The sequence below is a fragment of the Papaver somniferum genome, chromosome 11 (genome assembly GCF_003573695.1).
Source record: "Papaver somniferum cultivar HN1 chromosome 11, ASM357369v1, whole genome shotgun sequence".
Classification (NCBI taxonomy): Eukaryota; Viridiplantae; Streptophyta; class Magnoliopsida; order Ranunculales; family Papaveraceae; genus Papaver; species Papaver somniferum.
In genome coordinates, this window is record NC_039368.1 from 10,565,370 (window position 1) to 10,637,458 (window position 72,089).

Below are 72,089 nucleotides of genomic sequence, written 5' to 3' on the forward strand. Positions count from 1 at the left end.
GTTGAGTTTTGGTAGGTCATTATAGGTCAAAATGGAACAAATATCCAAACACATCATTGGTTCAGACCGAAGGAGTGAACACTAAAGAAGAAATATAATGGTTCGCTGGTAAGAGGATGGCTTCCATTTATAAGGGTAAGGTCAAAACTAACGGAAAATGGGTCATTTGTCCAAATATTTTAAAACATGGTTCAAATGGACGAGTAAAAATTAGTATAGGTGAAATGGACATTAAGAAAATAGCAAGGATGAAACTGGATGCATCCTGATGTAAATTAAAAATAAGAAAAAGTATTTGAAAATGGGCACGATGAAACTGTTTACATCCTAGGTATTTTTATATTTTTGTCCATTTAAACAGTATCAAAATCTAAATGTCCTTTTCACCAAGGAATTGTTAATTTTGGTCTTTTTAACCAATTTTGTGCAAAACTAATGGTTCTCATTATTGACGTATTCGGGAAAAAGTTAACTATCAAGCCTCATGGTTATAACAGTTAGAGGTGTAAAACGTATCGGCCTAGCACAACACATCCCACAAAATCACGTGCTTAATGTGCTATGTGCCGGGTATTATGACGTGTTGTGCTGTGTCGTGTTAGAAGACGTGCTGGGTTGGACTGTGCCAAAAAAATAAACATGTTGTGCCGTGTTGTGTTGTGCCAGGCACATTTATTTTATATTTTCAAATATAAATGCTTTCCAAATATTTAGGTATTATATGTGTTATTATGAAAATAAGTCAACATAACGGTAGTAAAATATCAATAATTATCTAGAATAAAGGCTTTTTTTTTGTAAAATATATACAAAATGTGATGTATTGTGCCATGTTTTGTACTAGTATTTTATACATATTATAACGTGCTTTCTTAACGTGTTGTGATGTGCCGTGCCACGTGCTAATCCGTGCCGCGTACTGAAATGGGCTACTGTGGCAATCAGTCAAACCCAACACGTCCCATTTAACTAACGTGATGTGCCGTGCTGGGCTGTGCTCAAATTTTAGCGTGTTGTGTTGGGATGTGCTCGTGCTGGCATAGCCCAATTTACACCCTAATAACAGTGGTGTCGTCTTTGCTGAATTCATTTCTAACTTACCACCTAAATCCATGGTAAGGAGACACGGATTTAATCTGTTTTGACTTTTTGTACATTAAGCATTTGTTAACAGGGTTAAGAAATTATAATTTATGCGTGTGTAGAGAATCAGAGTTAAATTGTTCATGTATCTGACCAACAAAAAAGCTGAAAGCTTCTGTTACAGGAATGTATGTGTAGGAATTTAGTTTAAATAAATACAGTATATAATAAGATATAGATTTCAAAAGTCATTAATTTGATGTGCATACTGTTGGCAAAATAACTTAGTAAAGATTAGTAGAACAATAAATTATGTGATTGTACTGGCTACAGTAAAGTTCGATAAATTATATTTCCTCATAAGTAGATATAACAAGTAGGCTTTCTTTGGCTGATGCTATCTCCGAAACCACACAACCAAAGATTTTCCTATGTATATTAAGTTGGCTTGCCAAAACGAGCTTAAAAATAGTTTTTATGCCGGATAATTTAGCAAAGCCAATTATGTACAAGTCCCTCCCAAAAAAGATCACTTAATGAAAGAGTGTATTTTCGGCTATATATACACACCATCTTAAGGATGGGTTTAGAGAGAGAGTAGTCAAATTTAGGATTTTTTAGTGGATCGCGGTGTTATACCGAAAACATTAGTTTCAAATCTATTAGCGTTTTGATTGTATATACTAGAAAAATAGGATCCAAAATATGAGACTTTGTATAGAAAAACAGGATCTTAAATGTGAAACAGTGTAAGAATAAAATAGTAGCATGCCCTAACTTGAATGAGAATATTTCAAATCTTCCACTTTGGTGGGGAATGAAAATAAGTTACCAGAATTCGTAGCATTGATCTTCTTGATCAGGCCAGATTTTCTTACAATATTCGGCAGATGAGCCAATCATCCCAAAACATTCGAACCAAGATATATGCGCTGAACCATAAACAGTGATGCCATTTGCTGCTCTTGCCGCTCTTAACTTTTTCTTCACTTCAAGAGTAAATAAACGGTCGCAATGTAGCTCAAGGTTCTTGATTACGTCTCGGGGAACACCATGGTTGATAACTTGATAGGCATACCAATTTTCACATGCATAATCTAAGTCTTTCACCACGTTAGGGTTGTTGAGATCGATTACAGGTATTGTTGTTGATGCTATGATACGCTCATCAGTGATATTATACACCCCTGGATTAGTAAGCCATGTATGTGAATCAGGAACATCATCGTTAACTGAATCGAAATCGATGGGTAAAACACGATTTCCTTCCAAAGGAGTAGCTGCAAAGGCTTCACGAATTGAAGGCATTTGGTTATACAAGACACTAGCTAATCTAGAAGTTACTAGTCTGGATGACTTTTGTTGTATGTGTTTTTGCTTTGGTATTTAAGAGATTTATTCCATTAAATATGCGTCAAAGGATATCTTATATATTAATTGCGTAATTCATTGGATTTCGTTTTAAATTCCTTCTTAAAGAATTTCGTATGTTGTATCATTAATTTAAATCCATTGAATCTCCTGGTTAATGATTCCATCTATTTGCCACCTACATTTTTCCTAACTGTCACGTTTATCAAAATTTCTAAAGTATTAATTTGATGACTATAACTATCACCATTTTTATCAGTCTTTTTATCCGTTAATCACTTTTTTCACTAAAAAACCAGCAAAAAGGTATTAATCCTAGACTGGATTCTTTTTTTTTATAATGTACACAATTATGTTTACTCCTAACGATCAAAGACGGAATGAATAAGACGATCAAAAAATGTTCATTCGTGGAGTACATGTAGACTAAAAGTTCCCATAAACATTTCGCAAGAATAGTTATTATACCTAACTTGCCGTTCCAACCATTTCAACATAAAGATTTTCTATTGATTCCATTCATCAGTTGTCTGCTTTCGCTATCCCCAAGAGATTAAGTAAGCTTGACTAGTATTGTTGCGTCAATGATATAACCGTTCAGGAAAAAAAATCAGACAATTCAATTGTCCGGTTTAGGGTGGATCAGTGACACTAGTCGTTCAGTAATACACGAGTAGTTCTTCTCAAAGAGAAAAAAAAAAGGGTAAGAAGTACAGTATGGTAAAATCTGAGTCAATCAACCCAAAATAAGTCTGACCTAAACTAGTTATTTACAAACATAAGCGAATTTCAACATGAATTTCTCACGTCTAACCATACGTGAATTTCTATGTACGATAAGGTTATTATTTTATCTATTTTTTTGGCTTTAGTTTTTTTCTCTTTTCCTTTTTTATATTTGGCTTTTGTTTTGCTATAACATTTTGTGATTTATTTGGACGCATATTTTGATAAAAAAAATCAAGAATTAGTACAAAATTCCTCCTTAGACGAAAGTCTATATATTTGCCTGTAGATAAGAAAAGAAAAGAGATTAATTATTTCCAAGCCTACCCAATTCCCGAAATATTTAGAGATTTTTACTCCTTAAAAGAGTAGTTTATTTCTTGGTTCTCGAACTCCAATTTAAGGAAAGTGGAATACACTGCTCTACATCCTACACGTTTTAGGATTATTAATAGGGTATTTGGATCCTAGAAGTAAAAGTCAATTTCAGAAATTGGAACAGAAGAAAAATATTTGTTTCGTACAAAGTTTTGTTATTTTGCTTTTAGAATTCGATCAAATTATATTGTCAATTGAACTTCTGACCTTTTTACTATTGGAAGATGAAAAACAATTTCTGATAGAGCATCCAAACACCCTCCAAATATTATCAGTATTATTATAATTTTTTAGAATTTTAAATGACTTAAATGCAAGGACAATTCAGGAAAAAGTTTGTAATAAAGATAAAAGTCTTCGTAACTAATCTTTCAACCTTCAACTAATTAGGCACGGGCAGTTCGAGAACTACATTAAATTATCAAATTAAAAACCCCTCACATATTCTTTGTTTCCGAAACTATAAGTAGTGTAAATATCACCACAAAAAAAAATTGTTCTTTGGGATATCATAATTCATTTAATTTACCTTCTATCGGAAAGAAAAGGAGGCTTAGGAATAGCTTGGAAGGATGGGTTTCATTTGTCGATAATCAACTCTAGCCAAAGGGGTTTTTTCTGTTCCTCCCAGCCAATCAAAGATAACACCAAATGCGACCTTTATTTTGTGTATGGTGAATCAAAATCAAATTTGAGAGCTAGCTATTGGGCAGAGTTTTTAACACAACCCCTTTGATTAATATATCCCTACCATCATGGTAGGAGATCTATCTCTGATAACGACACAAAAATACTAGTTGAAAGTTTAATGATAGCTTAGGACCTTAGAGACATGTCATTCTCTCGACCCGACTTTACATGGACCAACAAGCAAGAAGGAAATAATCGGGTACTGGAAAGAATTGATCGGGCCATTGTAAATAGTATGTGCAAGGTTGCTTTTCCGCAAACTTACATTCTTCATTTACCCTGTATCAGTTTTGACCACTCCCCAATCTTGGTTTCTCTTAGTCCTAATATAAATAGCCTGCATAAATCTTACCACTTCAGGTCCATGTGAACAAAAGATCCAACCTGTAAAATTATTATTGAACAAGCCTGGTCAGTTAAAGTGAGACGCTCAAAATCCTTTCAAATGAAACATGCTAAATAAAACTCAACCACCGGAATAAAGTGTCTTTCGGTAATATAAATTTCTCAATTCATGAAACAAAAGAGAATTTAAAGGAACTGCAAAACAATTCACCTGGAGATACTAGTGCATTACCTATTTTATCTGATAAGTTAACATACTTATATTCTCTAGAAGAAATCTTGTGGAAAGATAAATATGGCTACAACAAGGTGATAAAAATACGCCATTCTTTTACAAATCCACCATGATTTCAAATAACCAAGACGAACTATGCTTCATGGACAACGTCATGGGATAACCACTAAATCTACAAATACTAAGAAACTAAATCTGTTAGATGACTGCAGTGAGTCAAAGACAGATAAGCTAATTCTACTCATTCCTTGAGCACAATTCAACAACACAATTCAGGCCAATGAATACTGATAAGCTAAGAGCAATTCCAAGACGGAAGCTGAATTACAAGCAAACTGAGAGCAAATTAGACAACAAACAATATGAGAGATGTAGAAAATACAGAATAATAGAAGTACAAACAAGAAGGAAACCTCTCTCTGCGATGAACACGTTTCATGCACGATATGTCAATACCTAAGTAAGCAGCCAATAATAAGAAAGTAAGAAGCTTAACATTTAGATATAGGAGACACCTATAGCAGCTGAACAAAAGTTGAACAAATTACCCGACTTTTCAAGTCCTTAAAACCACAATTGTATTCTACAAAACCTGCATCAAAACACAAACCATACTTTATAAATTTTTCATCTGACAACAACATGGACAACAATGATAACTACAACAACTCTTTAACTTCTCCTTTCAGATGAATACAACAAAAACAAATAACTTAAAATCCACCTCAAAGCCATGAACCCAACTTTGTATCTAATCCATTCACTTTTATATGAGACTTTACATAAAACCAGCATCAAGAAACCATTAAATTGAAAGAAAAACATACCCATGGCTCAAAACTTTACATAATACCAAAAAAAAAAAAAAAAACTATATAGCAAGACTTGAAAGTAAAATCGCTTACTTCAAAACACCAAATCAACTTCAATAAACTGAAATCTAAATATACCCCATGCTTTAAAATTACAAAATGTAAAAAAAGAACACCCAAAACTATACATGCAGTAAGAATCCAACTTCACAGAGTTAGGTCAAACAATAGATCAAAATATGACCAACAAAATCAAAATTAAACAATAGTAGTAGAAGATAATAGTTTATACCTGATGATAATCAACAAAGAAATCAACTATTAGATGAACTGATTTTGGATTTCAAGAACAAAATTATTTTCTAGGTTTAGGATTTTTTTTCTTCAAATTTTTATAGAATAGATCGAAATTTCTGGGTTTAGATTACTGAATGCAAGGTTTTGATTTGGTCGGTAAATCGAAAGAGATCTCTGGATTTTGATTTTGAGAAAGAAATCGCGTTTTATCCGGCATTTTTCTTCGCAAGAAAAACTCTCTGAAAATAAGAGAGAGAGAGGGAGAGAGTAAAAGACGAGGAATTTTTTTTTAAGCTTTTGTAAAAAAAGAAAATTAATAAAAATTAAAAATATCTGAGATTAAAAAGACTAGGCTACTAAAGGCCCATGGAACTATATCATATTACATAAATGCGTTTTATGTACAACGTTTTTACACATTTCCAAAACGTTGGTCTATTAATTTCATTTAATAAACCAATATTAGTTATTTTGTGTAACGTATGTTTTGGTGTGCAACAGATATTGACGTTGCGCAAGGGTGCAACGTCAATATCGTTGCACACACTCGGAAATGATATGTTGCAAATGCAGGATATGCTGTAGTGTTTCAGGATGATCCACAATTATAAATGTTACCAGGTCATATTTCCATACAGGGACCGATATTTTTTTTTAGTTATTAAGATTTTATGGGATCTCCAATGACCTCAAATATAAGAGTTGGGTTCCTGTCCAACTGAGCTAACCCTAACAAGCACGGATTTTGGTATGCTTTAAAAGCCAAATATGACATGGACTAACACTAGATTAGTCCCAAAGAAAAATAAAAAAAATCTAAATTTAAAATTTAAACAGTGGAATTGAAGAGCTAATCCGGACTTGCCCATGTTAGCTCTCCCTTATTGCGTCTGCCCTTGTTTTCATCATCAACCGAAATTCTGCAAGTCTATATGAGAATTATTAATCAACCGACAAACAAAATAATCCAGTTACCATTTGCATCAAGCCTTTAAACCCCTAGGCGACCCTAGTGGACGAGTTATAGTCTCGTGAGAGTTTACATAGAAGGACTGTAAACCCCGATTGTGTTTGTATGCCACAAGGAATCGGAATTTCTTGCGACCAACGTAAACCGATTAAAAACATTTTAATTCACCGACACTAATCAGTTTATATATATTCATATGTGAACCGATTCTAGCTTGGCTTAAAAACATCCAGGAAGAATGTATTGCACAATCGGTTTATGTTGACATATCGAGTAAACCGATTGTTGGCATGTCAGGCTAGAATCAATTTAAACATTAAGTGCATTGAGTTCAACACAAGATCATCCAAAATAAAAACATCAACCACACAAATATCATCCAAAATACATACATCAACCATCCCAAAAGACTTAAAACAACAACAAGTTTTGTAAACTTAAAGTTTTAGTATTTAAAAGTTAAACTTAAAAACTTAAGGAGCACCAGGCGCATTTGCAGCAGCAGCAACATCATCAGGAGTAGCACCACCACCACCAGCACCAACATCAGGAGCAGCTGCATCACCACCAGCAGCAACATCATTAAGAGCAGCAGCTTATGCATCATCCATGGCTATACATTCAGCCATTTCTTCAAACATACCTTCCAACTCATGGTGGCGATGCCTCTCAGCTGAAATAATGATTCTTCTCATCCTAACGAACCTCATGACCTCAACAAGCTCTTCCAGTGCAAGCATATCAATCAATGTGAGGGCTTGTTCAAGACGGGTCTCAGCTCCGAAAGCAAACTTATATAGGCTTCTCTCTGGCACTTTTTGTGGTTTCCTCGGAACATCCTCAAAGGTTACCTCTCGATTGTAAAATGCTAGGTGTATGAAGTCCATTATACAAAAAAAAAAAAAAAAATCAAGTAAGAAATCGGTACATATAGAAAGATAAGTAATCCGATTCTGAAGAGACTAAAACAATTGGGTTATGTGGTACATGTATAAAACCCGATTGTGGAAAGGAAGACAAAGAGACTATAATAATCGGATTATACATATTACATATATAAACCGATTCTGGTGATGTATTTTCATATTTCATTTCTACCCCAGAATCGGGTTATGTTAATCATCATGTAAACCGATTACTGTGCATGCTCTTCATGGACGAAAACAAAATCCATAATCGGTTTATTGGATAGGTCAATAAAAACTGATTCTAGGTGTAATCAGAATTTTGATTTGTCAAAAACGAAGATTTAAACATGTAAATCAACAAGATATGAAGAATCATAGATTGAGTTGATGGAGATTTACCTTTTTCTTGTGTGGATCGAAGATTCGTTGGAGAAGAAGATGAAAATTAGGGTTTTGAGAATTTGGAAAGATTAGGATGGAAACAGAAAAAAAAATTTAGGTTTAGATTTTTTTGTTTTTGGATTTATTGAAAATAGAAAGATTAGAATTTATATGAGAGAGTTTTACGAATTAATATGGGGGTAAATTAGTATTTTTTAGAAGTTTGGGTGCCTATAGTAATTTGGTGATGTGCAAAGGAAAATTTGATAGGACCCAATTAAGTATTATACGCCCCAATTTAGCCAGATAATACAACCCAAGGCCGGAAAAGCTTCAAACTTCAAAACGAGACTTGACGGATTTTGGCTCCCTCGAACAATATATTCTCCGCATGTGATGAAAATCATGATTACACACCCTAGCCAGTTCTACAGATAATGTGCCAGCGGCCAGCCCGACAGCCCCACTATGCACCAATGTGATCTTTTCTCGACTTTCACGTGGCACCTCGCAATGGACGAGGCCTGCACTTTCAAAATTTTCTCATCGTCTTCTTCTTTGAACAGAGAAACACTGAAAAGACAAAAGACCTCCTTTTTCCTTCTTCCTTCCACGTCTTCGATCTTCATCTGAAAAATCAAACCCCGCTAGATTCTCTGATTTCCTCCTCAAATATTTGACACATTCCTTCTTTTACTGAGTTCAATCACCGACTCAAGATTCTCCAATCTCTGAGTGTATATTTTTGGGGATTTTTAGGGATTTTGGAGATGAAATTGAGATTTTGAATGGGATCAAGTAGGATTGGTGGAGGTTCAACAAGTAGTAGTAGTAGTAGTAATAGTTGTTGTGATGTGAGTATGAAGTGTTGGTGTAGATGGAGATTGAATCAATTTTCATTCTCTAAATCATCGTTCTTCATTCTCACTTCATTCCTTCTCTTTGTTTTTCTTGTTTCTATCTATGCGAGATTAGCTATCGCTCCTTATTCTAGAACACCAGTTTCGATCGGTTGTCAAGAAGATAATGAAGGGTCTTGGTCTATTGGTGTGTATTATGGTGATTCTCCATTCAATCTCAAACCAATTGAATCTGTAAGTTTGTTATTTAAAATTTTGAATGCAACCCATTGTTTGTTTGTTGATTTCTGGATCTGGGTTTTGATTTGATTTTTGATTGTGATTTTGTTGAAACAGAGGAAGGAATGGAAGGATGAGAGTTCTGCCTGGCCTGTTGCGAACCCTGTGATTACTTGTGCTTCAGTTTCAAATGCTGGGTTCCCTAGTAATTTTGTTTCCGAGCCTTTTCTGTTCCTCAAGGTATGTTACTTTCAAATTTTGAATTAGGGATTTCATGTTTAGGAGAAGCGGTTTAGGAACAAATGGATTTTTGAGGTGTTGCAAGATCACAAATTCAATGGTTCGCCTGATAAGAATCAGATAAAGTAGATCAATCTGTTAAATATGATAGATCCTCGTGGCTAGAAAATGTATATTGTCAGTTTATGTCATCTCATAAGAATTAGGTGAATTGGTGAGTGTATGAAAGTTGTGGGACTAGACGGATGGGATTCTGAAATTAGCACCAAAAACCCTCAACTTCGATAAGCTTGAGAAACTCTAAGGAAGTTTGGACAGCTCAGTGTTCATCAATTGTAAAATAGATCCGCTTCAATTACTCTTTCCTAATGACTATGATGGATTGTCATGGTCAGAATGTAGAATTGGCCAGTGGGAAAGTTGTGGGACTGAACAGACAAGATTCTGAAATTGGCATGAGAAACCCGAACTTTGAGCCTGAGACACTCGAAGTAGTTTAGAACATATAGTGAACTTCATGTTCATCTTAGTTGTACCAAGAAGAATTAAGAATGGTGTATCCTTGTTTAATAGGTAAAGAATTATGCTTTAAACTTTGGAGATCATAATACCGCACTTCTTTTTTATTTGTCTAGCAATATCCATGGCCAAGTATTGCATCTCCCACTTCGTTTTATCTTTTTTCTCTTACTGTACATTGCTAACCTCTCGTGTATGTTGGAAACCTTCCGTAGATCTCAAATTTTGTTGGTTATCATCCAGGGGGATATTCTTTATATGTTTTATGAAACAAAGAATTCCATCACTTCGCAAGGAGACATTGCTGTTGCAAAAAGTACTGATAAAGGTGTAACATGGGAACAATTGGGTATTGCTTTAGACGAGGGATATCATCTCTCACATCCATATGTTTTCAACTACAATGATGAAGTAAGTTAATGTTGGAGCAAATTTTTTTCTTTTGTTTCTTTCTTTCTTCAAATCTCAGTTATTATTCAGTTATTGTCCTCTCAGTTTTCTATTGATTTCTCCGGCAGATATACATGATTCCAGAAACTAGTGACAAAGGTGAACTTCGTCTCTACAAGGCAGTTGATTTTCCTCTCAAATGGACACTAGAAAAAGTTATCATGAAGAAGGGTTTTATGAATACCGTTATCATAAATTATGGCGGCAACTATTGGCTCTTCGGCTCATATTACAGTGGTTTTGGCTTCTTGAAGAATGTGCAACAGGATATCTGGTATAGTAGCTCACCCCTTGGTCCTTGGAAACCTCACAAACAGAACCCTATCCATAATACTGGTAAAAGCTTCGGAGTACTGCGTAATGGAGGTAGACCATTTGTGTACAATGGAAACCTCTACCGTGTTGCTCAAGATTGTGGAAAAATATATGGGCAGCGAGTTCGTACCTTTAAGGTTGAGATTCTCACTAAGGATGAATATCGAGAAGTTGAAGTGCCACTAGGTATAGAAGAACCTAAGAACGGTAAAAATGCATGGAATGGTGCTCGATATCATCATTTGGATGTGCAAGATTTAGGCTCCGGGGAGTGGATAGGGGTAATGGATGGTGATCGTGCTCTTGCGGGTGATTCTGTTCATAGATGCATTGTGGGGTCTACAGCTGTTTCAGTTGTGCTTGCTCTATTTGTACTAGTTGGAGTATTGCTGGGACCTGTGAATTGCATTTTACCGCGATGTTTTCATGCTACATCTAAGAGAAATGACGTATTCTTGAGATGGGAGGATTATCCAAATCTATTTTCTTCCAAGATGAGATGGTTCTATACTCGCATGAACATAGGAAGTTCGTTCGTGCGAGGTTGGATTAAACCTAGTACCTGTATGGGAAAATTAGTTCTCGTGTTGATTTTTGTACTAGGTGTTGTATTAATGTGCACAGGAGTCAGATATATTTATGGCGGAAATGGTGCTGAAGAACCTTATTTGTGGAAGGATCAGTATTCGCAGTTTACATTACTAACAATGACTTACGAAGCCAGGCTTTGGAATTTGAAAATATGTGTGAAGCATTACTCAAGGTGTCCGTCAGTGAAGGAGATTGTAGTGGTGTGGAACAAAGGTAATCCGCCGGAGTTGGGTGACTTTGATACAGTAGTGCCAGTTAGGATTAGAGTAGAGAAACAGAATTCACTGAACAATCGTTTCAGGGTGGATCCACTGATAACAACCAAGGCTGTTCTTGAGCTCGACGATGATATCATGATGTCGTGTGATGATATTGAACGAGGTTTTAGAGTATGGCGTGAACACCCAAATAGAATAGTTGGATTCTATCCTAGACTCGTTGCTGGGAGCCCATTGAGGTACAGAAATGAGAGGTTTGCACGTAAGCGGAAAGGGTATAACATGATATTGACAGGAGCAGCATTCATTGATTGTACAAAGGCATTTGAGACGTACTGGGGTGATGAAGCCAAGGAAGGAAGGGAAATTGTAGACAAGTTCTTCAATTGCGAGGATGTTCTTTTGAATTTCTTGTATGCGAATTCGAGTTCTTCCTCGCAGGCAGTTGAGTATGTCAAACCTTCATGGGTCGTTGATATGTCGAAATTCTCAGGAGTAGCAATTAGTGGGAATACGCAAGTGCATGAGAACATAAGAAGTGACTGCATTGCCAAGTTTACTGAGATATATGGGAGCATCGATAATTGGAAATGGGATTTCGATAGTCGGAAAGATGGGTGGGATGCATAGAGGAGAAGATAAAACCACCACAGCAGTCACTTGTACCACTATGTCAGTTACTATTTTAGGTCTTCATTTTTCTTCTCATTGTTTCCCATTTTTAGCTTGTCTACATTTTGTACTATATGGAATTAATGGATCAATCTATCTGTCAGGTTCTCTTTTTGGTCAGTTGCCTGTTTTACAGAATAATCTTTTTTGTTGTATGCTGTACCAATCTGATGAAAATGGTTATAAAGTTGAAGAGCCAACTGTTTGATAAAATGCATTGCAGAAAACTGTCAATTACGGCAGATATGTTATAATGGTAATGGTTCTCAGTTGTTTATTCTTGACATTACGGGATTTTAGCCAAAATTAGTTGATAGCTATAAAAGGTTTATTGTGAGAAACAGCTAATAGAAGAAAATACTATGAAAAGTAAAAACAAAGTTTCATCAACTGGCAACTACTTATCCATGTTCTAAGACTATCAAATTTGCTCTGTATTCTATTTGCCATCAAACAAAGATGAACAAGCTTTCCCCTCCCCTGACTTTCTCAGATAAAATTTAGAGCTTTGAAAGTGGCTTTGTCGAAGGAGATTGATACCAACCCCATGGCTCATTTGAGATGTACTGAGTAACTTGCTTCACACTCAAAAAGTTTTCGAGTCCCCTGTAGTAGAACATCAAAAGAAGATTCATTAGTGTCTCTTGATACATATTGCATTTTAATCAAATTTCTCACTGAAAGTATGGATTTCTTACCATTCACCTAAATCCCGCCCAAAACCACTACGTTTAATGCCTCCCCAAGGAAGTTGGCAAAAGCAAGGTTGTGAACAATTCACCCACACAATTCCAGCTTGAAAAGCCTAGATAAGAAAACAAGATCGTGTATACAAACTTCAAAACCACATCCGAATTGAAAAAAGGACGGTACTGGCAGCAATGATTGTTAAAAACAAGGTATTTGAGCTTCATTAAAAAGTTCATAATGTTTATACCTGTGTCATGCGTTCACACCTTTCTAGATCATCCGAAATCACAGCAGCAGCCAAACCGTACCTGTGAATGACCCATACCCCATATTTCAATCAGCTCACTTTTAACCCTTAAAATCAAATCATCAGAATAATATAACGGAAAAATAAAAACTCACTCAGTGTCATTTGCAAGTTCAATGGCTTCTTCTTCAGTTTTGAATGTTTTAACACACAAAACAGGTCCAAAGACTTCCTCTCTCCAAATTTGCATGGATGTATCAACATTTGTTATGATGGTTGGCTCAATAAAGAATCCCTTTTTCAAGTGCTGCAATGCCATTCATTTGTGAGTAACATACTTGGATTTTGAATAAAGAATAACAGTACTGAAACACAATGTATGGGTAACATTTAAATTACCTGTGGACGCCTTCCTCCACAGAGAATCGTTGCACCTTCACTCTTAGCGACTGATATGAACTTCATTATCTTCTCATACTGTTAATAAAAAGCATAGAAGCTGGGTCATTTCTGGTTATACACTCCATTTAAAAAAATAACTCAGAAGCTTGAATAAAATCAAAGGACTCTATTTTGCTTGTAAAGCACTCAAATTATATTCAGCCTAAACTTAGTGGTACTTTGAAATCTAAAAGAACGTGGAATAGTAAAGTCAGGCCTAATTAAGTACTAAATAAGTACCAGTGAGTACTAAATGCTTGGAAAACGAGAAATAGTCCTAGTTAGACGATGTTGGTACCTGTCCTCCACTAACAACAGGGCCAAGCCTGCAACCTTCTTCCATAGGATCTGAGACCTTGACTTTTTTAACCCAGCTAACGAGTCTCTGAAGAAATTTCTCTGCAATATTTTCCTGAAATGTAAAACAAATACTTTCTTATTTTAGGATCAATATAAAAAAGCCAGACGGAGGGGCCAAAAAAGGCAACATGGCATGAAATGTAGCCTTGCAGAGCAGACGAAAAGGTTTCAGTATTGCTACTTACGTGTACAATAAGTCGAGATGTTGCACTGCACATTTGACCATTTGTCCAGAAACAACCAAACATAGTCCACTCGGCAGCTATTTTAGAATGAAACACAAGCAACAGAAACATTAATATCCACACGAAAGGGAGCACTGTAATCTTATGATTCAACTTCAAGTGTTATGACATGACTCGAGACACCACAAGCTATTCCATACAATTTTATGTGTCGGTAAATATTGTGCAGATATTTGGGTACTATTCAAGCAACACAAAGTTGTAAATAAGATAGTTACCTTTGTCGAGGTCTGTATCCTCAAATATAACAATAGGACTTTTTCCACCGAGTTCCAAAGTGACGGGCTGTAGATCAATCAAATACATCAGTGAGAGGAAGGAATGATATCAAAAGAATGAAATACTAATTACTGATGAGTTTCTCTGTCGGCATGTGGAGCTTACGTTTTATCTTATCTACAATGTCTCTAAATCAGGGTCCTTATTATGGAATAAAACAGTCAGGAACGTGGAAAATTTGAGAAGAAAAGAAGAAATAAATAAGATTATATACCTTGACGAGTTGAGATGCAGCTGTCATTATTCTGCTTCCTGTTGCGGTACTTCCGGTAAATGAAATCTGGTAAAAAAATCAGAAGAATTAGACAGTACAAATGGCAAAAGTTGTAAAAGAGGTATTACTCAAGAAGTTAAACAGTTTAAAGTTGCATGACTAAGAGATATATATGCACCTTGTCGACATGAGGATGAGCTGCTAAAGGAGCACCAGCTTCTGGACCTAATCCAGTTACAATGTTGAGTACACCAGGAGGTAGACCAACTTCTCTACAGATATCACCCAACTCTAAACAAGTTCTGAAAAATGAAGATGCAATGAGCTAGTCAGCACAAGTAAAAAATTTCACGAACATCCACACAGACAAAAGCGGAAAGAAACATAAAAAATAAATAAGAAGGAAAGAGAAGTATTACATGGATGTTAACTCAGAGGGCTTCAGTATAGCTGCACACCCAGCAGCCAGGGCTGGAGCCACCTTCCAGATAGCCATCAAAAGAGGGTAATTCCTTCAATAAAGAATAATCCAACATTGACGTCAAAACAAGTTTCACAGACATGATTCTCTTATCATATAGATTGGACTGATACGATGGGTATGTACACAAATACAGTGGTAGTAATACAACAAGATAACCAGGAGTTGACAAAAATTCAGGAAGAAACATATATACCATGGAGTAATCAGTCCAACGACTCCAATGGGTTCTTTGCGAACATGACTCTTAAATGTCTCCATTGGGACGTTAACAGGAACCTTTTTCTTTGCATCTAAGCCTTCAGCAAGATCTGCATAATACTCAAAACATCCAGCAACATCATCCTGGATTGAAATTTAAGAAAAAAAGGTGAGGCAAATATCCATGATAGATCAAACCTCTAGAATTGTTTTGAAAAGGTGCATTGTTATCATACCATGTCCCACGCTGCTTCATCCAATGGTTTTCCACAATCAAGGGCTTCTAGCCTAGCCAACTCAGATTTTCTTTCAAGTACCTGCAAAGAGAGGTGAAACAAAAATTTCAGCACACCTGAAAGACGTCAATATTCTTCACACAAGCACATATACACTTCTACTACTACTGCAATTGCTCAAATAATATTTATGGAAAATTGACATGAATATTAACAGAATTAATCTCAAATACCTTAGCTGCAATTGCTCGTAAATACTTAGCACGAAAAGCTCCAGTAGTCTTTGGCCAATCTTTCCCTTTGTTCCTAGATAAAGCCTTCCTTGCAGCATCAACTGCAAGCTCTACATCTTCAGCCGTTCCTGCTGGTATATCACCTGCAACAACAACAGAACAGAATACCCAAATTCCACAAGTAACATTCAAATTCGCAGTTTCAATTAATACAAAACAAAAATAATCACTAGATTGCACCAATTAATATTAAAAAAAAAAAATCGAAATCAACCGAATGATAATCTCTTGAATTAATATCGAAGGAAATACAAAATAACAATCAAAAATTTTTGGAGAAAGAAGAAATCATACCGATAATCTGTTCAGTAGAGGGATTGACGATGGGAATTCTTTTCTTGTGTAATGGTTGTCTATATTCACCATTGATGAACAGTTGACGACTAGGAATCGAAGAAGATGAGGAGATCGCCATTATTGATTTGATGAGATCTATCGGAATCAGCAAATGCACAATTTGATTTGATCAGCTGTAGTTGGATTTTCAAGTAAATAAAAAGTGTTTTTATGGGGAATGAGGAGGAGTATTGAGTCACTCTGGACTCAGTCAGGACTCTGGAGTATATGTAGGAAGGAATTTGAGTCTTACTGGAACTTCTCTCCACGTGATTCAGGTGGCCGAATTTGTTGGGTTTCCGATGGTCCCCAGATCGAAAAAACACAGGTTCCAAAATTTCTCTGAAAGTCACGTAACTTGTAGAAGAAAGTGCAAAACAAGTAGAAATGAAGTTTCATGAACTATCCAAGTTTCAGGAAATCAAAATTTGCTCCTATGTACATTATACTGCTTGATATATATGAGAAAGTGATAAACTTACTGTAAGACTACTACTGCCACATTCTTGCAGGGAAGAAAATGGTACTGCTGCCCTTAGTGGTGACGGAGAAGCTTCATTCGATTGAACTTGCTGGTGTTCTTGCAGCATTACTCCACTGTGGTGACGATGAAATTGGTTTTGTTGATCGACAAAAGCAAGTTCAGAAGCAAGATCATTCAATTTCTTTGAAAGGGCCTTTGCAATCCCTCCCAACCCATGAACAGGATCAGATCTTCTAGCCCTTGCCTCCATTATCATGGTCTCAGCCGCCGAACGCTGTTCTACCCCAGCTGATTTGATAAGCAGCTTTGTGAAATTGCTTGCACCAAAAACTTTAACAACATGCTGGAAATCTTCTCCTCCTGTATCTGAAGGAAAATATGGAGCTAAGGGACATTCTGGTGAACATCTTTTCCTATGGTACTTACAAGCTGCACAGGCTTTCTTATTAGTCCTCCCTGTTAGGGTTTTTGGTATAATGCCTTACCCTCTTTTGAGAGATAATGGCCATATATATTATTATTGTTTTGGTCAATTAAGGAGAATATCCTGTGACCGTAAATAAGGTAGAGTATCTTCTATTACACCCCCTTAGTCTGAGCGGGAGAGGAACAAACGCTAAGACTAGAACGAAAATTAATAAACAATTGTCTTGGAAGACCCTTGGTGAAGATATCAGCGTATTGATGTTCGGAAGGAATGTGTAAGACACGAATATCACCAATACGAACCCGTTCACGAACAAAATGGATGTCAATCTCCACATGTTTTGTACGTTGATGTTGGACCGGATCACCAGACATGTAGACAGCACTCACATTGTCACAATACACTAGAGTGGCCCGTTGTAACGGCATATGCAACTCAAGAAGTAGATTCCGGAGCCAGGTTGTTTCAGCCACAGCATTAGCGACACCCCTGTATTCTGCTTCAGCACTTGAGCGAGACACCGTTGCTTGACGTTTGGAAGACCAAGAGACAAGATTGTCTCCAAGAAAAATGCAGTAACCGGATGTTGATCGGCGTGAGTCAGGACAACCCGCCCAATCAGCATCAGAATAGGCGGTAAGGCCAGAGATGTTCGAAACCGAGAGAGACAAACCATGATCAATAGTGCCCTGAAGGTATCGAATAATGCGCTTAATGGCTTGCATGTGTAGCTCCCGAGGGTCATGCATAAATAAACATACCTGCTGAACCGCATAAGAGATATCCGGTCGAGTGAAAGTGAGATATTGTAACGCTCCGGCCAGACTACGATATAAAGTAGGATCCGAAAGTGCTGGTCCAGAAGTAGCACTGAGCTTAGAGTTCGTGTCAACCGGAGTTGCTGCTGGTTTGCAGTTCGTCATGGATGCACGAGCAATGATGTCCTTTGTGTAGAGTGACTGAGATAAAAACAACCCTGAGGAAGAACGAGAAGCAGTAATACCCAAAAAATGATGTAACGGGCCAAGATCAGTCATAGAAAATTCCAGTTTCATCAGGTCGATAAACCGGGCTAGGAGAGCATCAGTAGAGGCAGTGAGTATGATGTCATCAACATATAGTAATAAGTATGCAGTTTCCCGGCCGGACCGGTAGATAAATAGAGAAGGATCACAAACACTACCCTGAAAACCACAACCTGTGATGAAAGTCGCAAACCTCTGGAACCACGCCCGAGGCGCCTGTTTGAGACCATAAAGAGATCGGCGAAGACGACAAACATAATCAGGTCGAGCAGGGTCAACAAATCCCGGAGGTTGATGCATATAAACTGTCTCAGATAAGTCCCCATGAAGGAAAGCGTTCTTAACGTCCAATTGGTGAATCGGCCAAGATTTTGATGTGGCAATGCTGAGAACGGTACGAATGGTGGCAGGCTTAACAACCGGACTGAAAGTCTCAAAACAATCAACCCCAACCTGTTGCGATTTACCATTGGCAACAAGACGGGCTTTGTATCGCTGCAATGTACCATCTGCATTAAACTTGTGACGAAATAACCACATGGAACGAATAACATGAGATCCAATAGGTCGTGGTACTAGATCCCAAGTGTTAGTTTTTAACATAGCAATAAACTCATCTCGCATGGCCTTGGTCCAGTTGGGATCCCTAAGAGCATAAAGGTGAGATTTTGGCAAGTTGGAGATGTGCTGTGGTGTCTGAACATTGAGGTTCAATCTGTGAATGGGACGGAAGATGCCACGAGATGCACGAGTGACAGGACGAGAGGAGTTGGCTGAAGTGCCAGGATGAGTAGAAGAAGAAGGCGTGACTGCCTGGATAGTGCAGTCAGGCGCTGAAGTGGTGCAGTCAGACGCTGTTGCAGGCATTGAAGATGGGCAGACAGGCGCTGTTGCAGGTGCTGAAGTGCTGCTGTCAGGAGCTGTGGAAGCTGACTGCTGCTGTGGGGGAATGTGGAGATGAGTAGTGCAGTCAGACGCTGTTGCAGGTGTTGAAGAGGTGCAGACAGGCGCTGTTGCAGGTGCTGAAGTGTTGCTGTCAGGAGCTGTGGAAGCTGACTGCTGCTGTGGAGGAATGTGGAGATGATGTGCTGTAGTAGAACGACGATGAGGAGGTGTGTAGAGCTGTATTGCAGGAGAAGGAGGATGTGTAGTGGCGGAAGATGGTGGAGCAACGTCAGGGCGTTGCTGTGCAGTAGGGAAGGAATTGATGTAGCAGCGGAAGTAGGCTGGACAGTAGGATTAGAAGATGTTGGGTAACAGAAACGAAAGGGAAGGAGAGTGGAAGATGGTGTAGAGGAAGAGTTTTGACAGTTTGATGAAGTAGAGACAGTGTTCTTGAAGGGGAACACGTTTTCATCAAAGGTCACATGACGAGACAAGATGATTTTGTTAGTGGCTAAGTCGAGACATCGATAGCCACGGTGATGGGTTGGAAACCCAAGAAAAACACACTTAGTAGAACGAGGAGAAAGCTTATGAGTAGTGGTAGCGGAAAGATTGGGGTAGCAAAGACAACCAAAAGTACGGATATGAGAGTAGGTTGGTTGACGTTGATAGAGAATGGACACCGGAGAAGAGAAATTTAGGATTTTGGAAGGAAGAATGTTGTGGAGGTAGACGGCCATGTGTAAGGAGTCGGCCCAATATTTGGGAGGGATAGATGCATGAGACATAAGTGTGCGAGTGATGTCATTGACACGACGAATCATTCGCTCAGCTTTGCCGTTTTGAGAGGAGGTATGAGGGCATGAGAAACGGAAAACTAACCCATGTTTTTGAGCAAATTCATGAAACGATGAGTTGTCGAATTCACGACCCATGTCACATTGAAAAGTTTTGATTTCACGTTCGAACTGAGTTTTGACGAAGGAACGAAATTCCAAGAACTTGGTATAAACTTGGGATTTTAATTTGAGAGGAAAGATCCATAGATAATTTGTGAAGTCGTCTAACAAGATAAGATAGTAATTAAAACCGGTCTCAACATGTAATGGTGAGGTCCATAAGTCGCTATGAATGATATCAAAGGGAGCAAAGGTAACAGAATTTGATTCAAAAAATGGCAGACGAACATGTTTACTAACTTGACAAGAATGACAAAGTTTGGTAGACTGAGTTTTATTACATTGAATGAAAGAGTTTGCACGTAAATTATCTAAGATAGCTGTCCCAGGGTGGCCGAGACGGCTGTGCCAAATGTCATGAGAGCACACGGCAAGGGATATAGGATGAGACAGAGACGATGTTGAAGGTGATACGGCAGAGGCAGTAATAGGATAAAGCACCCCGGAACTGTTACATCGAAGGAGAATCTTCCTCGAATGCAAATCCTTCACAGAAAAAAAACAGACGGATCAAATTCAACAGACACATGATTATCAGTGGTGAATTTACGAACAGAAACCAAGTTTTTGATTATGTCGGGAGCAACAAGAGTATCTTTGAGTTTTAGGGTGCGGGACGGAATATCTATGAACTTGGTACCGGAGGCAGTGACTGGAATACTGTGACCATTGCCAACTAAGATGGAATGAATATTACTAGTGTTAAAAACAGTATTCAAAGTACCTGAATCCGCAGTGAGATGCGATGTAGCACCGGTATCCATATAGAAAGCATCGTCAGGTGAGTATAAACTCATGGAGCTGTATGCTTCGGCAATGTCGCTTGGTTGAAGATATTCCGTGGATGGAGTAAAGTATGCCTGTGCACGTCCAACGCCAGATGTGCGACCGCGTGACTGACCAGAACGGCCACGGCCGTGGAAGGAACCGCGGCTGGAAGGTTGCTGCCAATGTGTTGCCGGAGGTGCTGTAGGATATGGACAAGGTGGTACTGCCCATTGTGGTGCACCGTAGAGCTGATAAGGGGACGGAGGTGTTGGCAGCAAGGGTGGTTCGGTGGCTGGTGCAGATGAACGATGACCACCACGTCTGGCATGACCACCACGCTGTGAGCGCTGATTGTTACGCTCTGTGGTTGGGGCTGCAGCAGCAAGAGCCGTAGGTGCAGACTGTGATTGCTGTTGAGAGCGTCGAATCTCTTCGGTACGCAGCTGGGATCGAGCGGTATCAAACGTCGGCATTGATTGTTGGATAAAAGAGGCTACCGTGTTGTATTCCTCCGGAAGGCCATTGACAAGTTGGATCACAAGGCGTTTGTCATCCATGGGAAAGTCAAGATCAAGTAATCGATCGGACAGGGATTTTAGCTTATCGCAGTAATCATCAATATTATTGCAATCAATAAACTTAAGATTGACAAACTTACGTTCAAGAGTCGCGGCGCGGTTACCTTTGTTGTCTTGAAAGAGTTTCTTAAGATGATCCCAAAGCTCTTTAGCAGTTTTGCCAGATTTGAGGACGGTAAGCATTAAATCCTTGGCCATGGTGGAGAACATCCACTGTCGACAGAGAGCGTCGAGTTGGAGCACGGTGTCGGCGTCAACATCTGCAGGGGGTTTGTCTTCATTGATGAGAAAAAGAAGGCGATGAGCTTGAAGATGGAGTTCAAACAGAAAAACCCAAGATGAGTATTCATCCTGTTTGATGTCTAGGATAATGGGGATTAGGGTTTTGATGTTGTTGATAGCAAACGCCGGATGGATTGTCTTTTTATCTCCTGCCATTGTTGATTTTGGTGAAGAAGGTGAAGAAGAAGAAGAAGAAGAGGATCGGCTATTAGGTCGATACCATGTTAGGGTTTTTGGTATAATGCCTTACCCTCTTTTGAGAGATAATGGCCATATATATTATTATTGTTTTGGTCAATTAAGGAGAATATCCTGTGACCGTAAATAAGGTAGAGTATCTTCTATTACTCCCCATTTTCACTCCAACTTCTACAAAAATCATATAAGAAGAAGAAACCCGTAAACAAAAATCAAACAAGAAGAAAATCACAATATTACACTTGCATCTAAAATTAATGGAACAAAACGATGAAACAAGAAGATGAGTTTTGAAGAAAATGGGGGTTTTATACCAAAAATAATAAATGGGGACTGAGAATCAGAGATTACATGATTATATTAAAAAAAAAAAGTAGGTTTTCATTGGATTCACCGATTTTCGTACTCAAAATGCTTGTTAAAACTTAGTTTTTCTGTGGGGATCTTACCAGATTTTGAGTCCATTATAGTTGCCCCAAGCAGCAGCAGTAGCTTGAGTTGATGAAGAAGAAGAAACCCTTAAGAATTTCTTTCCATATTTGGGAGAAATAAAGAAGACGGCTCTGAGAAAGAAAGAAATAAAGAAGACGGCTCTGAGTAAAATGGACTGGAAAGTTTACAGGGGAAATTAGGCTAAGGCCCAAAAAAAATATAATTCTTGTTAGGAAGTCCAAAATATTTTTCACCTACCGTGACACCCATAATTATTCAAAATTATAAAAAGAGAGTAACAAGTCTAAGTTACCCTTAATATATTTACTTGTAAAAGGAAGAAATTTTGGATTTCCTATCTGCTCAATAAAGAGTTTGCATAAGTCCTATTTTTTCAGGGGTATAATTGGAATGCAAACTTGAATATAACACATCTAAAAAGCAGTTCCTTGGAATTTTATAAATTTTATCTCGTTGGGAAGCTTTTAAAGAGCTCTACAAAACGAGTACAAACAACAATATCAAATTTGAATTTTTTACGAAAAATCGGAGTTAATTATCATTTTATGGAGAAATTTTGAAAATTAGATACATTACCATTATGCAGCCACCATAAAGGATGCATAACACATTATGTAGACACCAGAAACGATGCATAACAAATTATGCAACCATATTTTGGATTATGCATCCACTAGTTAGACTATGCAACCACTAAAATGATATATATGCCTCAAAAATAACATTCTAACGAAAAGAATGATGCACGACACATTATGCAGTCACAACAAAAGACGCATAACACATTGTGCAACCATATTTTTGCTTCACGCATTCACTAATTTGATAATGCACCCTCAAAAACATGTATAAATTTAAAAATTAATGAATAACAAATTATGCATTTCATTTTTTTCGATTGCGTAACAGGTTATGCAGTAATTTTTATAGCTGCATAATAGGTTATGCAACTATTTTTCTTTTGTTGATTTAAGTGTGAACTAGCATAAATGAACTATGCAGCCATCTTTTCTGATGCATAATAACTTATGCATCTATTTAATCAGGTACATAACAAGTAATGCATCCATTATTATTGCTACATAACTGATTATGCAGTCATTTTCCTATTTCAGAACTGATTATGCAGTCATTTTCCTATTTCAGCGTTAATAAAAAGGTGGCTGCATAACATTATGTAACCATTCGAAGAAAAACATAATATGTTGTGCAAGCACTTTCGAAGCTGCATAACAAATTATGCGGTCATTTTTAGATTGACTTCAATATCAGCGAAAGAAAAATGGCTGCATAATGAAATATGCAGTGGTTTTGTCGACTGCATAACAAATTATGCATCCATTTTCTAGGATGCATAACAGATTATGCAGCTGTTCTTGTAGTTGCATACAAGATTATGCAGTCATTATTTTGTTTCTGTGTAACAAAAATGTGACTGTATAATGCATTATGCAACCATTTTTGAATCCATAAAAGTTTATGCAGTCATTTTTATAGCTGCATAACAAATTATGCAACCATTAAGAAAAAATATAACTCACAAAAAATCTTTAAATGGTAGGTTTTCTGTTACAATATGAAAAGTATAATTACTTGATCATCGTCAACACAATAATAAATCAAATGAAAAATTCATTTGTAGTTCCTAGGGGACTTCTTATATCTCACTACTGTCATGGTTTGAATCGTTTGGATCACCCTATTGTCGTTTTCCGTTTGAAGTGTGCCTCCTTATATTCCCTTTCCGCCTAATCCCCCTGCAACCGCAACACAACACTAGGATGTGAAGAACATACAATGATATGAAGAACATACAATGATCCGCAACACAACACTAGGATGTGAAGAACATACAATGATATGAAAAACTATTGGAATACTAAATTAAAAAAAGTTCTTTGCAACCGCCGTTCATCATACTATAATTCAGAACAACAACATGACCACCACAACCACATGTAACAGTACTCAACATATTCAACTTAGTTCATTGTCAGTATTCATATTCAACAGTAACATAACCACCACAAATGATTACAATTTTGTTTCGTCATCAACGGGTTAAAGGAAAATATTATAATTCATACCCAATTAGCAAGTCTAGAGAATCAAATGGAAAAGAAACTTGTGCAATCTGATTTCACTATACTCATATATATTCATATTCCTACATTTGTCCACCAGATCTGGATCAAAATCACAAATTTCATATAAATGGTTCCCAAACTAAGAATCATTCAGAATTTTTTATTCAGATTTCGTAATCCATTTGACTAAAAAGATATAAATAAATTAGTGAACAAATTTTTGTTTTTGCGAAAACAGCTAGTAAAAGAAAAAAAAGTAACAGAGAATTAGCAAGTTTTTATACGAAAACAGCTAGTAAAAGGCCTGAGAATGAAATTCTCTCACAGATTATATGTTCATACAAAAAATTAGCTTGATATTCCATGATTAGATCAGGGATTTCCAGACTACGAAGACCGGCTAAATTACCACATTTTCGATAATGATAAGATATCGCATCGATCTACAATGAGCATATGAGCCACCTTCTGATGTGACATTAAAGTATTTTTCGAAGTTAAGGCCATTCACCATGAGAAGGAAAAATTCCGTAGACTATTCACATCCATGTTAAACCACGATGAGTGGCTTCATCTGATGTCTTGCAAGATTCCCAAAATTTGTCAAAATCACTTCTCCACTACAGTATTAACATCATCTCACAGTACAAATATACTAGTATAGCATGACCTGTAGCATGACTCTTCTTCGTGCACAATGAAAACAAGAAGCTGGACTACAAAATACAAATAAATAAGCTAAAAATGGACCCAGACTCAAAGTTAAAACACCAGACAAGCACTGTACAAAAAGCCTAAGTGTCATATCCAAGTATCGTTTGTCCTTCTTTTACAAAATGTATACAAACACGGTAGCTAGAGAAACTAACTATCATATACATGAGCAGAAGCTAATGAGTAGGCAATGTTTATATGAATTAGTGGAAAATGAGAAAATTTATCCAACTGTGTCAGGTCATCAACTCCCGCAAAGATGAAGTAATCATGTTACCACATGGTCACTAGGTTATACAAACATCCAAAGAAGCAAAACACCAGAGATATTATCAATGAATTCAATACTTCGTAGAAAAGGAAAATAGAGCTAGACCAAACATATGAAATCATTGTTTTGTTTGACCAATACATTTCCCTACGGAATGAAATTAAGATCGACTATGTCAGTAAGCCTCTTCTTGAAGATTTTAGGGAGGTTTTTGATTATGAAATCAGTACGTTAGTTGTGAGTTCGGAAATTGATCAGGATGACAAGGATCGTCATAAATAACGAGAGAAGAATGATTATGCATGATTCTATTCAATTGTTAATGCTCCAAATCTAAAACCTAAAATGAATGTCAAACACAACAAAAATATACTGTAGATTACTTACCAGATCAATTGACACCCAAACAATGATCAACAAAAACCCAATAAAAATTGAAGCCATATTTAACAAAAAAAAGAAAACGAATCAAAGATTACCTTTAAGTTTGCAGAGCTCCTTCCTTCTGCTATATGTCATGTGCTTCAAAACCCTAAGAAAAGAACAAAATAAAGATCTGAAACCTAAAAGAGAAAAATCGGAATCGAAACAAACCTCAAAATGAAAATTCGAAGCTGAAATCAAACGAAAATCGCAAATAAAATCATCTACTTATCTCTCGCCTCTCTGGCTCTCTCTTTGTTTCCCCAAGAAAACGAAGAAATCAATCGAACAGGGGGTTAGTCGTGGGAGAGTTTGAGAGATTTTAATGGAGTTAGCAAATCCCCTGTTAGTCGTGAGAGAGTTTGTCAAAATCTTTTAAAATCTCTGTTAGTGGTGAGAGATTTATAGGGAGTTTCTAAAACTACCTCAAAATCCCTTAAACTCCCTATTAGTGGTGAGAGATTTGATTAGAATCTTTTAAACTCCCTGTTAGTCGTAAAACACTAGAGTCATAGGGAGTTTATAATTTGGGGGAGTTTGGGGAAGTTTCATGATGTTTTTGTGCTTGGACAAAATCTCTCAAAAAACAAGAGATTTCTGGGGAGTTTGGGTTAAACCCCCCAAATTGCCTAGACACTCTCACACTCCCTCTAAATCCCTAGAGATTTAAATACATTAAAATCTCTCAAACTCTCCCACGACTAACCCCTGGAAGAAACATAAAGTCGGGAGGTTACTTTGGGAATAAACACAAAACTAAATAGAATTTCGAAAAATATGGGCCTAGGAGGAATTTTTTCAGGAAAACTGGGTGCACCCATGACATTTAACGCCCGTGGGTTTCAGGGTGGAAAAAAACATAAAAACGGATTTCACAGTAGTTTTCACAAGTTTATATTCTTGACAGTCTTGGGTGTGTGGGGTTGGTACAAGAGCGTGATGCCCCTATGCTAATTATTGAGACCTTTATCACAAAAATTGGTAGTTAGTCATAATTTTAACGGAAAATGGGTCATTTGTCCCAATATTTTTAAAACATGGTTCAAATGGATGAGTAAAAATTAGTACGGGTGAAATGGACACCAAAAAAATAGCAAGGATGAAACTGGATTCATCCTGACTTTAACTTAAAAAATAGCAAGGATGAAACTAGATGCATCCTGATGTAAATTAAAAATAAGAAAAAGTATTTGAAAATGGATATGATGAAACTGTTTACATCCTGACTATTTTTACATTTTTGTCCATTTAAACAATATCAAAATCTAAGTGTCCTTTTCACCCAGAAATTGTTGATTTTGATATTTTTAACCAATTTTATGTAATTTTAACTCCTAATAAATTTAACACACAAGTTCGCATATCGGAGTGGAAAACAAGGATTTTACCACCCTTCCGGTAGTGACAGCAACGGGGGCATTGCTCCAGTAATTTTTCTTTTGGTTAATAGAAATACATTTTTATAGCTAATGGCCAGATGTGATGCCATGAGATCATGTGATTTTCCATGGCCGTTGCATATCAATTCCATGTATCTCGAGCATGCTTATAGTAATTACCTTTGGAAGAAAAAAAATTAGCAAAATTCTCAAAGAACAAGTCCAAAAAGATTTCTCTTCTTTCGTTTGAAATAATATATAACATCCATAATAATTTGATGATGCCAATTTCGAGCTTAAAAAAGACTCGGATTTTCTATAGCAGTTGGATATCAAGACAGAATTCTATACGTCTCAAGCATACATGACCGAACAATTAAAAAATCTTGCTCAAAACCAAGGGACCCTCAAGACCTTAAGAGGAGTATGCCAAAATAAATAAATCCATTCACAATAAAAAGGTCAAAGAGACGAGAAATTTTTAGATATTTAATCCATGTTCAGGGCATTATTACATAATCATCGCCTTTTCTATACACGCTGCCACGCATTAAAGTGCATAACAACATAATGAGTATATATTTCTGTCTCGTCAGATTTAATATTTATCTTTGACATTTGTGTTGTATAGACTTAATGGTGCGTGCACATTCTCAAAGCATTTATGAACAAAATTGAAAAAAGAAAACACTACAAACAATTAGAAAACACTACCAACAATCATAAGAGGTTTTTTACCCTTAAATAAATGACCAAGTTACCCTTAGATAGTTTAAGTTACAAAAATATATTTCTGCTAAATAAAAAATATAAACCTAAATCAGTCAAACTCGTCCTGCTCTCTTCAAACCATTGGAAAAAAAATCATCGTTGGTAAATCGTTCGATGGTAAATCTTTGATTGTCGATTAAACTCACAACTATAAAATGATGAGTAGAATGAAGCGTTGCGCTAGAGATTTGCTTCCAGATCCTCGTGTCGGAATCAAATTCAATCAAGCAAGTGAATCCCGAATCGCAGTGAACGACGCGTTGGAGAGCAAAATCCAAATTCTGAATTGCTCGTAAATATATATTAGAAGGTAATTCTAACAAACCCATCTTGTTTTTATTTATTTTTATCGAAGAATAGGTTACCATGGATGAAATTGGGGATTTCAAGGTGTGGTTTTCGTTTCCAAATGTAACAAATACAATTATCCTAACATACCCTCGTTTTAATCTTTTTGTGTTTCAGAAGAACAGTTCGGCTGATGAAGGAACATCACATTTTCAGTTGTACCCAGTTATTAGGAAAAAAGATTTTTGAGCATGATAATTATCAGATACATTATATTTAGCCAATCGCTTTGTGTATTTGGAATAATTCAAGTTCGATTGATACAATTACTAAAAAATATCAGCCGAACTTCTGATTTGAGTTTTACAAAAATATTAATCATAGGTTCGTCAAATAGTTGATCTCCCCTTGTTAGCCGAACACTTTTTTGTTACTCACATACATTAGGGTTATCAGCCGAATCTTTTCACTGTAACCGAACTTGTATAAATCATTAGCCGAACTTTTATTTGATTAGTCGAACCTTATATTTTTAGCCTATTTTTTAATGTTTGATGTATTAGTTAAATTTTTTACTTGGTGTGGGAAACAAGCCGGAGGTTCAGGCAAAGTTTTAACTTAAAAGAATAAGAAGATGACTATGAAAGCAACTCCTTCTAATGCTAAAATTCCCCAATATCGAGAAGACCGAAAAAATTGGGTACAGGTAATAGGGGGACTACAACCTGCGACATAGATAACAAAGAGACATAAATACGAATAGAAGTAGATTTACAAGAAAGTGAATGTAACAAGGGAAATACTTCTGGTACCACGGAGATTGAAAACGGGTGAGATGTACAAGGAAATCCAAATGAAAATGAAAATAACCAACGATGACCATGAAGTCATGGAAAAAAGGTTAATCAATAAGATGAATCTAATTCATCTGAAAATGAAGATGATGAAGAAGAAGATGAAGATGATGAATATGATGAAGAAGAAGAGCTACCACAACCACAACTAGAAAACTAGTAAAATAGAGGAAATTGTTGTACCACCGAAGAAAAAACTTCATATTTTGGATGATATAATATATTACCTCCCCAAATAAACAACCCCGTTTATACATAGTCTTCCGAAAAATTGAGGAGTCGTGGGTAAAGATGATCTATGTGACTCTGGATCATAGGGATGCAAGCACAAATTTGAGTGACCAAAGAGATGCAGTTGAATTATCGTTTGATATCTCTAGGTCATAATATTCTTATACTTCATTCGATTTTTCATACTTCATCCGGCAATGTCATAATATTCTCTAGGTATTTTAACTTAAACGGTTGAATTATCGGTTCATATTTTTTCCTAACGTTGTTCCAAATATGAAAAATAGAAAGAAAAGTATGAGCATCGGGAAATACCTTATTAATAGCATACATCAATTCTTTCTCTTGGTCAGTTACCATCAACTTAATTAGGAAGAGTATCCTCCCTGATGATCAACTTACATTTTTCTAACCCCCAAATGTAAATTTCTTTCCTCTTGTCATTCAAAAAATAAAATCCCATGGTGAATGGTCGCTTTGTTGACGTATGCCCAACTATGTTCAACAACGACATCTCATATTTATTGGTCTTGTACGTAAAATCCATTATAAAAACTGGTGGAAAGCATAGAGATAATTGAACATAATCCGAATGAGCAAGGAAAATGTGTGAGACTTGTCCGAACTTATCTAATTTTTTTGGGTCATTTAGTTGTGCTTTATCTCCAATCACATCAATTATTGCATCAGCACCCTACCTTGCAAATCCTTCCTTCTCAAAGTCCTTCTTGCATTGTTGATTATTTCTGTACTGGTTTTGTTATTCTTGTTATCCTCAAAATCAATGGCGTACATGCTCGTGATATTTTATCTATTTCCACGTATTCATCTGCACGTGGGTGATTATGAAGAAAATCCATTTTTTATTCATAGTCCAAAAAAAAAATCATTTTTGTTGTACTTGGAAACGATCTTGAAGGGGTACTCTATTTTCTTCGTCTTAGTTTTATTTTTTCTCCCGGTCTTCCCAATATACGAGGACCCTTTTTATGCTTGTTTACGTATTCCCACTTATCTCACGAACCATTTCAAACTGGTCACCTTATCTTTATAGGCCACGCATTACCACCTTATCTTTATTTTTAATTCATGTACCTCAACCCAGGCCTTTGCTTCAGGTATATTTTTCTATGTCTACATTAATATAATGTCAATATACTCCCTCCGTTTTAATATAATAGTCTAGTTTTTTTTTTGTTTTTTTTTTTGTAATTTATACATGAAACCAGCTTATTCTTTTGAAACGGACCTATCAAGCCATTATGGAAGTGATATTTATTATATTCGTAAAGGATGCTAACAACCGAAGATTGATTGTGTATAGGTACAGGTTCAACATTCACAATCCATAAGAATACAACAAGGATAAATAACCCCCCCCCCCCCCAAAAAAAAAAAAAAACCTTCAGCCATTAAGGTTAGATTCAGTCGATATGATATTTCAATGAAACCTATAGCTTTAAGGTTAGATTCACTTTGGAAATGCAGATTTAAAGCTGAACCCGTAACTTGTGTTTTTAATCAAGTTACACTACTATTTTCAGATGTAATATAGTTAGGTGAACATTACTCTGTAAGTTGAACTTTTGAATAAACCAAACTATAAAGTATATGTTTGGCTAATAAAAATAATAGCACGAATAAGGAGAACTAGAAATTTTTTATTCAAACCCTTGGGTTCGGCAGAAAAGTTTATACCCGAACCCAACACTGAGCATGCGAAAAAAATTGTAAAAATCATTTTCTTTGATGAGTTCAACCTGAAAAATGGTGATTAAACATCTTCGACAAGTGAGTATTTTTAGCTTAAGGTTCCTCATCATTAATTGTATTCATCTTTTGGATTTGGCTCATATAAGAATCATCATCTTGAGCTTGAGATTGAGTTTGGGTTTTGAACAAAATCATTCTCATAATAAAAAAAAGTAAGCCAAGATTGTTATTGTAGTTGATGTGCTCCATGCGATAAATATTCTCCTCATCATATGAATCCCACATTTTGGCCACTTCCGATCACAAAAATCTCAAAAACCAAAGTTTTTTTAATTTCACTTTTTCTTCTTCTTCTTCTTCCTCTCAAAAACCCAAACTCTCTCATACAAATATGATTTCTCTTAAATTTACCACTAATAACTTAGTCATCAACATTACCAATTAATCATTATTATTAACATCGAATATATAAACACTAATTGAGTACGGATATAATTGTCGTTATTATTTCTGCTCCTTGTCCCTTTTCCCACCTTCATAGATGATACATTTAGACCCCTTGATTGTGAGCTTGAAAGTAGATTCATAAATTGATTTGATACTTCCGCCTATTTTTCGAACTCGATCTTGAACTTTGTTACAAAAAAAACTAATAAACGTGTAATTTAAGAAGACCAACTTCTAGTAGAAATTTATTTTTGTCTAACAAATTTAAGATCTGCAAATAGATTTACAAACTTTACTGTCTATTGTTCTTTGCTCATTGTTAAACAAATATTACCGGGATCCATCTCAATACAGGGACGGGGGAGGGGGTGTTGAATATGATGAAATCCATCCTCATTTAACCATTTTATGGTGTCCTAATTCATAAAACCAAATATTAATACAATATATTTAGTCAATAATGAGGTGGTGAGAAGTAAAACGAATTAGGTCACATATTACCAAATCTCACAAAAGGATATAATCCAGAGATCAATTGTCAAAAGTATTTATCTTAAGTTGTTCAAGGAATAACATAAGAATTATCATGATCCGCCACAAAAAAATGAAAAAGAAAAAAGCTGTAGAAAATAACTATCTCATTGCAATCAATGCACGAAATATCTCTTCATGAAGATTAAATATTGCAGTTATCATAAATAAACAATTTAAATAAATAAATTCCATGGACGATACTATAAGGAAGACTGTACAAGTACTAATTAATAATATAAAGAAGACTACAAGTATTAATTACACAAAAATAGCTAAAAAAGCAAGACAAACTCCAATGCATTCAATTATCTTCGGTAATATATTTATTATGCACATTACAAATAACTTAATTCTTATGTCCAATGTGTTAAAAAAGTTTCCATGATGTGAACTTTCATTTTTTTTTACATGAATATCTTGTTACACATAATACGAGTACAATATAATTCATTTCTTTTCGGTAACCATCAATATTTAGTGAAAAAATTTAGTTTCAACTAATTCATTCAAAAGAAATACCAATTCGAAATGTTGATTATTTTTCTATATACCAAGAAACGAAGATCACAACATAGATAAATGTTCATGTGAGGGAAAAGTTTTATTATGGAAAATCCTTATCCTTTACTTTTAGTGACGATAATATATAAGAATACGGATGAATTAAAACATACTTCAAAAATTGTGTGTGCAAACACTAATTACAAGTTTCGTATAATACGACCACTAAATTATTTTTTAGAAAATAATTATAATGTATCGCTGGAACCTAAAAGAAATGAACAAACAAAAGAGAAAAACGAAAGGATCTTACAAATCCATAAGACTTGTACAATCTATAAGAGTAAGCACAAAGTTTCATATACTATTTTAGATAGCCAATACTAAAACCGAAACTACAAAAGTAATCTAGCCTTAGTATGTTATCAAGAAAACAAATTCCCAAAGCAATTTTCCCTTAGTAAGATAAATCGACTAAGATATAACTTAGTTATTTACCAAACTGATTACGTATGTGTAATCGCTTATTTGAATAAGACATATTCCATAAGATAATTTAGACCTCCCTTTTAGACAGTACAAACATTAGGTTAGTTAACTAGTTCTTCTTGTCAAGGATTTCGGTTAGACTTGAATAACTGAATCCTCCATTTGGTAAGTCTAACTAAGATTATAATTAAGTTAGTTTCTCTTATCCGGAATCAAATGGACTAAAAAAATGACCCCGTAATTTTTGTTAAGCCAAAAAAAATAAAAATAAATACAAACCAAAAAATTGACTTGCCATTATTTTTCTCAACCAGAAGTAATTGAAACAAATATAATCATTCTAAGCACCGCAACTGTACCGAATTTCATTAAGAAAAAAAACTTGAAACCAAACAATAAATAAGATACCAAATCATAAGTCAATAGATTGACACAGTTTTTCTTAACCGCAAACAATTGCACGGAAATTTTGCTAAAAAACAAAAATATATGCAATATAATCAGGTTTTTCTTAAACAGGAAAAAAGATTAACTAACAAATAAAATTTGTTACCTCAATTTCCGAAGCCACTTCTCCCCAGAAAGATATATCGTTTAAGCACCAATTCATTAAGAACTCTCTCCCTTTGTGTTGTCATCCTCTCTCAAGAACAAAAAAAAAAACAACAAAAAGCAACCTTTACCAAAGAAAGGTTGAATTGATTTTAACTAATGCGTGCCAATTGAAAAAGTTGAAACTCGAAATTCATATAAACACAACTTATGTAAACATAAATTGATATCAACATATTGTGACTTTTCACACATCAGTTTCAGTCGAAACACCTTATGATCCTTCGATAAAGCCTACCAACATGGGCCAGAAATTAATCTCGCTAAATAAAAAAGCCACACAACCCATACGGGCATCATGAAAAAACGGGGGGTCTAACAACCTCACCCAATATTTCGTTTAGGAAATATGTATGGACAAATTATATATAATTTCAAGGGAATCAACTAGACATTCGGACTCAATCAATGGAAATATATCCAAGAGTTATATCTCAATTTCTCAAATCAATCTGCAATCGAACAGATAGGAATCTTCGAGCCTGATTAATATGAGAAATGACTTGAACGGTACCAAAAACCAATGTTCAAGTGTTAATCAATTTATATCAACAACCAAAGGTTGGATTATCTAATTGATTGAACTACGCACAACCTGTGATATTTCAATTATATTAATAAATATAATGCGGATAAGAAATAACACAGACACCATAAATTTTGTTAAAGAGAAAACCGCAAATGCAGAAAAACCCCGGGACCTAGTCCATATTTGAACACCATACTGTAATAAACCGCTACAGACACTAGCCTACTCCAAGTTAACTTCGTACTAGAATGTAGTTGAGCCCTAACCAATCTCACACTGATCAAGGTACAGTCGTGTTCCTTACACCTCTGAATCCCAGCAGGACTCTGCGCACTTGATTCTCTTAGCTGATCTCACCCACAGCTAAGAGTTGCTACGACCCAAAGTTGAAGACTTGATAAACCAATCTGTCTCACAAAGAAAATTCTATTGAACATATTATTCTGTCTCTCACAGAAAAACTACGAGTTTTGTTCCGTATTTTGATAAATCAAGGTGAACATGAACCAATTGATACACCAGACTTATATTCCCGAAGAACAGCTTAGTAATATCAATCGCCTCACAATAATCCTAATCGCATGGTAACGAAATAAGATATTGTGGAATCATAAACGATGAGACGAAGATGTTTGTGACTACTTTTTAACTTGCCTATAGGCGAATAAATCTCTTGAAAATCTTAGAGAAGATAATACTCAAATACGATAGAATAAAGCAAGATCAGAACACGGAACTACAGATAAAATAGTTGGGTATGGCTTCACAATCCTAATGAAATATTTAAGTCATTAATCTATAATGGTTTTAGAAAAACTAGGTTAAAGGAGAATCAACTCTAGTCGCAACTAGTATCACACATGAGGTTTGGGGATTAGGTTTGGCAGTTGCTAGAGTTCTCCCTTATATAGTCTTCAAATCAGGGTTTGCAATCAATGTTACCTTGGTAATAAGGAATTCAATATTCACCGTTAGATGAAAACCTAATTATACTCAAGCTAATATCTTTCGAACATTAGATCGAACTTACCTTGTTACACACAAATGAAAAGTGACTTCATTTAGATATGGGTAAGCGTACCTAAACGTGTACACCTTGTTGGCTCAACAATAGTTAACTGGAGTTATCCATATGAACACTTTCTTATCAACCTTATTCATCTTAACCATAACTAGTTCAAATGACTCAAATGAAACTAAATCTAGAGTTGTTCAATTTTTTATATTCTCATAGAAGTATACAAGACCCAACTGAAGAAAAATCGATTTTGATTCACTCGAATGAATGCATAAACATTATAGCCACGGTTCGCAAAAAATTGCAATCCTTAATATATAAATGTATTAGTTCATGAACAAACCGATTGTAGAACATAACCTACTCAAGTATGCAAATGGGTACGCATACCTAATTAGCCGGACTTAGTTTGGGTTCACCAATATGCCAACGAGTATGCATACCTCCAAACTCAGGTGAGTATCCGTATTTGAACTTTACGCCAGTACCCATACGGGTATGCATACTAAGTTCCCGGACTTTCAACTAACCAACTAGTATGCATACGGGTATGCATACCATGGTTTCCGGACTTGGAATAACTTGCAACAGTTAGCATACATGTACGCATACCGTGATATATCCAATCATGGTTAATTTTTCTAAACTCTCATTTCAATCATTGAAACACTCTTAGAAGACGACAATAGCTGTCTCACACAAACTATTAGCTTCAAAGCAATTTTCAAGTGATCGAATGATCAATACGAAACATTCCAAGTCAACATCAAATGAATGTCTCACAGAAATCATGTAAGATGTTACAAGGCGATTTTCACATGATGATCTTTTGACTTTTGTCAATAATATAAGATGAACTTGGTTAAAGCGAAATCTTACCATCACATATTTCGAGAGATATAGTATATGTAAGCGAGTTAATCTCATCTCTAAATATCAAATGTGTATAATCGAAGTCTATATAGCTATACGACTTTTGTCTCAAATATGAGATAAAGTAGATAGACTTTTGATTGATAGATGAGTTCAAGTATCGGCACACCTTTTGTTGATGAAGTTCCACAAGCTCCCCTTAGTAGTTCTTCGTCTTCAGCGATGAGTACCGTGAAGTCTAAATCTCAACTACACTTTTTATCCTAATCCGATACTTATCTATAAGCAGACCAAAAATCGAGACTTATAGTTTTGACAATTAAACTTGACAAACAAGTTTGAGATGGTAACGCTTGCGAGTTAGACCGAGAAGTTCTCTAAAAAATCATAATATGAGGACGAATATTTAGGTTGATAAAACCGAAATAAAAACATCTCATCATCAGAAAGCAATAACATAAAGATATTCATTCACACAGGCTATGCAAAAGGAAACTATCAAATAACGAAACAAAGATTATAAAATAATATTTTATTCATAATAATAATTGATAGTTTTATTCTAAATAGACCTTATACAAGATATCGAAATAAATCAACGAGTTGATGTCTATTTCCCCAAAAAAATAAGAGATAGATTACTCCCTTATTTTTGACAATTGTTGATACTCATCTTCAATGTTGTTCCTTGATATCCTCCACCTCTCCAAAATTTTGTATCGATTTTCAAGATACCCTATAGAGTTTCCGAATCACTACGATCAGCAAAGGCTATCTGTCTTTAAATACAACGTAATTGTCTTCCAAGACGTAGGATGAGAAAGAGTGGATTATCAGTCTCAAGAGTATGGGAGTACATGATAAGCGATTTTCCTCTGCTCTGTCCACCAACCATTTGATTGATGGTTCCTTTAATGATAGTAAATTTCATATCACTTAGATTATCACCTAATGCACCTTCATAAAGCTTAGTAATAAGACATGGATATCCAAGATTTCTCTTTGAGATGGAAGAAGAAGTACTTTCATAAATTTTAATCATCTAATTGTTGATTATTCCACAGAGATCAAGTTGTTTATTATCTTCTAAAAAAAATTAGACAAACTCTGCAAATTCTCTTTTCCAGTCAGACTTGTCTCTTGTACTTGTAAAGATATATGCATTAGCAAGTTTTCCGAACATCCTCAAACAAAGAGATATATCTTTGGTTCGTAATCTACTTTTTTCCTAGTTAATCCTTTTCCCAGTGAGACGAGTTGAATGGTATCGTGATCCATTTCAAATCCGATAATCATATGATTACAACTCTCATTGTACTTGATAATATTTGAAATCATATTTCGGTTAACATGCACATCCAACAAGTGTGACAAAAGTAAGCTTCTTATGATCAATATTATGAATATTAGCATAGAAGATTCTTACTACATCAGGTGAATATTTTTCAAAATCAAAAAGTTTCCCCCAGTTTCTATCTTGAACAAACTTCACATACTCAGCTTCCAAAACTTCTAAGACAAATCTCTTTTCAGTATCGAATTCCATCCCTCTGAGAAGTTGATATTTATCAAAACATGTGCTATCAATAAAGTTAGTGAGCTCATGTTGATCCTTGATTATGTGAGGAAACATGATATTCTCAATCTGATTGTATGGAATGAGATTTTTGTCTGGATCATAAATTTTGTCTCCTGATTTACTTTTCGCCATTTTTTCTAGTACCGAAGTTGTACTGAAAACCCTAGTTCTTATTCAGAAGTTTTTTTTCAAAAAATGTTTGTAAAAATAATATAAGAGTATTTCCTTTTAAGGTAAACTTCTTTCCGGTTTGACTAGGTGTTGATGGTGGTTTTTAACTTAGGGTTAAAATCGTAAAACCTTAGTCTAACATGACGTCACTCTATAAGGATACAGATATGTAAACACCAACATCTCCACTAGCACATTTATTGGATCATTCAATATGTCTACGTGAAATTTACTCAGACTCACGGATGCGACAACCGTCCCAAATACACTATAAATTTCGGCACCTTGCCAGTCCAAGACTCATTGGGTAGCTTTTTTTTTTATATACATACTACGTTCCGCGACATAACCCTTAGTATTGGCTGGCATCATGTTCGCTCATGCCAGCCGACCGTGCCAAAGGCATGTCAACCATGCCAGCCACGTCACTGTGCCAAAGGCATGCCAACCATGCCAGCCACGCCACCGTTCCAAAGGTATGCACCGGCCATACCAGCCACGCCACCGTGCCAAAGGCATGCCAACCACGTCACTGTGTCAAAGTCATTCCAACCATGCCAGTCGCACCACCGTGCCAAATGCATGCCAACCATGCCAGCCACGTCACCGTGCCAAAGGCATGCCAACCATGCCATCCACACCATCGTACCAAAGGTATGCACCGGCCATGCAACCGTGCCAAAGGCATGCCAACCATGCAGCCACGCCACTGTGCCAAAGGTATGCACCGGCCATGCCAGACACAGCACCGTGCCAAAGGTATGCACCGGCCATGCCATCCACGCCACCGTGCCAAAGGCATGCCAACCATGCCAGCCACACCATCGTGCCAAAGGCATGCCGACTATACCAGTCACGCCACCGTGCCAAAGGCATGCCAACCATGGAAGGCACACCACCGTGCCAAATGCATGCCAACCATGCCAGCTACGCCACTGTGCCAAAGGTATGCCAACCATGCCAGCCACACCACCGTGCTAAAGTCATGTCAGCCACACCATCGTGCCAAAGGCATGCCAACCATGCCAGCCACCACCGTGCCAAAGGCATGCCAACCATGCCATCCACACCACCGTGCCAAAGGCATGCCAACCATGACATCCACGCCACTGTGCCAAAGGCATGCCAACCACACCACCGTGCCAAAAGCATGTCAACCATGCCAGCCACGCCACTGTCCCCAAAGGCATGCCAACCATGCCAGCGACGCCACTGTGCCAAAGGCATGCCAGCCACACCACTGTGCCAAAGGCATTCCAGCGGCTCCGTCCAAGCCGCACCACGCCAGCGGCTCCGAGACGCACCATGCTAACGGCTCCGTCCAAGCCGCACACTTCCATCGGATCCGAGCCGCACCATGCCAGCGGCTCCGTCCAAGCCGCACATTTCTAGCGGCTTCGAGACGCACCATGCCAGCGGCTCCGTCCAAGCCGCACACTTCCAGAGGCTCCACGCCGAGTAAACAACTCTGCGCGCTGCTTGCGACTCCATTTCATGCCAAGCCATGCCAAATTCCACGGTTTATGCCAAAACCCTAATTTGGCCGTGCCTAAAGTATGCGAGCCATGCCGGCCATGCCACCATGCCGCTGGCCGCCAAAGGAAAGGTAGCCACGATCAACGGCTACCCCTCCTCCTGTGATGCAGATCTCAGCCGTACAAGTTCGCCACCAAACTTGTGGTCGCAATGCCAAAATTCCACGGTTTATGTCAAAACCCTAATTTTGGCCGCGCCTAAAGTATGCGAGCCATGCCGGCCATGCCACCATGCCGCTGGCCGCCAAACGAAAGGTATCCATAATCAACGGCTACCCCTCCTCCTAAGATGCAGATCTCGGTCGTACAAGTTCGCCATCAAACTTTTGGCAACTTTTAGTCGCAATGCCAAAATTCCATCGTGCCGCCAAACCCTAATTTGGCTACGCTGCCAATTCTTTGGCCACGTCACACACTTGGCTACGGTGCCAATTCTTTTGTTACATCACCAAACCCTAATTGGTCGCGCCAAGAGCATGCGCAAGCTATGCCACGGCTACAATGATGGCTGCCAACGAAAGGTAGCCATAATCAATGGCTACCCTTCCTATTGAGATACAAATCTCGGTCGTCGAAGGTCGCCACTGAACCGGCAAGCCTCTCAATCTTCACTTGCCACACATAGCAACATGCTACATGTTTTCCATGAAAACAATCGAGACATCAAAACATGCCACAAACTGGGGGATGCTCACCAGGGTATTGGTCTGGCGGTTTACAACGTGCGGCGTACAAGACGCCCGTTACAAGAAAGTGTCATAAGAGTGAGGCGGTTAGTAATTGCAAGAAATAATGGTGAAACATATCCTCATTATGGAAACATCAATTACAGGCGTTACCCGTTACCATTTTTCTTCCACTACTCAATCGCTTCCAGTTCTTACGAGGCCAGGGTACGTTTTATTGCGGCTAGTATAAATAAGTCTCACCTATTTCCACCAAACAACACGTTTTGGGTCAGGAGAATACAACACTCAGAAATCACCTGTTATCTTTCCACATTGCTAGCGTTTCACCTTCTGATATGAGTCGTAATACAACCACTCTTCCAGAATCAACTATTCTGGCTTGAACACTCTCTTCGTTTCCCTCCCCAAGACCAACCGTTCTACTTCACTTTGTGACCGAAGTAAGTGTGGAACGACCATTTCTTGGTTTAGGCCGGATTTGTACAGATTGATCTCTCGAATCTAATGTACTCCCGTGCAGTATATTATTTAGGGTTTAGACTCGTTTCTCACCCACACATGAAATTACCGAAATCAGCAGAAACTGTTTTCACCCTCAAACACTAGGATTAAGAGATCGAATATTCAGAAATACTTTTCTGAGAGGAAAGAAGCTTGATTTCCTAAAACTAATTTCCTTCTGTAAAAAAAATTCTTCCTCTACTTGGACTGGATCTTTCTCATGGATTAATTTTATATTCACTAGCAAAGACGCATACGCGATATACCTGCAACTACTTTCCAAAACTTGTAAAACATAACTGTAGTGATGCCTGTACTGCCTAGAACAATCTAAAATTTCAGATTTTTCACTTGTTTTAGATTGACAAAACACGATTTTACTTTATAGTTTATTGACTTATTTCACTTATTTCAAACCGTATTTCAATTGAGATTTTCATTCAATAATATTTGTACAGAAATATCCATTTACATATTGTTTGAGGGTGAAAATGGTTTCTGCTGATTTTGATAAATTCGTGTATGGGTGAGAAATGAGTCTAAACCATAAACAATGTACTGCATGGGAGTACTTTAGATTTGAGAGATAAATCTGTACAAATCCATACGAAACCAAGAAATGGCCGTTCCAGACTTGCTACGGTCACAAAGTGAAGGAGAAGGGTTGGTCTTTGGGAGGGAAGCGAAGAGAGTGTCGAGACCAGAATAGTTCATTTTGGAAGAGTGGTTGTTTTACGACTTGTATCAGAAAGTGAAACGCTAGCAATGTGGAAAGCTAACAGGTGATTTCTTAGTGTTGTATTCTCCTGACCAAGACTTGTCCTTTGGTGAAAATAGGTGAGACCTATTTATACAAGTCGCAACAAAACGCACCCTGGCCTCATAAGAAGTGGAAACGGTTGAGTAATGGTAACGGGTAACGCCTAGAATTGATGTTTCCATAATGAAGGATACATTTCACTATTATTTCCTGTCATTACTAACCGCCTTACTCTTATGACACCTTCTTGTAACGGGCGTATTGCGCGCCGCATGCTGTAAACCGCCAGACCAATACCCTGATGAGCATCCCCCAGTTTGTGACATGTCTTGATGTATCGAGTGTTTTCTTGAAAAACGTGTAGCATTTTGCTATTGTTTGGCAAGTTAAAATTGAGAGACTTGCCGGTTCGGTGGCGACCTTCGACGACCGAGATTTTGTATCTTGAGAGTAAGGGTAGCCGTTGATTGTGGCTACCTTCCGTTGGTAGCCAGTGTCGTGGCCACGGTGCTGGAATGGCTTGCCCATGCTCTTGGCGTGGAAAATTAGGGTGCCGTGACCAAAGAGTTGGCAGCGTAGCCAAAGGGTTGCCACAAGTTGTGTGGTTTGGCGGCAAGCTTGTACGACTGAGATATGTGTCTCAGGAGTAGGGGTAGTCGTTGATTTTTGCAACCCTCCGTTTGACAGCCAGCGGCATGGAGGCATGGCCGGCATGGCTCGTGCATGCTCTTGGCCCGGCCAAATTAGGGTTTGGCGCAAACCGCGGAATTTTGGCATCGTAGCCAAGAGGTTGCCACAAATCGTTTGGTTTGGTGGCAAGCTTGTACGGCTGATATTTGCATCTCAGAAGGAAGGGTAGCCGTTGATTGTTGCAACCCTCCGTTTGGCAGCCAGCGTCATGGAGGCATGGCCAGCATGGCTCGTGCATGCTCTTGGCGTGGCCCAAATTAGGGTTTGGCACAAACCGCGGAGTTTTGGCATCGCAGGCAAGAGGTTGCCATGCGTTTCGTGGCGAACTTGTATGGCTGAGATCTGCATCTCAGGAGGAGCGGTAGCCGTTGATTGTTGCAACACTCCGTTTGGCAGCCAGCGGCATGGAGGCATGGCCGGCATGGCTTTGGCATGTGTTTAGGGTTTTGGCATAAACCGTGGAATGATTAACCTTCCATTTTATCAGCATGAAAATACTGGGTTAGACCATTTCCGACAGTAATGAAACTGGCTATAGTGAACCTGTATATGATGGCTTCGCCAAGTACAAATTCAGCACATATTGAGCTGCTACTGCACTGTCATAGATCCATGCAGAAGAAATTTACGCAGGAAATATCTTCGCATGCCTGCAAAGAAAGAAGAGAATACAAAATGAGAACAATGTATAAAGAATGTACTTCAAATTACGGGTACATAAATAGCGTACTCTAAGAAACTGAAAAATGCGTACTGCGTATTTTTAACAAATAAAAATGAGTAGTACATGCAATATGCACTAATTCAGCTAATTAAGTATATTTAAATTTTCTAGTTTTACCGTGTATCGGTTCATTCCGTCACCATAATACATTAAAGAAATGAAAAATACAGTACATTCATTACGCACTCCATCAAACACACTTTAAATGGATGAGAATGCAGTAAAAAATGAGAAATATAATACATATTTCAATATTTCGCATAGTACTCATGGATCAAACAAAAAAAAAGTGGCAAAACTCTGAATAAAACAGAATCAAAAAAAGTTTCTATCAGTACGCCATATACGTACTGCGTATTCATGAACTAAAAATCAACTGAACGTAAAGAAGAATTGATGAATCCATGCATATAACATAATCAAAGCACATATTTCAGTATTACACATACATACTCATGGATCGAACCCAAAAACAGTGTTAAAACTCTGAATAAAACAAAATCAGAACTCCATATTTCAGTATTACACACACATACTCATGGATCGAACCCAAACAAAGTGACAAATCTCTGAATATAACCGAATCAAAGCAAAAGTTTCAGTATTTCACATACGTACTCACGGATCGAACCCAAAAATCAATTAAAAAACGTGGTATAACACAAATACATTGCAGGATTATACCAAATCGGTGAAAGTAGACTCTTCAAGTTTACTATTAACACCAGATCTAATACCTATACATTAGATTTTGCTATAAACATGAATAATGAAATAGATTTACAAAAACATCATGATCATGTTCTTATTACCATTATTCAATTGAAAACAAACCAAAAACATCACTAAATCAATCTAATTATCAAGTATCAGTTGAAAATACAAACAAAAACAAAAGAAAATAGTAGTAGGAGAATGAAGAATGAAAGGGTACCACACAACATACCTGCAAACAAACAAAAAAATCAGCTGAAACCCTAGCTCGGGGAATCCAGAAACACAAAGCGGAGAGAGAGAGCATAAATCATATCTCAAAAAATAAAATGAAAAGAATTTAGGAAACTTGATTTAAATAGAAAAGGTTATTTCTGGTATTTTATAATTACACATAACCGTTTCCGCACGTGTACATGATCTGGAAATAGAAAACTTGGTCCAATTATTTATTTTTTAAAAATGGACCACCTGTTACTGGGCTTTAGTGGGTGGACTTGACACTAACTAAGACTACTATAATATTCACACAAACCTGCCTATTTTTTAGAGACGGAGGTAATAGCACCTATTGGTAATTCCTACTTTGGTAATCGCCAAATCCCTAAATTACATAACAATCTCCCTCCCTGTTTTAACTTCTTGTTACTTACAAATCTGTGACTGGACAGGTGCTTCTCGGGATGCCCACAAAGAAAAGAGCACACCACCTCCAATTCTAGATTATCTCGCCACATGAGCATAAGTACGACCCATCAATTTATTTGAAGCGCCGGATTAACTTAAATTTTTTGAACTATGATTAATAAATGTGTGGGTTATACTTAACAGAAGCCCTTGAGAATTGCTTGTATGTTTTCCGTCTGCATGAAGTTTGTGTTTTCTTCCAACTTATTGTCATTTTCAGAATGTAAGGTTGTAATCTTCGTGCTGAATTTGTATCCAGTTTGGGCTTTCCAAAATATAGTTTTACTCATGTTCTAACATCTGTGTCTGTAGTTGAACTTGATCCCTTTTTGGCTATTGACGGGGAGAGGTCAGACAAGGAAAGGGAGGAAATTTTACAGTATGGTGACAGGTTTAGTCGAAACCGTCATTTCACGACGGTTGCGTTTGACTATGAGAACCTTCTCAAGCTCAAAGGTATTAGTGAAGCAATGCCGAAAACGAAGGTGGAGCTTTTCTCTTATGAGATAATCTTGGATGTTTATGAAAAGGTGAGCTAAAACATAACCTGGTTATGCCTGCCTGCCTGGTGAATTTGTGGTTCGAGTCCTTCACTTACTACTACTTGTTGATTTTGGTGACAGCATTGGCTGCATATGAGGATGAGGGAAGGGACATGGGTAGAGACTTTGGATCTCATTCGTTAGAAGCAAGGAGCTGGGCCGGTTGATCAAATCATGTGGAGCACCTTCGATTATCATGTTTCTGCATCTCGGAAGGAGTTTGATGCACAGATTGAAGCTATTTTGGTGGTAGAAGAAATCATGTCTCGTCTTGACAAAGAGCATGCTTGCCCATATAAAATGATGCAGTTTCTTGAACCTATTTTTGGTAGCAGTAGATCTGAAAAGCTAATTGTGAAGATGTGGTATTCTCTCATCAGCGACATCAAGTTTGCGGAAGCGCGAGTTGAAAAGAAGTCGAAACCAGGATGGGGGAGTATAGTGTTACTACCTGACAAGACGGTGAAGACAAATCCCATTGATGGATATCCTGTGCTGTTTTAAGTGTTTTGTTTTACCTATTACACTCTTACTGGAATAGTACGGTGTCCTGTTCAGTTGTCATCCATGACTCTTTATTCTGGTTTTAAGTTGGGAAGATTGACATGTCTTTAGTGAACGAATCTTCTTGTTTATTGATAACAAAACTTTCACAGAATTGTGATTTTGCCGAATAGTTGATGACTTAGGTATGAATTCAACATGCACCCCTTGGAGTCTAGTCTCATACGAACGGACCTTTTCTTCCCTGACTATTTGCATTCCAGGGAAGTTGAAAAAAAACGCAAAGAATAGACGATGACAAATGCCAATCAATGGTATGCGACTTATTCCTTGAGGGTATTCCTCTTTGCTTTCCAGGTATATATGAACTGCATGTTTGTTGTCTTCGGCAAGTGTACCGCTGTCAGTGGCGGAGCTGCAAAATATAGGTAGGGATGGCTTGAAAACTAATTGGATTAGTGGGGTGGCTTAAGCCTATGATTTAGGCTTGATTATTTTTTGCCAAACTTAAAACCAAGGCAAAATTTTGAATTTTTCTTGACTTTGGGCTTGCTTAAGCCAGCCCAAGTCTATGAGTAGCTCCGCCCCTGACTGCTGTCGTCTCCGATATTCGATCTTCCCTTTTTTTAAATATGGGGTACGTCTCCGATCTTCTTCTTTTCATTTTACACCATTATCAACAATATTTTATGTATTATTTCGGATCTTATAAGAGCTTTTCTCAACTTGTTAGTGATTTGCTAAGTTTTTTCTATTTTTTGTTTTGGTAGTTCACATTGTTTGTACCATGAGTAAAAATACCACATAGTGGACCAGAATATTGTTTTGGGTCACTATTCAGCTGCCGCCAGCCTACCAACAGACGTATCTACAAGCTAGTCCAGTGCTCCAATAAGTCAATGACCGGTCAATGGTCAAAGTCAACTATTGGTCAGCAGTCAAAATCAAAATCAAGCGGTCAAGATTCAGCTCCCCGGCCATGTCCCGCGGCCAAGTCCATAGGCGGAGTCCTTTATCCAAAGTTGTCAGTCGCACGACCAACCAGTTTCCTACCATGTCTTCAGTCAAGGAAGTCTGCCAGTCAGAGAACGATAGTCACAGTCAACAGCGAAAGTCAATAGCAAAAGTCAACCCTGCCAACCAAAGTCAAGGTCGTTGGTCAAACCCGCATGCTCATGCCAGTTTGGCCCGTTCCACCGATCCAATGCAAAAACCCTAAAAGAAGATTCTGGAAGTTTCTGGATGACGTGCTGACCAAGCTGCAGAGAAAGTTCTGAAACATTCCAGATATCTTCCTACTCAAGTTACTTGCAGAGGAAGTTTATCTCGAAATTAGGTTTTAACCCAGATATTGAATTGTATATAACCCTAAAAGGGAGACGCCCTGATAGGAAAAAAGATACACCAGCAAACCCTAAGAGGGATCATAAATCATTGTAACTCATACATCAATAAAATATCTCTCCCTACGGGGATTCTTCCGTGGATGTAGGCAAACCATGCCGAACCAAGTTAAAATTCGTGTCTATCATCTTTATACCTGTTTTGTGTAAAACCCTAGATCTGATCATCATCACCAAAATCATCGTGTTTAGTGCCCGAAATTATTTCTGGGTACAAACATTGGCGCCGACAAAGAGGAATACGAGAAAAGGATTCGTGTTTTCCCATTGAGAAAAGTTGTACAAAATACTTCAAGATCGTGCCCGTCAAAAAGCAGTTTGAACGTGTTGAAAAATCACTGCTGCAGTCCAGTTGATCGCAACTGCTGCACTCCAGTTGATCGCAACTGCTGCACTCCAGTTTGATCGCAATTGTTGCAGTCCAGCTGATCGCAGCTGCTGCTGACCATATAATCGCAGATACTGCAGTCCAGTTTATCGCAACTGCTGCAATCCAGAATCGCAGTTCGGGACCTGGTAAACAATTACATTGGGAATCTACAAAAACTGCATCACTACAAAGACCGATGAAACCGCTCTCAGGACGTTCGGTCCACAGTAAAAGACGACGAAAAAATATCATCAAAGCTATTGTAGGATATTTGATCCATAACATGGCTGGGTCCAGTTCTGATTTCAATCACTGAAGTTCAGCTGATCGCATCTGCTGCATTCTAGTTAATCACAGTTACTGCAGTCCAGTTGATCGCAGCTGCTGCAGTCCACCTTCACAATCGGAAGCCACCAGAGACGACTCACTGCAAAGATCGCTAAAACTGTCGGCAGGACGATAGATCTGCAACATGTTACAGTCCAGAGTTCGAAAAACTCAGTTTCCTAATAACATAGCAACATCATATTCGAGTTCGTAGTTTGTCGAAATCATCACCACCATGTCCGAGTTCTAAGTTCGTAGCTACCTGCACTAACTTCCCATACAACAGATATGGGAAGGGAAAATCCTAAGGAAGATTCCCAGAAAAACATCTCAAAAAAGTTCCGGAAAATGTCACAAAAGTGTGGCAAAACAGTGGTGGAAAGACCATGAGAAACGACAACAGTCCTCAGAACCGTTGCTAAAAGTCCAAGGAAAAAGAGGAAACTGTTGCAGAAAAATTCGTGAGGAAACAGTAACAGTCACAAAAAACTGTTGTTGAAAGTTTAAAAAGAAAACCGTTACAAGAAGATGAAAAGGAAAATAGCACAGTTCAGAAAACTGTCACAAAAAGTTCGAAATAATAGATGACAGTCTACAGAACCATGGCGAAAACTTTCAAATAAATGTGTTGCAGCAGCAGAAGCCGGCGGCAAATATCCGGCAACTATTTAGTTTTCTGTTAACACACGTCAGAAAATTTGTTCACCCACGTCAGCCTAAGGTTCACCCACGTCAGAGGGTTATTTCACCCACGTCAGCATATACCCTAACAGCGTCAGAATATACCGTTAAAGGCTAACAACGTCAGCATCGTCATAACGGCGTCAGCATATTCTAGCCGCCGTCAGCATCTTCTTTAACCGTAATCATGACGTCATCAACGATGTAATCTTAACTGGCCGATGAAGCAGCAGCATGTCGCCGGCTCCGTCGTCTTCTCCGGCGACAACAGCAGTAGCAGAGGTCGGCGCCACCTTCTTCTCCTACAACAGTTATCATATGATTGCCAACGGATCGACCCGGCGGCCATATCCGGAAGCTCGACTCGGCGGCCCTAGCCAGCATCATATCCCGGCGGCTACCCCTGTCCGGCTGACTTCCTCCGTCAAGAAACTTCCGTCCGGCCACTTTCATTTCGTTCCAGCACTTCGCGGTGTAAGATAGTTAACATACACCCTGGATGTTTTCATCCTTATCATTTGAACTGAAGGATTAATACGCCCCAGCTAGCCGATCCAAGCCGAGTCTGGAGCGAGCCGAGCCGAGTCAGTAGCCAGCTGATTCATCAGGCTAGGATGTTTCCGCCCAAGTCATTTGTTCTACTGGATTTTTCGGCCCTACTTCATGGGCTTATCCAACTACACCAATATTTGGGCTTGGTCCTCAATCTTGTTTCTTTGATATCCTTCATATGACGTCCGAATTGGATGATTTTTACCTCGTTGCGATCGTATTTCGATATCCTATATCATGAAGGTAGAAGTTTTACACTTGGAGATGAATATTTTTGGTGCAACTACTTCATCAACATTTTTGGAGCAAGGCGCTCACCGAGCAAAATCATTGAAAAAATGGATCACATTATCAACATGTTAATACCGCGCCTCAACCGGTGCCACGCTAGCTAACTTATTTCCATATGAGTTTCCACATTAGAAACTTTCCGCCATGTCAGTAGAAGTCTCGCCACATCAGCTGCTCCTGTCTCGACAACAATCCATTTCTCGTCTTACTCCACATGCAAATTTGTTTGTTCGATAACTGTTGATAAATGAAAATGATTAATCATACGAATAGCGTCCCCTTAACCTATCAAGGTCCCCCTTTTCATGGGAATAAAGGTACTAGGGTACTAGGCCTAACCATTAAGATGGGAAGCTCTAGTCCACAAGAACACACTAAGGAAGTTGGGCTTTGGATTAAAGAGAAAGGCCCTTTAGGGTTTGGTATTAACTTAAGGAGAGGGAAATGGCAGTTTAGTAATATGGTAATCTCATGGGTGTTTATCCATAAGAGGGCCATTATAAAAGGAAACGAGGTTACACTTCTTAAGATCATCATTAATTCCCCAATACATGAACCTATCTACTTTCTCCTTGGGGGTACTTCCTGTGATTAGGGCTAGTTCCTCCTTCCCACTTTTCACCCACGAACAATAACTTCTTTATCGTACGTCCGAATTGAGCGATTTTTGGCTCGTTTCAACTGCATGTCAATCTCCAACAACATGAGGGCGCAATTTCGACGTTTAAAGAAAAATTATTTTTTGAGATTGGATTGGCGACAGCGCAGAGGGGCGCATTTTAATCACCATATGAAGCCATAACGAAATCCTCAAAAATTGACGTTGTGTCGATTTAAGTCCACAACATGAAATGTTCATGCTAGTTGTGTAGATTTTCAAATCCCAAGACACTTATGTTCGTTGATCATCATAACTCCTACATTTCAGTTGATCGAGCTGATGTAGTCCAGTTTCTCAACAAATACTGCAGTCCATTTGATCGAATTGTTGCAGTCCCTTTTCGCATAATTCATACAGTCCAGTTGATCAAACTGTTGTAGTCCAGTTCTTCTCAAAAACTGTTTCAGAACAGTCTTCCTCAAAATTGCTTCAGTCCAATATGACCAAACTTCTGTAGTTCGGTTTCTTAGCAACTGCTTCAGTCTAGTTTTACTTATAACTGTCACAGTTTAGCTGATCGCAGCTGTTGCAATACAGTTTCATGGCAACTGTATCCAATCCGGTTTTGATTCAGCTGGTGCATTCCAGTTCCACGGAAAAATCTGGTTGCCAAGTCAAGCCAAGTAGCTAAAGTAACTACACTATTCATCGTCGCTGGAAAACATCAACATAGCCAGTGGACATCCTAATCACCTCATAAACGAAGTCGCAGTATCACTTTTAATATGGTATGTACACAATTCACGTATTTTCTCATCTTTTCATATAATCATGCATACTTTTCATCAATGAGACACCTAAAATGTGGCGAGCATTTTCTCACGAGGAGATGCACACATTTCAATTCTGCGCGCATATGGAATAGTGGGATTGGCCCCCCTCGCGAATTCCAGATAGCAGACAGCTTCAAAATTTCATGTGCGAACAAAATGCAGCAAGGAAGTGCACCCTTGTGCGAGCATTGAGCAGCATGACAATCACTATCTTCTGAGGGCGAGTTGGATATCACTTCAATGTGAATGACCATCACTTGGGGGTGAGATATGTAACACCTTACGGTCTAAAATAGCTCTTTTGATGCGAGCTGCATAACACTCCACACGCTTGGGGGCGAGTTATATAGCATGTAAATGCAATGCGAAATTCAGTTGCTGGAAATAGAAACAAAAGGGAACCCGAACTTCTTAATCCTTCAACGAGTTACAAGATTAAGAGGGGGCGAACATACATCCTAATATTTTAATGATATTATCGCAAACACAAGTGTTAATGACTGCTACAGTCCAGTTGATCGAACTGTTGTAGTCCAGTTTCGCTATCCACTACTACACTCAGTTGGACGCAACTGATGCAGTCCAGTTTCGCTAGCCACTGCTGCACTCAGTTTGACGCAACTGATGCAGTCCAGTTTCGCTAGAAACTGCTGCATTTAGTTCGACGCAACTGATGCAGTCCACTTTTACTCGCAACTCTTATAGTCAAGTACCACGGCAACCGCTGTAATTTAACTGATCGTATCTCCTGCAGTCCAGCTGACCGCAGCTACTGTAGGGAATCTTAGCCCGCATCCCCTACAGTCCAGCTGATCGCAGCTGCTGTAGTGTAATTTTGATCGTTGCTGCTACAGTCCAGCTGATCGAAGCTACTGTAGTCCAGCTATGTTCGCAGCTCCTGTAGTCCAGCTGATCGCAGCTGCTGCAGTGTAATTTTGATCGTTGCTACTGCAGTCCGGCCAGTTGATCGAAGCTACTGCAGTCCAACTATGTTCGCATCTCCTGCAGTCCAGCTGATTGCAGCTACTGCAGTGTAATTTTGATCGTTGGTGCTGCAGTCCAGCTGATCGCAGTTGTTGCAGTGTAATTTTGATTGTTGCTACTGCAATCTAGTTGATGCAAGCTACTGCAGTCCATCTATGTTCGCATCTCCTGTAGTCCAGATGATCGCAACTGCTGCAGTGTAATTTTGATCGTTGCTACTGCAAGCCAGCTGATCACAGCTGATGCAGACCAGCTTTATTCAAAGCTGTTACTACCCAGTTTCGCTCATTACTACAGAGGACGGGTTTATTTGTGGCCGTCGCAGTCCATTTTACTGGAATCATTGCAATCGAGTTCCACAACAACTATTGTGATCTAGTCTACATCGCTGCTGCTATCTGTGATCAGCTAATCAGATCAGCCTTAAATCTTGTCTTTGCATACAACAATGGTTCATACTCAACTGTTTCCTTCCGATCTTCTAATCACAATATCCTCACTTGGGGGCGACTTGATTACGATTTCCACAATCAACGAAGGAAGTTTTCTTTTCGCTTCAGCAAAAGAAATTTACTCTTGGGGGCGTCTTGACTTCCGCAAACAGCAAGAGAAGGTTTCCAATCACTTTAGCAGCAATAATCCACACTTAAGGGAGAATTTTTTCACTGATCAAGGGAAATGATATGTTCTTCACCCCCAACAAGTTGGAGGTTAAGAGGGGGCGATGTTTGTACCATGAGTAAAAATACCACATAGTGGGCCAGAATATTGTTTTAGGCCACTATTCAGCTGCCGCCAGCCTACCAACAGACGTATCTACAAGCTAGTCCAGTGCTCCATTAAGTCAATGATCGGTCAATGATCAAAGTCAACTATCGGTCAGCAGTCAAAATCAATATCAAGTGGTCAAGGTTCAGCTCCCCGGCCATGTCCCCCGGCCATGCTCCCCGGGCATGTCCCCCAGCCACGTCCCACAACCATCCTCCCCGGCCATGTCCCCCGGTCATGCTCCCCGGCCATGTCCCGCGGCCAAGTCCATAGGAGGAGTCCTTTATCCAAAGTTGTCAGTCGCACGACCAACCATTTTACTGCCATGTCTCCAATCAAGGAAGTATGCCATCAGAGATCGATAGTCACAGTCAATAGCGAAAGTCAACCCTTCCAACCAAAGTCAAGGTCGTTGGTCAAACCCGCATGCTCATTCCAGTTTGCCCCGTTTCACCGATCCAATGCAAAAACCCTAAAAGAAGATTCTGGATGACGTGCTGACCAAGCTGCAGAGAAAGTTCTGGAACATTCCAGATGTCTTCCTAGTCAAGTTACTTGCAAGGGAATCTTATCTCGAAATTAGGGTTTAACCTAGATATTGAGTTGTATAAATATGGGAAATTATAACCCTAAAAAGAAGACGCCCTGATAGGAAAAAAGATACACCAGCAAACCCTAAAAGGGATCATAAATCATTGGAACCCATATATCAATAAAATGTCTCTCCCTACGGGGATTCGTCCGTGGATGTAGGTAAACCATGCCGAACCACATTAAAATTCGTGTCTATCATCTTTATACCTGTTTTGTGTAAAACCCTAGATCTGATCATCATCACCAAAATCATCGTGTTTAGTGCCCAAAATTATTTCTGGTTACAAACACACATCTCTTGTACCTTTTCTTTTGATCAATAGGCTTTTTCTTTATCGAGCAAAAAAAAATCGGAAAAACATTTAAAATCTTGAAAAATGAATAATAGTCGGGATGAGTCAACACAATTTCCAGATGTTGGTGTGGTTATTGCAAGTAGTTTTTGCGTCATAAATTTTGTAAGTTTCTCTTCAACGCTAGTATCAAATGTTTTTAACACTACCGAATAAGAAAATAAAAACTATATAGATTTAAAATAAAAATCTAATTTCTAAAGCTGGTATGATCGACAAAAACCGCAAAAAGCTTCTTTTGACTCCTACTGAATGTTAGGATTTATTATCAGCTTCCTCATTGTTAGAAGAAGAAGTTCAAGTTGTGATGGTGTAACTGGAGTGTGTAGTTACACTGTTGTGTTTTGTTATTGTTTCATTTTTATTACTTTCTTTGTTATTACTGCACTAGGGTTTCACTAGCTCTACTTTCTTGTACTCTTCTTTGTTGTTCCTTTATATATTGAACAACTCTCTCCTTGTACGGGACGTTTAATCAATACACCTTTGAGTACTCTAGTGTTCTGTCATGGTATCACGAGAGAGGTCTATCTTGTGAGCCACACCTTTTAGGGTTTTGATCTTATCTTTGCTTCCGCCGCTTACCTTACGTCATCTTCAACACTACTTTACTTTACATCCATACATTACCTATCTTATCTCTTCTGTTCAGACTCTTCTTTGCGTCTGTTTCACTCAACCTTCTACATCTACTTTATTATACATTGAGATCTGTTGGTTCTTCATCTACCTCATTACTGTTGGAAAACTACGTTACCTTATGTCCTTCTCTTTACTTCAATAATGTCTGATGTTCCGTCAAATCACTATGAGACTAGTCTTTCCTTTCCCTTTCAGAACATCAGTCATATCATTTCTTTAAAACTGGATGACTCTAGTTATTTAATATGGAAAAATCAGATGAAATCCATCTTTATAAGTACATATCTGATGGGTTATGTAGATGGAACCATTAAACCACCACCAGAGTTTCTCAAAGATGGAGAAAATGTTTCGGCTAATTCTTCTTTTGCTAAATGGAGAAAATGGGATCGCTATGTTCAAAGCTGTCTTAGCACTACCTTCTTTGATTCTCTATCTTGTTCTGTACTTGGATGTACAACTGCAGCTGAAGTATTGGCTTCTCGCCAAAGAATTCTCAAATCAGTTCTCAGCTCACAAATCTATGATATGTAGTCAACTACAAACTATTAAAAGAGGAGCTCGTCCTGCTACTGAGTTCATTCAAGAGGTTAAAAGTATCACTGACTCTTTAGCAACTATTAATGAAAGAGTTTTAGATGCAGGTATTGTTATGTATGTAATTAATGGGTTGGGTAGAGATAATGATAAATTTGTGATTGCTATACATAATCGTGAGAATCAGATCTCATTTGCTGATTTAAAAGCCAAGATTTTAACTCATGAGCAGTGGCTTAAAGCTCAACATCTTGAATCCACTGCTGCTCTTGACTCAATCACAAACACTACTTTATTTTCAAAATCTACTTCATCTGGTGTTGGATCATCCATATCTAACAACTCTACTGTCTCTACCTACACTCCTACTAGACCACCTTCACAGTGGATTGATTATTCCACTGTTGAATGTCAGATCTGCAAGAAACTGGGTCATTCAGCTGACAGGTGTCCTTACAGATATTCAAGTTCAAATAATAGTGCTAAACAGAGAAACCCACATGCTCATACATCTGTTCAAGTTAATACATCATGCTTGTCTGAACATTTGGTTTTTCCTGCTGCTACATCATGGCCTCCTGATTCTGCAGCAACTAGCCATATGACTAATGATGCTTCACTTCTCATTAATCCTGTGAAATATATAGGATCTGAACATGTTATGGTTGGAAATGGATATCAGATTCCAATTGCTTTGGTGGGTACCTCTACTTTACACACTCCTACAAGGACTTTTACACTTTGCACACTCCTACAAGGACTTTTACACTTTCTAATGTGTTGTATGTTCCTCAGTTAACTCAGAATCTTATCTCAGTTGGATTTTTTTTACAAATGAGCATCATTGCAAGATTGGTTTCACTCCTTGGGGTTTTGAGATTACAGATCTTGATTCTCAGAGTGTTTTGGCTGAAGGGGTAGTTAACCAAAACCTGTATCCTATTACTTCAACAACTTCAACCAAAGATTTCAGCTCCATTGTTTCTTCACCATCCTTGTGGCACAAAAGATTAGGACACCCAGCTCATCAAATTGTAAACACCTTACAGAAATCTTCACACATCTCTTTTGCTTCTGGTGAGTTTGACTCTTTGTGTCATTCATGTAAGTTGTGCAAGAGTAAGAGATTACCATTCATGTCCTCAGAAATATCTGCATCTGCACCTCTAGAACTGATTCACTGTGACATTTGGGGACCTTCCCCTTAATTGTCTACAATGGGGTATATATACTATATTTTGTTTGTTGATGACTACAACAGGTTTCATTGTATTTTTCCCATGAAGGATAGAACTGGGAGCTTAACTTGTTTTCAATACTTAAAGACCATCAATGAGAATTTATTCTCTACCAGCATTAAGGTGTTTCAGTGTGATGGTGCTCTTTGAACTTGTGAATGGTGTTTTCAAACAGTTTCTAGATTCTTCTAGTATTAGAATGTCTTGCTCATGCCCTCATACATCTCAACAGAATGGACTTGCAGAGAGGAAGCACCAACACATCACTTTAGTTGGTAACACTTTGTCCTTTCAGGCTTGTCTGCCAAAATCCTTTTGGTTTGACTCCTTTCTCACAACTACATATCTTATAAATAGGATTCCTTCTAAATTACTTGGTTTTTCTTCTCCCTTTGAGATATTTTTCAACGAGGTACCTGATTACTCATTCCTAAAGGTATCTGGCTGTGCTTGTTATCCTTACTTGGGTTCATACAGGAAGGACAAGTTAAGTCCTAAGTTATCCAGATGCACCTTTCTTGGCTACAACCCATTGCATAAAGGTTACAGATGTTATGAGAATTCTACCAAAAAGATATATGTTTCTAGACATGTGGTGTTTGATGAAACAACATTTCCTTTTTGCACCTGCTCCTCAAGTCTTGCACCAGCTGATACTTCAATTCCAATAGAGAGAGATTCATCCACTGATACTTTAGTGAAAATAGAGCTTCTTGTAGACTCAGATTCTGAGCCCTCTGCTGACCCTGTTGCTGTATCCACTTCAGCATCTACACCTGAGCCTGAGGAAGTCACTGATACTGTTGTGCATCAACTTAACATTACATCTTCTGTGCCTGAAGTTCCACCTCTTCACACCATAGTCACCAGGTCCAAAGATGGTATTGTCAGGCCTAAGTACTTTCCTGACTTTGTTACTCACTACACAGTTCCTCATCCCATTCATTCAGCCTTTACTTCTGTTGTGACTCTTCCTAAAGAGCCTAGGACTTACAAGACAACTGCAAAGAGTGAGGAATGGCTTAAGTCTATGGAACAAGAGTATGAAGCTATAATGCTCAAAAACACATGGTCCTTAGTTGAACCAACTTCTGACATGAACATATTGGGTAACAAGTGGATTTACAAGTTAAATCTCAAGCCTGATGGTCAGATTGATAGACACAAGTTCAGGTTGGTTGCTCAGGGCTGCAATCAACAAGATGGAGTGGACTACAATGCCACATTCAGTCCAGTTGTGAAAACCACAACAATCAGAGTTGTTTTAACTGTTGCAGTAACTAACAGGTGGTGTATTAGACAACTGGATGTCTCAAATGCTTTCTTGCATGGAGAACTAGCTGATCAGGTGGTGTATTATTAGTGATCGATTTTTTACTTATTATGGTCTTTTATGCTTTTGTAGGTGTTTTTGGATAAATAAGGCTTTGCGGCAAAATTGGCTAAAAATGTGGCCCTTGGATTGTCGTTGATAGTGTACCGGAAATACCCCGGAGGAACCCTGAAAAAGTGCAGAAAACATCCCAGAAGAATTGATAAAGACACCCCTAATTTGGATAAGGGGCACCCCATTTCAGGGCATGTACTAAAGGGACACCGGAACTGGATAGGGGGAGGTCATCTTCAAAATTCAAAACAGAAATTGGCGGGAAGAATTGGCTGCAGCGACAATAGTTTTGGAGTTGAATTCTTAGCGAGTTCTGAGGAGATTAAACGGGTGTATTTGGTACCTATGGACTCTAGAAGACATAACAGGCCTAATGCAATCGTCTAGACCCATCCAATTGGGTTGGATAAGTCGGAATAATTGATCAAAGTCCCAACAGGATACGGCTTCTCTGTTTAGGGTTTGGGATTGGTCAGAGAGATTTATGGGATATTCTTGCGTGGATATATACCAATTCAGTTCATTCCAAGTCAGAGAATAGTTTGGATACGCGAGAATAGCCAACAGAACCACGTGAATCAACAGGAAAGTGATTTTTCTCCAAACTGCCCGAGAAGAATAATGAGATTATTCTCGGATTTGATCGAGTTTCTAGGGAGTTGGATAGCTATAAATAGCTGTGTTTTCATCATAGAAGGGTTAGAAAACCTTAGGAGAGAGTTTAGAGTCCAGGAGAGCCGAGGAGAAGCGATTACAGAGAAGACAGTGCTGCTGCTGCTGCTGCCATTGAAGAGCTTCAAGAACACGAAGAACAGACTCACATAGTCAGTCGTTCTTTAGCAGTCTTAAATAACAATACCTGTGTCGTTCTTTTACAGCAGTAAAGGCTTATCGTTTACATCAGTCTTCAATAGCACTTATCCCTTTGTAACAGTGACGCTGTAACACTTCTACAGCGTTGCTAATTCCTGTTTCATCTTATATACATCAGTAAAAACACCTATTTTAGCCATGAATTTATCTTGTGAGTGTGTTTTTGGGATGAGGAGCTAAACCCAATCCCAGGGGTGATGGAGGAATCCATTCTTCCAAAATTTATGTGGTAAAATTCATTTAAATTTATTTATGAAATCCTGTTATGATTAGTTGCATCGAATGAAAATTGAATAAATGATTTTTATTAATTAATTGTGTTTTCTCTTGATGAAATATGCTTGGTTTATTGCTTTTGATATTTCATGCTTGCGATTAACAATGGATGTTTTGAAAATCTGATTTAGGCAATGATTAGAATCACAATTGTTTTTGATTTGAATTATAATGTCTAGAATTGCATGATAATAATTATTATTGAATCACATGAATTTTGGTGAATGGTGAAATCCTAAACCCTGGTCTTTCCATAATATATACATAATTTTGAATTTTGAATTTGTTTTATCTTTTATTTTTAATTTAAATCTAAAAAAATATTTTCTTCACAAGTCTGAAAAGACCCAGTTTTACCACTATTACTACAACCATTTTGAAAAACCATCAAATTTTTGGCGCCGCCGACGCGGATTTGTGTTTAGGTAGCATTTTTTTAGATTTATTTTATTTTTATTTTTATTATTATTTTTGTTCTTCTTTACGTTTTTGGGTTTTTTTGTTTCCTTGCAGATTTTTGAAGATTGGAGCGAAAGACAATTTTTCCAAAGCTTGTGGTGATTTACTTAAAGTCTGGGAGTGAAAAGCAAAGCTAAAGGAGCGAAAGAAGAAGATTTTCTTTATTTTGTAAAAAAGAGAAAAAAAAAAGAAGAGAGATTTCTGTTTTATTATTTTTTTAGGCTTTCATTTTTATTTTTGCACTTTATTTATTTTTGAACATTGGGACTTATTTATTTATTTTTTAAAACCCTACGGAAGGGTTAATTAATTAATAAAAAAATATATTTAAACTGTGTGCAGGGAAGGACGGTGATTACAATATCACCTCGGCCCCTCGGGTTCGCACATGACATAGGAGTCGTGGCCCGAGTCGACTGCAACGGTTCATTCCCCGTATGGTACGGGAGGTAAGTCCAATCGAAACACTCGCGAATTCCAGAGGGGTTTGCTTAAATTGTAACGAATTCCTTGCTTTAACTCGGATTGATTCCAGAGGGGTTTGCTTAAATTGGAACGAATTCCTTTTCAAAGGATTAGAAGCTGGTCTAGAAACAATCTAAGTGGATCCATCATGCTTTTTGTTTGCTAGAAATTTTTAGGTTTGATTTGGTGGAGTCGGCCTGCTGTGTGTTTGTTTAGAACCTCCCTTCCTTAGGATTTTTGTTTGTGTATGCCAAGAGCGCTCGATTCCTTTACAGATCGTGCTTGGAAAAGAGATAATTTTGGCCGTTTGATTTGTGACGAGCCTAAAAGATCTTCTTGTGGAAGCGGGGAGCTCGAAGACTCTTCTTTTGAGAGCCCCGTGTTTGGAAACTTCAGTTTTGAGAACCTGATCTCTTCGTGAGGAAAATACCCCTAGTACTTCTGTTGTGTCAGCAATGACAACTTTGAAAGATTACATGTTCCCAACTAGGTCCACCCGAGCTTCGTGCATTAAATTGCCAGCCACTACGGCTAATTTCGAGATAAAACCTAGTATTCTTCAGATGATCCCTATATCTTAGGAAAGGATGATGAGAACCCTTTTCATATTAGGGACTTTGAGGAAATTTGTGGACAATTAGAATAAAAGACCTTACGATGAAGTCTTGAAACTTAAGATGTTTCCCTTTTCCTTGAGAGATAAAGCCAAGACCTGGCTGAACAACCTACCATCTGAATCCATGAAACATGGCAGGAACTTATCGCTGCTTCTATAAATTCTACCCTAAGCATAAAACTGCAGCTGTTAGGCAGAAATTAGTACTAGTGTGCAACAAGAGGGAGAGTCTCTTTATAGGTTTTTAGAGAGATTCAATGATCTCTATCCCAGTGTCCTCACCATGGATTTGATAAGATGAAACTTGTAGAGATTATTTATAATGGTTTAGACTATTCGACCAAAGCCATGGTCGAGTCTATGTGCGCTGGTGAGTTCACTAGTAAAAATGCTGATGATGCTTTTACCTTCTTAGGAGCTATCGCTGAAAAATCCCAACAGTGGGAGTCTTGTGTTGAACCCCCTAAAAGACTCTTGGTCAATAGAAGTAGCACCAATATGGTAGATACGAGTTTTGCGTCAGATGCTAAGTTTGCTGCTTTATCTAGAAGGTTAGAAGTTGGAAATGGGTCAATCTAAAAATAAGTCCCTTGTTGAACCTAATAGAGCCTCTCAAGTCTCTAGTTGTGGAATAGAGCCCGATAACTCATTTGGGAAGGTCAGGTTAGTGAAGAGCAAGCTCATGCTGTCTATAACAATGCTAGGTTTGAAAACCGTCAGAAGTTTGACCCCTACTCAGAGACCTACAACCCTGGTTGGAGAAACCATCCTAATTTCTCTTGGTCTAAGGGCCAGAATCAAGGCCAGTCTAGTAATTCTCAGCCTCCCCCAGGTTTTGGTTATACTAAGAACTCTTCAGGTCAGACCCAGAACCCATCTGAGAATAGAATAACTAGCTTAGAGGAAACCCTTAGTATATTAAGGAAGAGCCAGGAGATGCTATCACAAAGCCAGGAAATGTTAGTAAAAAGCCAGGGTAATTTTCAAGAGGAAACCAAACAGAATTTTAAGAATAGTGCCCAGTCTTTTGCTAAATTAGAGCTTCAAGTCGGCCAAATAGCTAAGTTTATCAATGAGAGAAGAAGGAAGGTTCCCTAGTCATACTGATCCTAACCCTAGAGGAGAGAAATCGTACAATCATGTGAACTCTGTTACAACCCTTAGGAGTGGAAAGAAAGTTGATAATAAGGTCGACATACCTGAAAGTGAACATGTTGTAGTTCACCCTTATGAGCCAGAAAATGAGGAGACTGATAGAGTCTCCAAAGAGACCAATGAGGGTCCTGATGAGCCCGGCTTTGTTCCCAGAGCCCCGTTCCCCAGCTGCTAGTTCCGACTAAGAGGGAGTCCAACTTTAATGATATATTGGAGGTTTTTAAGCAGGTTAATATCAACCTTCCATTATTAGATGCAATTAGGCAGATTCCCTCTTATGCCAAGTTCCTTAAGGACTTGTGTACGCGAAAGCGTAAGCTCAGTGTCCAGAAGAAAGCCTTCATAGCTAGTCATGTGAGTTCTATTATTCAGAATACCACTACTCCTAAGTATAAAGACCCAGGGTCCCCTACCATTGCTTGTACAATAGGTAAGTACCGTGTTGAGAAAGCGTTGCTTGACTTAGGAGCCAGTGTGAACTTACTTCCATATCATGTGTACCTTAAGCTAGGACTTGGTGAGATGAAACCTACCAGATGACACTTCAGTTAGCTGATAGGTCCGTTAAAATTCCTCGTGGTGTGATCGAGGATGTTCTCATAGAGGTGACAAGTTTATTATCCAGTGGATTTTGTTATCCTAGATACCCAACCTGTCCCTGACCCAGAGAACCAAATACCAGTGATTTTAGGTCGCCCGTTTTTAGCTACATCCAATGCGATCATTAACTGTCGAAATGGTATTATGAATTTGTCTTTTGGTAATATGACTATTGAGCTGAACATTTTTAATATTAGTAAGCTACCCTCTGAACTAGATGACTCGAATATAGAAGAGGTGAACATGATAGGAACATTAGTCGAGGAGTCATTACCAAACACTTTGTTAGAAGATCCATTAGAGAAATGCCTAGCTCACTTTGGGATTGATTTTGATGATGATAAGGTGATTAATGAGGTGAATGCTTTGTTAGATTCAACCCCTTTGTTAGATACTAGTAATGGATGGAAACCTAAGTTCGAACCACTACCAGTTTCTAAGTCTACCCTAGTTCCTTCTTTAGAAGAGCCTCCTAAGTTGGACCTAAAACCATTGCCAGATACCCTGAAGTATGTGTTTTTAGGCCCGTCTGAGACTTTACCTGTGATTGTTTCTTCCGACTTGGATAGAGATCAGGAAAGTAGGCTAGTAACCGTCCTTCAAAACAACAAGGAAGCTTTAGGGTGGACCATAGCAGACATTAAGGGTATAAGTCCTACTGTTTGTATGCATCAGATCTATTTAGAGGAAGACACCAAACCTTCTAGGGAGATGCAACGTCGACTAAACCCCAATATGAAAGAAGTAGTTCGAACTGAGGTTCTTAAGCTATTAGATGCAGGCATTATCTACCCTATTTCAGACAGTAAGTGGGTCAGCCCCGTTCAGGTTGTTCCCAAGAAATCTGGTATTACTGTAGTCCAGAATGATAACAATGAGTTAATCCCGACCCGAGTGACCACGGGTTGGCGTGTTTGTATTGACTATAGGAAATTGAACAAGGTCACTAGGAAGGACCACTTTCCCCTTCCCTTCATCGACCAGATGCTAGAGAGATTAGCTGGACATAGTCACTACTGCTTTTTAGATGGCTACTCTGGATATAATCAGATCGTTATTGCCCCAGAAGACCAGGAGAAAACCACTTTTACCTGTCCCTTTGGTACCTTTGCGTATAGACGCATGCCTTTCGGGCTATGTAATGCCCCTGCGACTTTTCAGCGTTGCATGATGAGCATATTTTCTGACATGGTAGAACGGTTCTTAGAGGTCTTTATGGATGATTTTTCAGTGTTTGGTTCGTCTTTCGATGAGTGCTTGCATCATTTGTCATTAGTTTTGACTAGGTGTAAGGAAAAGAATTTAGTGCTTAATTGGGAGAAATGTCACTTTATGGTTCGTTCAGGAATTGTTCTAGGGCATATTGTATCTTCAAAGGGTATAGAGGTAGATAGAGCCAAAGTTGACCTTATTAAAACTTTACCGGTCCCAAAAACCGTAAGAGATATTAGGTCATTCTTAGGGCATGCTGGTTTTTATCGTCGTTTCATTAAGGATTTTAGCTTGATGTCTAGACCTCTTTGCAATTTGCTTGCAAAAGATGTTAAGTTTGTCTTTGATGATGCTTGTTTAGAGGCTTTTGAGAAGCTTAAGTCATTACTCACTACCGCCCCCATAGTCCAGGCACCCAACTGGAACCTACCCTTTGAGATCATGTGTGATGCTTCAGATTATGCTATTGGTGTTGTGCTAGGTCAGCGAGAAAATAAGTTACTTCATGTGATTTACTATGCTAGCAAAACTCTGAATGATGCCCAGTTGAACTATACCACTACCGAGAAGGAACTATTAGCCATTGTGTTTGCCTTAGACAAGTTTAGACCCTATCTCTTAGGTTCTAAGATATCATATATACTGATCATGCTGCTTTAAAATATCTTTTGTCTAAGAAGGATACTAAACCTAGATTGATTAGGTGGATTCTGTTGTTGCAAGAGTTTTCTCCAGACATTAGAGACAAAAAGGGTGCCGAAAATGTAGCAGATCACTTGTCTAGGCTAGTTGTTAGTTCCCCAGATGATTCCCTTCCTATAAGGGATAGCTTTCCTGATGAACAATTGTTCTTTGTTACCCAATTACCTTGGTATGCGAATATAGTGAACTATCTTGTTACTGGTCGAATGCCCCAACATTGGGGTAAACAAGATCGTTCTAGATTTTTAGCTGAGGTTAAGCACTTCTTTTGGGATGATCCTTATTTGTTTAAGTATTGTCCAGACCAGATTATTAGGAGATGTATACCTGAGAGTGACCAGTCCAGTATTATTTCCTTTTGTCATGATCATGCTTGTGGGGGTCACTTTAGTGCTAAGAAAACTGCTGCTAAGATATTGCAGTGTGGATTCTATTGGCCTTCGTTGTTTAAAGACTCCCACAGTTATGCACTTGTGAACGATGCCAGAAATTAGGAACCATTTCCCGTAGGAACATGATGCCCTTGAACCCTATTTTAATTGTTGAGGTCTTTGATGTGTGGGGTATTGACTTTATGGGTCCGTTTCCTAATTCTTTTGGTAACCTATACATCCTTGTCGCGTAGACTATGTCTCTAAGTGGATTGAGGCGGTTGCGTGTAAAACCAATGACCATAGGGTTGTGATGAGTTCTTGAAAAAAATATACTTACACGTTTTGGTACACCGCGAGCTATAATTAGTGATGGAGGGTCGCACTTTTGTAATGGACCTTTTAGGCTTCTTGATGAAGAAATATGGTATTACACATAAGGTAGCTACCCCGTATCATCCACAACTAGTGGTCAGGTAGAGGTTTCCAATAGGGAATAAACGTATTTTAGAGAAAACAGTTAATCCTAATCGGAAAGACTGGTCGTCGAGGCTTACTGATGCCTTATGGGCTTACCGTACTGCGTTTAAACCCCATTGGAATGTCGCCTTATCGTTGTATTGGAAAGGCATGGCCTGTTGAGTTAGACATAGAGCTTATTGGGTGTTAAGCAGCTAAATTTTTCACTTGACAAGGCAGGAGCCCATAGGAAACTCCAGCTCAATGAGTTGGAAGAGATTCGTAGAGATGCGTATGATAGTGCGAAGGAGTATAAGAACAAAATGAAACTTGTGCATGATAGAAATTTAAGAAAGACATTTTCTCCAGGTCAAAAAGTTCTTCTGTATGATACCCGCTTACATCTTTTCCCTGGGAAGTTGCGTTCTCGGTGGACGGGTCCTTTTATTGTTCGCACTGTTTTTCCTCATGGAGCTGTTGAATTGAGTCACCGGATGGTAGTAGTTCTTCGAAGGTTAACGGTCAGAGATTGAAACCCTTTTTGAGCCCTTCCTACAGGTGATGTTGGAGGTCCCTCTGGAGGACCCTGTTTACCCTTGATTGACCATCGAGGCGGTTGTATGTTGTTTTTATCCTTAGTTTTGATTTTACGCTTACCCAGGTACTATCTTTCCAACTTCACTTTACTTTGCCTCGTGTTATTATTCTTTTGGTATTGCTCTTTCATTAAAACATTGAGGACAATGTTAGATTTAAGTTTGGGGGTGGGGAAGAAACTTTTTGTTAGTTTTAAGTTGTAATAAATAAACTCCAGAGCCTAGAAATTTATCGTTATTAAGGGGGCACTATCCAATCTAAGTGGATGGAAGCATTTTGGTTTTAGGAGTTGAGGAACCAATCTGACTAGATGGAAACATATATAGAGTCTATTCAAAAAGCACAGAGCTCAGGTGTTAGAAAAAAAAACATGGTAGTTTCGCCATATCCTCGTGATGGAAACATCGAAAGAATCCTGATCACTTCTTTTTGTTTTATTTTTACCATTACTAGGGTGAAATAGAGTGACTGAGATTCCAAAAAAAAAAAAATGAAAAATTGAGGCCAGACCACCAGACCAACCGGAATAAATACAATAAAGTCGACCACTGGCACCCTTGTATATGCCAACTGAGTTGACCTAGAGTTAGGATTATCGACCACTGGTTCCCTTGTATATGCCAGTGTGTTGATATTAGTCAAGACCAATATCTCAGTCCATTAGGAGACATCATCCATGTACATCCACCTTCTTAATCTATCCATGTGATTGGTTGACTCCGGTTTATGATGTCCAGAAACTATCTGAGTAGAGCTCTGTCACTTTATATGAATTTTAGTATGCTTGAGTGAAAACTCGTGTACAACAATTAGAATTTCGCATCAGGGTACTTCCTCCAATAATCAATAAGTATGCCAACCAAGGAGGTTCTTTAGTGCTTTCCGAGGTTCTGCGTAGATAGCTAGGGTCTGGAGTAAAGATTCCGTGGGTATATCTCTGGTAAGCCCTCCCGAGACTATAACTCGGCCACTAAGGACACCTAGGGGTTTAAAGGCTTATTGCATACGCTAAATGCAATCGACGATGCCTGCGACAGTGAGTTAGGATTTTATTTTGTAGTTTTGATTTGCTCGGGACTAGCAAATAATAAGTTTGGGGGTATTTGATAGACACATTTATGTGTCTAATATATCTCATTTGTATATATTATTAGTGCTCGATTTTGTACTTATTATGGTCTTTTATGCTTTTGTAGGTGTTTTTGGATAAATAAGGCTTTGCGGCAAAATTGGCTAAAAATGTGGCCCTTGGATTGCCGTTGATAGTGTACCGGAAATACCCCGGAGGAACCCTGAAAAAGTGCAGAAAACATCCCAGAAGAATTGCTAAAGGAACCCCTAATTTGGATAAGGGGCACCCCATTTCAGGGCATGTACTAAAGGGACACCAAAACTGGATAGGGGGAGGTCATCTTCAAAACTCAAAACAGAAATTGGCGGGAAGAATTGGCTGCAGCGACAACAGTTTTGGAGTTGAATTCTTAGCGAGTTCTGAGGAGATTAAACGGGTGTATTTGGTACCTACAGACTCTAGAAGACATAACAGGCCTAATGCAATCGTCTAGACCCATCCAATTGGGATGGATAAGTCGGAATAATTGATCAAAGCCCAACATGATACGACTTCTCTGTTTAGGGTTTGGGATTGGTCAGAGATTTATGGGATATTCTTGCGTGGATATATACCAATTCAGTTCATTCCAAGTCAGAGAATAGTTTGGATACGAGAGAATAGCCAACAGAACCACGTGAATCAACAGGAAAGTGATTTTTCTCCAAACTGCCCGAGAAGAATAATGAGATTATTCTCGGATTTGATCGAGTTTCTAGGGAGTTGGATAGCTATAAATAGCTGTGTTTTCATCATAGAAGGATTAGAAAACCTTAGGAGAGAGTTTAGAGTCCAGGAGAGTCGAGGAGAAGCGATTACAGAGAAGACAGTGCTGCTGCTGCTCCATTGAAGAGCTTCAAGAACACGAAGAACAGACTCACATAGTCAGTCGTTCTTTAGTAGTCTTAAATAACAATACCAGTGTCGTTCTTTTACAACAGTAAAGGCTTATCGTTTACAGCAGTCTTCAATAGCACTTACCCCTTTGTAACAGTGACGCTGTAACACTTCTACAGCGTTGCTAATTCCTGTTTCATCTTATATACATCAATAAAAACACCTATTTTAGCCATGAATTTATCTTGTGAGTGTGTTTTTGGGATGAGGAGCTAAACCCAATCCCAGGGGTGATGAAGGAAGCCATTCTTCCAAAAGTTATGTGGTAAAATTCATTTAAATTTATTTATGCAATCCTTTTATGATTAATTGCACCGAATGAAAATTGAATAAATGATTTTTATTAATTAATTGTGTTTTCTCTTGATGAAATATGCTTGGTTTATTGCTTTTGATATTTCATGCTTGCGATTAACAATGGGTGTTTTGAAAATCTGATTTAGGCAATGATTAGAATCACAATTGTTTTTGATTTGAATTATAATGTCTATAATTGCATGATAATAATTATTATTGAATCACATGAATTTTGGTGAATGGTGAAATCCTAAACCCTGGTCTTTCCATAATATTTACATAATTTTGAATTTTGAATTTGTTTTATCTTTTATTTTTAATTTAAATTTAAAAAATTATTTTCTTCACAAGTCTGAAAAGACCCAGTTTTACCACTATTACTACAACCATTTTGAAAAACCATCAGAAGCAACCCAAGGGGTTTGAAGATCCTTCTTCACAAATCCATTTATGGTCTCAAACAGGCTCCAAGAGCCTGGTTTGAAAAGTTTAGTGGTTTTCTTTTGGATGTTGGTTTTTTCATGTCTACTTCTGATCCTTCTATGTTTATCTATCTCTGTGGTGATGATACTGCTGTGCTGCTCCTTTATGTGGATGATATCATACTTACAGGAAGTTCAGAATACTTCATTACTTCTCTTATCAATCAGAAGAAGACTGAGTTTGCTATAAAGGATCTAGGTGATCTCTATTATTTTTTGGGGATTGAAGCTCAATTCTCTTCTTCAAGAGACACTCTAACTCTTGCTCAGAAAAAGTACATTGTGGATCTCTTAGTTAAAGAAAACATGACAGACTGCAAGTCATGCTCTACACCAGTCTCATCTGAGAAACGAGTTTCAGTTCATAATGGTGAACCACTTCCTGATGCTTTGGATTTCAGAAGTCTAGTTGGAGGACTGCAGTACCTTACACTTACTGGTCCTGATATCACATTTGTTGTTAACTACATCTCTCAGTTCATGCACTCACCAACAACTACACACATGCTTTTGGTTAAAAGGGTGTTGCGCTATCTCAAAGGTACATTGGGTTCAGGTATCATCATTCAAAGTGGAGATATTAGTAAGCTTACCTCCTACTCAGACTCTGATTGGGATGGTTGCCCAGATACTAGAAGATCAACTTCAGGGTATTGTGTGTTCTTGGGAAACTCATTGGTGTCCTGGTCCTCCAAGAAACAACCAACTGTTTCAAAGAGTTTCATTGAAGCTGAGTACAAGGCTTTGAGTGTATTGGTTGCTGAGGTTATGTGGTTATCTGGCCTTCTTTAAGAATTGCACCTCCCTGTCATCAAGCCAATTGTTGTTTATTGCGAAAACATGGGTGCTCAGTTCTTAGCTTCAAATCATTCCTTTCATGCAAGAACTAAACATATAGAGGTGGACTATCATTTTTTCAGGGACTTGATGGATGCTGGCACTGTTGCAGTTCAGTTTGTACTTTCATCTCACTAATTGGCTGACCTGTTCACTAAGGGCCTCTCAACCACCACCTTCTTCAATTTGGCTTGTCAACTGATGCATTTTTCACACTCTCCATCAGATTGAGGGGGAGTGTTAGAAGAAGAAGCTCAAGTTGTGATGGTGTAACTGGAGTGTGTATTTACACTGTTGTGTTTTGTTACTGTTTCATTTTTATTGCTGTCTTTGTTATTACTGCACTAGGGTTTCACTAGCTTTACTTTCTTGTACTCTTCTGTGTCGTTCCTTTATATACTGAACAACTCTCTCCTTGTACGTGACGTTTAATCAATACACCTTTGAGTACTCTAATGTTCTGTCACTCATATATGCTTTTTATCTTAAGCATATATGCTTTTTATCAATACACCTTTGAGTACTCTTCTGTGCTGATTATCTCGCTTTCTCCGGGCTCTTTCAACGAAACAAGACTGTTCATGTGAGGAACTGCTTGAACGTCCGACCTGCCTTCATCTCCATCCGAATATTTTTGCAAAGTCGACGTCTTGGGATCATAACAAATTCACATGTAATGAAATAGATCTAGACGAATCAAATCCAAACGAGTCAATTGAGTTAGAGAACAACAAACAGCTTACAATGGAACTCTCAAACCATAGAAGGATCACATCTTAGTAGCATCAGGTTTGGTATTAGCCATTTGGTCATAATCATTTTACGAGTCTTCCGACCCTCCCAATCAAGCAGACCCAAAGGGTAATTACGGTCATTTGGTCTTAATAATCATTGATAACTTGCTTCCTTTCCCACTCTCTTTTCTCTCTCTCTCTCAGACCCCTTCAATTTATTAGGTTTCGAGTATGGGCTATTAATAATTTCTCAGTGATCATACATATTTCTTTTGTTGAGCAATTCATCAGCTATTGGTGATTCATTGTTTGGCAGGCATAATTGGTGATGAATTAGAGTGTTTGGAAAGGGTATTACAACTATTCGATTGAGTTTGTTTTCTTAATTCCCTTTCCAGCACTCTAAGCCACCACCAATTCGCCATTAGAGATTCTCCAGAAAGACCTTCCTCTATCTGTGTTAAGGTCAGTGTTTCCTTTCCTTAAAACCCATCCCTCAATTGTCTTAGTCGAATATGGTTTGTTATTGAATTTCAATTGGATTCATTCTTTATGTTCTTCTCAGAGTATTATTATTGTAATGAGAGATTAAGCTTATCAGTGTAGGATTCCATTCTGTACCCATGACATTGAAAACTATATGCTATGTGTGCTGTGATAGAGACAGACATACTCCAATGATATGGAGGTGTGGGGGTGCTGGGGGAGGAATCCCTAAGAAATATTGGGTGAAATGGCTTGTGCTGGGCAGTTTCCCCATGATCTATGCTGGTCTGTGTGTGTGGCATTTAGTAGAAGCAGAACGGATTTTAGTGGTTTACTCAAATAAGTACTATTTGATGAATTTGAATGATCAGTTGTAATTCTTAAAATGAATGAGTAAATTGGCTTGTGGGTAGAGTTGTGAAACGGTAAGATTTTCTCTGATTGAACTTCTAGAATTGTCAAATGCATAAAAATGAGAAGTTGAGAACCCTTTGAGGTTAGGATTCAGCTGAGCATTGAGTGTAATGTACTACTGTATTGAATGTTATTGTTGAGGTTTGAGAAATTAGATTGAACTTTTCATTCATGGGATCTGCATATCTGAACCCAAACTGAATCACTAACTAGACAATAAGGCAGCTTTAAGGATTGAAAAATGGAATACTGTCCCAATTTTTGAATAATTACAGTACTTTGAAGGGCAAAGTCTTTTGGGCTTTACCAGTATGTCATTGGGTGTTTGAGTTGTTCTCTGGAGTTGGGATCTTTCAGAAGATTCGTGCATATGATGTAAAACTCGCCTTTTCTTTGTTTTGCTTCCTAAGATTTGAAGCTTTAATGTTGAGAAGTTGAATGTCATAATTTTCTTTGTCAGCGCTATTTTGTTCTTGTGTTTCTAGTGTTAAAACCATACATGAGTGGGAGAGGAGGATATTGTACTTGACCCCCGGCCTCAACTCAGATCTAGTTTTGATTTGAGCCTGAGCATTGGTTGTAGTTTACTACTGTACTGAATCACCGACACCAACAAGCAATAAGGCAGCTATATGGAATATCGTCGCAAATTTGAATAATGTCAGTACTTTGAGGGGCAAGAGCTTTTGGGCTTTACTTGTATGTCATTGGGTGCATTAAGTTGTTCACTGGGGTGGTGGTCTTTCAGGAGATGTGCATAAGACACAAAACTCGCCTTTTCTTTGTTTTGCTTCCTAAGATTTGAAGCTTTAATGTTGAGAAATTGACTGTCGTAATTTTCTTTGTCGGCGGTATTTTCTTCTTGTATTTCTAGTGTTAAAACCATACATGAACGGGAGAGGATATTGTACTTGACCCCCCGGGATGAATTCAGATCTTAGTTTCTTTTTTAAATTTGCTCGAAGAGTTGATTTTTTTCTGTTCTTAATATGGAAGCAAAATTTCAAGGTGTTTTAAGAATTAAAGCGTGAGAACTGTAATGGGGTTTTACAATCTGATAAGGTTCATGAACAATAAGAATTGTGATTTTACAGTAACTTCCTTAAATTAATGTTAGAATTCAGAGTACCTAAATCTTTGTATTTAATGTGCTTATAATTACCCTATTTTAAATGAGATTCTTGTAACTAAGGCTCATTCCCCATTTTCAGCAGTATATAAATTTCAGCCTCCAAACCCATCTTATTGATTCATTTCTTGTTCTTTGATTTCATACCTTTACTACTCATTTGTAGAATTCGCCGCAGATGGGGAAGAATCTGAAAGCAGCGTGTGCAGCGTGCAAGTATCAAAGGAGAAAATGTCCTCCCGAATGTCCCTTTGCTCCAATTTTTCCTCGAGAAAGAGAGGAAGATTTCCAGAATGTCTCTAGAGTTTTTGGTGCAAACAATTTCATCAAGCTAATGACAAAAGCTAAGCCGTCAGACCAACATTTAGCAGCTGAGGCAATGATAATGGAAGCTAATGCTAGAGTGTCAGATCCTGTTCATGGGCTGGCAAGTTTTGCAGAGACCCTTTCACAGAAATTGGATCTTCTTCTTTCTGAACTTGATTTGGTTAATCAACAAATCCAATTTCATCGCCAGAGAAACAAGTTTTGCCAACACAGTTTTGGTGGATTTTAGCTGAAGGAGTTTTCATCAGCACTAGTGGCACCAGTCCCATCTCTGTCCGCTGTCGCTGCAACAATAGTAACTTAGCCCACCTAAGTTCTATTCCCTTAATGTAGCTTCTACCTTGATCACTTGCAAGAGGTGTGCTCAGATTGATCTTGAGAATGTCTTTCGAGATGCTGTTAAGATGCTAGTAGAAAGACTGCAGAGTCTACGACTTACTATGGATCTTGTTTATGATCTGACCCGAAAAGGAAGAAACTCTTATGAATTAGAAGGGGGTCTGGGTTTGTTATTTTGTTTTATTTTCTTATGGAAGCATTCTCTAGTTGTTGGTTGTATTTTTATTTTATTTTCCTTTTTTTTTTCAATTTAGTTTTAGATGATGAATAATGGAATAATGTCGTGAACTTGAATTCTATATTAGAACATTTCTCGTCTCTGATATATTATTGTTGGTGAAGGTTGCTGCTTATTTATTTTGGATTTGAGCAACAGAGCAAGATTTCCAGAATGTTGTTAAAGTTTTCGGTGCAAGTAATTTCTCAAAGCTAATCAGATCAGCTGGCCCGGAACAGCGTTTAGCGGCTGAGACCATGATAATGGAGGCAAGGGCTAGA

At 38.1% G+C, this 72,089-nt stretch overlaps 3 protein-coding genes and 3 long non-coding RNA genes across 6 annotated transcripts; 3 read left to right on the forward strand and 3 right to left on the reverse strand.

Moving 5' to 3' along the window:
• Positions 1 to 4,200: 4,200 nt before the first annotated feature.
• Positions 4,201 to 6,218, reverse strand: LOC113323106. Its single transcript, XR_003347433.1, has 4 exons — positions 5,933 to 6,218; positions 5,377 to 5,420; positions 5,242 to 5,284; positions 4,201 to 4,632 (listed from the first exon to the last, which is right to left on the reverse strand). It is a non-coding gene; the product is annotated as an uncharacterized LOC113323106 (long non-coding RNA).
• A 2,491-nt stretch (positions 6,219 to 8,709) lies between these two features.
• LOC113323771 (glycosyltransferase family protein 64 protein C5-like) lies at positions 8,710 to 12,534 on the forward strand. The gene is made up of 4 exons (XM_026572113.1): positions 8,710 to 9,290; positions 9,393 to 9,515; positions 10,278 to 10,445; positions 10,553 to 12,534. Exons 1-4 carry the CDS (start codon positions 8,985 to 8,987, stop codon positions 12,236 to 12,238), a joined length of 2,283 nt encoding a protein of 760 aa, XP_026427898.1. The 5' UTR covers positions 8,710 to 8,984; the 3' UTR covers positions 12,239 to 12,534.
• Positions 12,532 to 16,699, reverse strand: LOC113323772 (betaine aldehyde dehydrogenase 1, chloroplastic-like). Its single transcript, XM_026572115.1, has 16 exons — positions 16,557 to 16,699; positions 16,262 to 16,399; positions 15,908 to 16,050; positions 15,675 to 15,755; positions 15,434 to 15,582; positions 15,176 to 15,268; positions 14,935 to 15,058; positions 14,757 to 14,822; positions 14,482 to 14,548; positions 14,204 to 14,280; positions 13,957 to 14,070; positions 13,617 to 13,694; positions 13,373 to 13,524; positions 13,218 to 13,278; positions 12,979 to 13,085; positions 12,532 to 12,886 (listed from the first exon to the last, which is right to left on the reverse strand). The coding sequence occupies exons 2-16, from the start codon at positions 16,380 to 16,382 to the stop codon at positions 12,781 to 12,783; spliced, it is 1,539 nt and encodes a 512-aa protein (XP_026427900.1). The 5' UTR covers positions 16,383 to 16,399; positions 16,557 to 16,699; the 3' UTR covers positions 12,532 to 12,780.
• A 7,225-nt stretch (positions 16,700 to 23,924) lies between these two features.
• LOC113321302 lies at positions 23,925 to 25,971 on the reverse strand. The gene is made up of 2 exons (XR_003346600.1): positions 25,914 to 25,971; positions 23,925 to 24,119 (listed from the first exon to the last, which is right to left on the reverse strand). It is a non-coding gene; the product is annotated as an uncharacterized LOC113321302 (long non-coding RNA).
• Positions 25,972 to 67,364: 41,393 nt separating this feature from the next.
• On the forward strand, positions 67,365 to 68,117 carry LOC113324080 (uncharacterized mitochondrial protein AtMg00810-like). The gene has a single exon (XM_026572421.1). The coding sequence runs from the start codon at positions 67,365 to 67,367 to the stop codon at positions 68,115 to 68,117; it is 753 nt and encodes a 250-aa protein (XP_026428206.1).
• A 501-nt stretch (positions 68,118 to 68,618) lies between these two features.
• LOC113321642 lies at positions 68,619 to 71,915 on the forward strand. The gene is made up of 2 exons (XR_003346816.1): positions 68,619 to 69,361; positions 71,092 to 71,915. It is a non-coding gene; the product is annotated as an uncharacterized LOC113321642 (long non-coding RNA).
• Positions 71,916 to 72,089: the final 174 nt, after the last annotated feature.

Coding starts and splice junctions, on each gene's coding strand:
- LOC113323771 (XM_026572113.1), top strand. CDS start 8,985: ATGGGATCAAGTAGGATTGGTGGAGGTTCAACAAGTAGTAGTAGTAGT. Junction 9,291..9,392: donor ATCTCAAACCAATTGAATCT/GTAAGTTTGTTA, acceptor TTGTTGAAACAG/AGGAAGGAATGGAAGGATGA. Junction 10,446..10,552: donor TTTTCAACTACAATGATGAA/GTAAGTTAATGT, acceptor TTTCTCCGGCAG/ATATACATGATTCCAGAAAC.
- LOC113323772 (XM_026572115.1), bottom strand. CDS start 16,382: ATGGCGATCTCCTCATCTTCTTCGATTCCTAGTCGTCAACTGTTCATC. Junction 15,583..15,674: donor ATGAAGCAGCGTGGGACATG/GTATGATAACAA, acceptor ATTTCAATCCAG/GATGATGTTGCTGGATGTTT. Junction 12,887..12,978: donor GGGCGGGATTTAGGTGAATG/GTAAGAAATCCA, acceptor GTTCTACTACAG/GGGACTCGAAAACTTTTTGA.
- LOC113324080 (XM_026572421.1), top strand. CDS start 67,365: ATGTCTACTTCTGATCCTTCTATGTTTATCTATCTCTGTGGTGATGAT.